Genomic DNA, 72,089 nt, shown 5'->3' on the forward strand with positions numbered 1-72,089 from the left:
CGGCGAGATCCGAGTCGCGCCGCCGTGTTTGGCGTCGCCGGCGTTGAGCCGCTGGCCACCACCAACGTGGCACACCTGGGGCCACCCCTGGGTCACTGCCAACGGGCCCCGCGGGCCCCGTTGACTGGTTTGGCCCAGTCAACGTGCTGACTGGGCGTCTCTGTGACACTGACGTGCCGGCCCCACCGCTTAATCCTCTAATTAAAATGTTTTCATAATTAAAACTAATTAATTTAGTTAATTATCCTATGGCAGGTGGGGCCTTCCTGCTAAATAACTCTGGTTTAGTTAGTTTAAACTTCTGTTAGTCCACTGTCTATGACATGTGGGACCCATTGGTCAGTTTGACCAGTCAGCGGGTCTGTTGACCTGCTGATGTCATGCTGACACTCTGCTGACGTCATAATTCCATTTCTGTTATTTTATTAGTTTCTAAAAATGCTTTAATCTTTGAAAATTAATATAAAATAAACTGTGGCTCGGATGGAAAACTTTATACATGAAAGTTGCTTAGCAAAATCCAATGAATCCGAATACGCAGTCCGTTCATCTGTCACATGCCCCTAGCATGCTGAACATGGAACATTCCCCCTCCGGTCATCTGTTTGACACAGGTTCGGAACCGGGAAAACATTCCCGGTTGAATTCCCCCTTCACCTGTAACGTGTAGCCATACGTTAGGTTACACCCAGCACATCTATTGTCCTGTTATGCTTTGTGATGCTTTGATTGCTTTATATTTATTGTTTCTTCCCCCTCTTCTCTCCGGTAGACCCCATGACCGATGTTGCCCCTGTGATCGACTACGTCTCCGACGACCCTTCTTCCTTTACAGCAGAGCTTCCACGCAACCCCCCCCCCTTTGATCATCCCGATATCGCCCATTCCATTCTCTCATGCTTGCATTAGATTTTGCTATTGTTATTGTTTGCTCCTATTCTCATGCATAGCCTGCTTTTGTAACCTGCACTTTGTACCTTACCTGCTTACCCTAAACTGCTTAGTATAGGTTGGTTAGTGATCCATCAGTGACCCCCACCTTGTCCCAGTTGCCCCGCTTTGTGTTTGATGACTCGATCAACGTGATCGACGTCCAGGCCCCGACACCGCACATCACCCCCCTACTTGTATGACTCTGCAGAGTTATTATCAAGTGCCGAGGGTGACACCTCATACATCACTCCTAATGAGATCTATGTAGTGTAGTTGTTCGGTCATGGTCATCGAGGGTGATTTCCTCCTTAACCACTTCCGATACGACTCTGTCGTGCAACCCCTCAAGAGTGAACCTCGAGGGCGGTTCCTCTTATGTTCACCTTGATGATTATGTCGAGTGGAATCCATCGAGGGTGATTCCTCAGGGTTCCCCTTGGTGTTAGACACACAGTTACTATGGTTACTATGACTTTACATTGAACCTTGTTACTAAAGATGGGTCGGCCCTGAGGGGTACCCGCGCGAGCTTAATTGCGAGTGATGAGGAGTCGGGTTGACTTGGAGAGTGCCCGCGAGATAACTACGAGGCGTGGCCGGGCATTCTTAGACCTTGCCACAAGTCCTCGAGACGGGGCGACGGGGTCACATCTTTCGTGAGTCTCTGCTCGTGACCGCACTACCAACACACTAACAGTTTGGATATTTGATCTGAGGGGCCTCTGGCCTGATAGCACTAACCATCACGTGGGCATAGTATGGGCGTTTTGTGTCGTATACATCAGCCGAAGCTTAATAGACGTCAACGACTGAGCGGCGCATGCCGGGTTGGACTGTGTAAGCACCTGCCTTTTTATGGAGGTAGCTAGGTCTGCTCACCGGCCGCGTTCGCAACGTGCAAGAGTTCCCGGGGCGATGGCCCATGACCCCTGGGGGCATAGGTTTAGTCCGGCGTGCTGACCTCTCTATTAAGCCTAGGTCGGGTTGCGGCGTATTGTTTGGCCGAGGACGGGCATGACCCAGGAAAGTGTGTCCGCCCGGAGTTAATCGAGCGTGGTGGGTAAGTTGGTACACCCCTGCAGGGAAGAAAACATCTATCGATAGCCTGTCCTACGGTAGCGGACACTCGGAGTTGTATCCCGATCGATACAACTAGAACTGGATACTTGTGATGAGAAATGGATAGTATGGCTCTGGGATTGCTTTCTCGCAGGGAGTCGAGAAAGGATCTCTGGCCGAGGTTGATAACACTACTACCACTTTACATTATGTTGATCTGTACTCTTCTAAATGCTGCAAGATGCTTGAAGATGCTTGAATATGCTAGTCTTCGATAGGCTGGGCTTTCCCCTTCTCTTCTGGCATTCTGCAGTCTAGTCCACAGATACAATCCATTTCATTGACACCGATGCATATGTAGTGTACATCCTTGCTTGCGAGTACTTTGGATGAGTACTCACGGTTGCTTTGCTCCCTCTTTTTCCCCTTTTCCATTCTTTCCGGATGTCGCAACCAGATGGTGGAGCTCAGGAGACAGACGACACCACCGACGATTACTACTACACCGAGGGTGCCTACTACTACGTGGAGGCCGCCGACGACCAGGAGTAGTTAGGAGGCTCCCAGGTAGGAGGCCTTGCCTTTTCGATCGTTGTTGCTTTTGTGTTAGCCTTCTTAAGGCAAACTTGTCTAACTTATGTATATACTCAGATTTTGTTGCTTCCGCTGACTTTTGTGTATTCGAGCCCTCGAGGCCCCTGGCTTGTAATATAAGGCTTGTATTATTTTGTTTGTGTCTAGAATTGTGTTGTGATATCTTCCCGTGAGTCATTGATCTTGATCGTACACAATTGCGTGTATGATTAGTGTACGGTTGAATCGATGGCGTTACAACATGTCTCAGAAAATATATGTGACATTATAAGGAAAAAAAGGTTAACCATGTATTTGAAAAAATGGTGAATGTATATCAAATAAATGTTTCAGATGTATATGAAAAATACACAATGTTTACGAAAAAAGTAGACATCAAACATGTATTTGAAAGAAAACGTTAGTAATTGTATTTAAAATTATAATAATGTATTAAAAATGTTAAACATGTATACAAATGTTCTTCATGTATACAAAAAATATAGACATTAAAAACTATTTTTAAAAATTATTATGTGCCTTACAAATAGCTTGTATAAAATAAAGTTGGACATGAAAATTGTACATAAAATACTGAGGAAAAACGATACAAAGACATAGAATGCAAAAAAAGTAAATTTGAAAAGGATCTAAAATCAAAGAAAAAATCATAAAGAAAAACACACACAAAAACCCAAAGAAAAATAAATGAAGAAAACGGTGAAAAATAAAGAAAAATGAAGGAAACCTAGGAAAGAAACAAAGGAACAAATAAAGAAAAGAAGAAACCATTGAAAGCTAAGAAGAAACAAAGAACAGAGTGAAAAACAAATAAACCCGAAGTTATAGCAAACAAAAAGAAAAACCAAAGAAAAATAAAAAAATAAGGTAAACATTATATAATAGGTATACCATTAGAAAATGGAATATTTTAAGTTTTTTATGACATGTTTTTTTTGTTTTTTAGGGGTAAAGCTAAACTTTACTGATCAAAATCCACATGAAGTGGAATACAAAGGATCGTGGGGTTAGAACCACACATGGTTCCCCTCGTCCAAAGAATTCGAGAATTTAACTTGACTATCTGCATCTTTATTCGTTGCTTGGCTTTCAAACGAGAAAGTGCGGTTAAAATTTACCGGTTGTTGCTTGATCTCACTGATTATACATGCATAGCTGCTGCTTCTGCCCTTGCCAGTATCACTGATCACCTGCTTCGAGTCGGAGGCAACCAAAAAATTCTGGAGCAGCATATGTTCAGCGAGTGATAAGGCCTCCCGACATGCAATTGCCTTCAAAGTTACAACATCAGTGACATCAGAGATGACCAGAGCCGAGCTGCCCAAAAACATATCACTGGCGTCTCGGCATACTGCCACGACTGAGCCCCCCGTGCCAGCTCTAGGCACGTTAGCATCAACATTGATCTTTGCAAATCCCGACGGTGGTGCTTTCATCCTTTGAGTAGTGTTCTTTGCTGCAACCTGGTTCGTTGCTCCTCTCTTTGGAAATAGTTCTAGCTCCGCTATGAATATGTAATAATACTAATAAACTGGTGAGTGAGGCTATGAAACCGGTGAGTGTTTTTATGATATAATTTTTCAGATATAAAACTCATGTTATGTTGTTAAATCATGGGCCTTCTAAACGAGAAAAGAGTTAGTAGTTTTGATTTCATGTGAGGATAGTCTCACTTCTCCTAGATTAAAGGTCGTCCACATTTGTTTAACGAACTTGCAGTTAATAAAAACTAGTAAGTGTGCATGTGCAAATGCACGTCTCGACTAATATACACATACATGTGAGAATAACATACATAGAAAGGTAGTTTGGTTGCACTAAAAAATAGTACAAATCAAAGAAAACATTTCAGGTAGGATCTTATGCATAGAGCCAAAAATACACTATCATATGTGACTAAAAAGATTCCATACAACATTAGGGATGTCATCTTCAACTTCATTCACTACTAGGAAATAGCTTATAAACAGACGCTTGCTAGTAGCGCGCTATATTGATACATGCTACTGCTAATTACTAATAGCGCGCCACATTGACTCCTCGTTACTAGTAAACACTATTAGTAAATATCTCCCGTGGACAGGGCATAATAGTAGTGCGGGTGATAAAACATCCGCTACTACTAAGCGAATAGCTATAGCAAGGTGAGATACCCGCGCTACTACTGAGCGTGTCCACCGCCGCACCACACCCCCATCGACCCTCACCCCACCAAACTCTCTCTCACGAATCACTCAAAACTCTCTCTCTCTCTATCTATCTATATATATATATATCCCCCCTCACCCCCACCCCTCGGTCGATCTCCTCTCCCCCATGATCTCCTCGCCGCCACCATCACCCACTCCGGCCGGTTCCGATGAGCTTCGGCCACGCGCAACACGCCCCCAAGCTCCTCAAGCTCTCTCCTCTCCATCCAGATCCGTGCCGTCAATGACCGGACCGTCCTCCCGCGCATAGATGCTCTAATAGTAGAGATTTGACGCCTCCAACCAGACATACCTTTAGTCAACAAATAAGTCGTGCATACAATCCCGAGAAGACCAAGGCGTACATACGGATAAATGGACAGAAGGATCTTTGTCAAAAACATGGCCAAATATTGGTCGACTGAGCTGGTTGGCGTGGAGTTTCAGTTGTCTGATGTTTGTAATTTGTACCCTCTAATTACTTGTACTGGCTACTGACTGAGCTTCTTTAGGTGGCCAATCTTATTAAGAATGACACAACAACAGGCAGTGGATCAGAGCCCAAACTTTCACTTGTTAGGATAAAGGTGAAGAAATCAGGTGACTTCTGATAGTTGTGTCCAATTTTCTTTCCAGGATTGTCAAACGAAAGACTTCATCTTATTCTGCAGGTGGACTACTCTGGGTTCTTAACAATACACCCCCAGCGGTTTGGTCAAAAGTATGTTGAGAAGGTACCTCAAGAACTATGTGGGAACTTTCTGATATCACCCCACTTGTTAGTACTACTTGGATAGTTTATTTGTTTACAACCTTTTTGCTGTAGGTTGCCAATCCACAAGTCATTATTGTTTTCTGAAGATCAGCAAAATGGCGCCAAAATATGCATGATTAGCAAAACAAGAACTTCAATTACTTTGTAATGATAAGGAAAAGTAACATATTCAGAGTAAAATTCTTTGAAGTACAAAAGCAGAGCTGGGCACTTTATCTGAAAAATGCATCTTGCTATCCTGCAGACAATGCTGGAGGTTCCGGAGAACTCTACCCAAATGAGCTTAATCAACACACTGTCGAAGCTCTGGTTGCAGAAAGTAACTTGGTACTTCCTCCATTACAAATTAAGTGAATTGAAGTTTTACCTTTGTTCCAAGTCAACTTTTTCTATATTTGATCAATTCTATAGAAAAATATAATAATAACTATAGTATAAAAATATATTGCCTTATTGATATTTTCTTACAGAATATGCAGGTTCTTTCACTGGACGACCTGGACACTGCCCTTCATGTTTTCGTCAATATGGCATTTCACTCTTGCCTGCAGCAGAACACCGAAGAGGCAATAGTAGGCAAAACTACCAATATATTAGACTCCACTCTACGGATTGAGAACTGAAAAGAAATTTCTCCACTTGAATTCGCAGAACAAGTTGACCAGCACCAAGGTAGATACTGCCATCGAAGATGAAGATGCAATGGTGTCATTGTGACAGGTGAAGCAAAAGTATGTCTTATGTTTACTTGATTCCGTAGATTAATATCTTTTTTTGTTGGCAAGAATGGATCAGACCTATTTTTGTTTGAAGTTAAAAAATTTCTTCGTGGGGTAGCGAAAATCTTCTGCCGGACTACCCCCCCCCCCCCCCCCCCCCCCCGCGTTGCAAACCAATTGATATCGAATAGTGGGATTGAATTACTGTAAATATTCATAACTCTAGAACGGAAATTTGTACACAGTATCGCCTTCAGTAATACATAATGATGATTGTTGATGCCACCAGCCCCAACTGTATTGTGATAATGATATTGAATTGTTTTAATTTGGTTGTGTACTCAAATCTGAAAGCATTCTACTTTATTTAGGTCCTGTACAGATGTACCTGTAGCATAGCTATTTGAGATATGCCACTACAGTATTATTAGTCCTTTCATGTCTCTGAAATGGGGCTTTACATTCTGTGTGTTCTTATTGTACATCAACAATAAGAGCAGAGGAAGACAACTGATGCATCTGAGTTCTCTTCTTATTTCAAAGAAAGGCATCAAGTTGATGCATCTGAGTTCTTGGAACTAAAGCATAATACAATGAAAGGTAACGGTACAATACAGTCGATACTTGCTTGACCCATGTGAAGCTGAAAGTGTTTTCTTACATCCCATGTTTGTTGATCTAATTCTATTCACAAGTAATTTCTTTATGAACAGGAAGATTGACTAGGGGAGGATTATGTATTGAGGTAGGGAAAATTGTGGTCGTGCAGCCATATAGGTACACCGTAGGCTGCGAAACTTATTGATGTATTTTTGTGCTAATTTTTTGCATCAATGATTGGTTTTTCTATCAATTGTAAAGAAATCCTCACCTTGAAGAATGAAACCAGTGGTGATCAAGGATGTTCTTTCTACCAAAGAACCAGGCCGTGCCGCGGTTCGGATGATGGTGGTGAGGCTAAAATAAGGGAGATGACTTGGAGTTATTTTAAGCATGAGTTGTGTACTGGTGTGGTTCCTTAAGGCACCCCTTTCAGATCGTACCCTATGTTATCGATCACCTTTACACTATTTTTTGCCACTAATGACCAATCTATAAAAAGCAAACTATAGTGTCAGCTACAAGGTACTATATGCAGTCTGGTTTATCGATCATTCGACTACTTCACAAGGGAAAAGTGCTAACTGCCAACTGACAAGATCAATAGTAGAATAAAGGGATGGAAGGAAAAATAAGTGTCTCCAGTTTCCTTGGTGGTGTGTGCAAACTGTGAAGGCTCTATTGTGATGAATAATGGAGCATGCGCAGTGAGCTGACCAGATGGACAACTTGCTGGAGGTACCGAGGTGGTAACTGAACCATGCGTCATGGCACAATTTATTTTTCTCTCTAATCATCTCATTTTCTAACTGGACCTGAGATGCAAACTGATATAAGCCGTAATAGTGGAGCCAGCAGGCCTCATCAACTCAGACGTCTGGCCGCTGCCCATGGCCTCGCGTGCTCATGGCAGCGCCGCTTGACGTCGCGGACATACTCATGTGGACGGCCCATTTGATCCATCCTCTTTGGACTACATATATGTTGTATAGAGGTGTTATGTTTGGTGTTTTTTTAGGGTCTTTAAATTTATCATGTCAATGGTCAAATTATTCTTCCCCGCAAAAAAGGTCAAATTGTTCAAATGTGGCAGCAAGTTCTCGGTAGCGAGCGAACACTTCTCAATTTTTGTGCCTGATATTCATATAGGTGCCAAGTTGTCTGACAGTCAATGAATTACCTCTTGTGTTTCCTGGGTTTAACATCTAGAAATCGATGGCAAGTTATTTTTTATGACATTTACTCGCCAATAAATCATGTGACTTTATACTTTTTTTTGCCTTGTTACTAAAAAGGTCTAACTAATGTGCGTAAGGATCATAAGACATAAATGGTGTTGAATCATATAATATTCACCAAGATCATAATTTTATATTTTGTTCACCAAGATCTTAATTTTATATTTTCCTTTTGTAAAACCGTGAGATGATTGTCCATGATTTATATGAACATACCGGCTAGCAGCTAGGTAATCCGTTCAAGCTGAGATTAGCTTAGCTAGCTGTAGCCATCGAATTATTAGGGTGTCTGATGTAATTGATGGTGTAATGGGGTCATTGTTTTACGACTTATGGACCTTACAACCTGACCTGACGTGAGAAAATTATTCACAGTTCAATTTTGTCAGAGAATGTACAATGCCCCCTAGAGTAATTGTCTGGTTGAGCTAATGTGTAACATGTAATATATATGTGCATGATCATTTAATTTCAATCTACTGTGAAATTATTGCAATAGATCGTGTTTGATCACTTTGAGAAGCATCACCCATTGTTTGTTTGTGTTGTACTGTTGTATGCCTGCTGATTTCATTGCTTGAGAGTCTAGACTTCAGAGTAATAGAGTACTGAAACCTACCAGTTAACAGTGTTTTTCTTGTTTTCTACTAAAACTTGAGATGTTATCACAATTGCTTTGCCTAAGAGGGCCAAGATAGGTATTTCCACTAATTGTCCATATTTGGATCTTAGGTTAGCCAACTCTGAAGAAATTACTCTGAACACAAAATAAATCTGCAACAGTATACATCGAAAGGTACAGTAAGTTCCCACTATTTGTGCAGCAATTATGTGATAATTTTTTCAGTTTATCTTTGATACAATTATGTGTACAGTCTCTGGATTTGTTGCCTTATAAGAGACTGAATTTTGTGTGGATTTCTTGATCCGCTTTCGACTATGGCAGTTGGTAGCAACATCTAGCAGCAACAACCAATTATTGATCACAAGCTAAGGTAATGACGGGGAACTGGAACGAGGAGCAGGTAATGTACTCATCAGGAATGGAAGCTGCCCCTGCACGCACACTTGCTTGCTTGCCCATTTACTGCTATTTGCTGCTCAAGAGGATGATAATGTTCACACCGAATTTGTTCGAAGAAATGACCCAGTGGGTGGGAGTGGCTTAAATAGTTATTGTGGCTTGGTAATTTACTTTGTGTTTTCTCCCGTCTTGCCCGTGATGACATTGTACTGGAGCTGTGGAGCATCACTGAAAGGCTTGCTGACCTGGTGGAAGAAACATATGTGTGCTCTCACCTTATTTATTTTGTCACTGTACAATTCATGCTCGAACATAAAATTGTTCCTTATTTGGTTCATATTTCAGTAGTTGGATATATTTGAGCAGGAAATGCACATTCCTGCTAATGTACTATGCTTGAACACATAAGAAAATATGTCCCTCATCCATCACGCGCCCACGGAATGGGTCGAAAAATCAAAATATGCATTACGTAGAGGGGAGGTGGCGTCTGATGAATTGAGCATTGTATCGCGTGCTGGCGGTGATACTAAATTGATCTGATGACTATTGTTATCTACGCAACTAAGTGTCGTTCAGAGAAAACTGATTTTCAATGGTGAAATTATATAAATCAACCCGTAGCAACACACGGACATATTTGCTAGAGTTACATTATTCCTAGCATTTGTCAAAATTGGATATAAAAAATATTGCAGAATGACACGCGGAGCATGTTTTATTAATTTTATCGCCCGTTGCAACGCACGGGCATTTGTACATATATACCCCTCACCCCCACCCCTCGGTCGATCTCCTCTCCCCCATGATCTCCTCACCGCCACCACCACCCACTCCGGCCGGTTCCGGTGAGCTTCGGCCACGCGCAACACGCCCCCAAGCTCCTCAAGCTCTCTCCTCTCCATCCAGATCCGTGCCGTCAATGACCGGACTGTCCTCCCGCGCATAGATGCTCTAATAGTAGAGATTTGACGCCTCCAACCAAACATACCTTTAGTCAACAAATAAGTCGTGCATACAATCCTGAGAAGACCAAGGCGTACATACGGATAAATGGACAGAAGGATTTAGTGTGACAATTAGTAATAGAATAGAGCACCGATCGATGAATATAAAATTATAAATTACAGATAGATAATTGAATGTATGGACGGATGAAAGAATGAATCAATAAAGCAACAAAACTTTATCTACAAACCTAATTTGACCCTCCGGATTAAGACCAGGCATATACTGAATGAGGCCCTGCTCACTCTTATACCAAAAAAGCCCGACGCGGCCGCGCTCTCGGACTACCACCCGATCAGCTTGATCCACCTATTCGCCAAGGTGCTTTCTCTCCGCCTTGTGCCAAAGCTCTGTGACATGATCTTCATCAACCAGAGCGCGTTCATCGCGGGCCGATGCATCCACGACAACTTTTTGCTGGTCCAGCAGACCGCCCGGCAGCTCCACAACCTCAAGCAACCACGCGTCATGCTCAAGCTCGACATTGCCCGGGCGTTCGATTCCGTTTCGTGGGCTTTCCTCCTCGACACACTCCGCCACCTCGGCTTTGGCCGACGTTGGTGCGAATTGGTGTGCATCCTGCTCGGCACGGCTAGCACATGCGTCCTCGTCAACGGCATCCCAGGCCCCCCCATCCTTCATCGATGCGGCTTCCGCCAGGGCGACCCTCTGTCCCCCATGCTTTTCGTCATGGCCATCGACACCCTCAACAACCTGCTTTGCCGTGCCGTGGCCGACGGTGTGATTCAACGGCTCACCTCGCGACAGATGACTTCGAGCATCTCTCTCTACGCCGATGACGTCGTCATCTTCTGCCGGCCGGACCTCCAGGACCTGTCCGTCGTCCGCCATTTGCTCGACATCTTTGGGGCGGCCTCGGGGATGTATACCAACTTCGCCAAGTGTGCAGCCTCGCCCATTCGATGCTCGCCAGACGACCGCGCTGCGATCACCTCCGGCTTTGCCTGCCCGTTAATAGAGTTTCCGACGACATACCTCGGATTGCCTCTGTCCATCCGCAAGACCAGCGCCAACGCCCTACAACCACTCCTCGACAAGCTCGAGCGCAGACTATCGCCATGGTAGGCGTCCATGATGTCACGTGGTGACCGGCTAGCCCTGTGCAGGCACGTGCTCTCTGCGATGCCAGTGCACATTCTGCTCGTACTCGCCCTCAACAGCTCCATCCTCAAGCAGGTTAATCGCCTACTCCGCAACTTCCTCTGGTACGGTCGCAAGGACGCGAGCAGCGGCCATTGCCTCGTCAGTTGGCGTCGGGTCTGCCGGCCAATCTCCCTGGGCGGCCTTGGTATCCCCGACCTCCAGCGTCTAGGCACTTCCCTCCACACCAGATGGCTCTGGCTACAGAAGACAGACACCTCGCAACCCTGGCAGCACCTGCATCTCCCGCACTGCCCCGACGTCCAAGCCATCTTCAGGGCTTCGACCTCCTGGACCATCGGCAACGGGCGGACCTACAAATTTTGGGAGGACCACTGGCTTGATGGTCAGTCCATCGTCGAGATCGCGCCACTTGTCTATGCCAAGGTTCCTAAACGACGACGCAAGATGACGCTCTCCGTGCGCGACGGCCTTTTCAACCGTGCTTGGGTCACGGACATCCAGGGTGCCCTGGGCATTGAGATGGTGCTCCAGTACGTCTCCCTCTGGCGGCGCCTACGACGGGTCACCGTCTCCGACACTCCGGACACGCTATCCTGGCGATGGTCTAGCTCCGGCTGCTACAGCGCGCGGACTTGCTACCAAGCCATGTTCTCTGGATCCATCGAGGACCCCCACTGGCGCATCACTTGGCGATCGTGGGCGCCGTTACGCATCAAATTCTTCATCTGGCTGGCCCTGCTCGGGCGGTGCTGGACAGCCGACCGCCTCGCGCGCCATGATCTACCCCACGAGCCCGCTTGTCGTCTCTGCGATCAGGAGCCAGAGACGATGCAGCACCTTCTCACGGGCTGCTCCTTCTCCCGCCAGATATGGCATGAGGTGCTCTCCTAGTGTCGCTCCATCGCCTCCATCCCAGCCCAAGACGACGAGTTCATCACCTGGTTGACCTCGGCCCTTGCTGCCACTCCTTGCAGCCTTCGACGCGGGCTCGCCTCCATCGCCATCCTCACGCCATGGTGGCTATGGAAGCACCGCAATGGATGTGTCTTCAACGGCGACCACCCCTTTGTGAACCGCGCCTTCAACGACATTCGTGAGAAAGCGAGACTCTGGGCACGCGTGGGCGCCTCAGGATTGGCGCTAATCCTGCCAGAGACGTAGCCTAGGTCCGTAGTGGTAGGCGCACCCACCCCCCCTCCCCCCGTGCGCGCCATGGGCCATGGGAGTCGTTGCATGCCATCCGTGTGCACATGCTCGGCAGCCACCACCCCATCTCTCTGTTAATGTGTTGTAACTATTGCTACCTTTTTACCTATCAATACAATGATACGCAAGTCTTTTGCGTATTCGTGAAAAAATATATACTTGTCTATAAGAAAAGAGAGGAAAGGGCGGAAAAGAACAAGCCGAGGAAAAGGAGCAGAAGCAGGAGGAGCGTCATGAGGGGGTCTTCCTGGACGAATTTGGGCACCTGACTGGCGATGTAAAGAACCGAGACACCGGCGAAGCCCAGCAGGCACGTTATTGCCCATCTGCTGCACTCGTCGGCCTCCGGCACCACCAGCTCCTGTTCGTCCGCGGCGGCAGCCATCGCGCTTCGTGCGACCTCGACCGATCTACTGAAATTTTCTGGGTGGAGTTGGGCCTGGTTAAGCGGTATTTGTTTGTTGGGATCCATGCATCCGGCCGGCGGTTTTCATGCAGGCAGAGCTAGCCCTCTGATGGGAATTACACGTACTAGGACAAATTGACTGGCACGTACTATGAAACTCTGAATTAATTTAGACTAGCCTAATGGAAATAATTTCAGCAGTAACTTCAAGTCCAACTCAGTAAATTTGTCTACGTGGCAATGAGTTAATAAAGAGAGAGGTAGTTCTAGTAACTTAGCTAGTTACTGTAACATCACATGTCCCAATACAGTATGAGTCTAGAATCTAATAAATAGAGTTTTGCATGACACCACACCTATGTTACTACCCACTATGAAGGTAGTAACATAGTCTAGGGATATGTGTATGTTATTAGTGTATGTTACTCTCCATTGTAGCTAGTTAGAGCATCAAGAACCTCGGACATCAAATCCGGGCACTCAAACGCCCGCGGACGCGCCACGCCCGTGGACAATGGCCGGTCACATCTTAAATTTACTCATCTGCATTCAGATATCTCATATTTGAAATATTAAATTCATAAAAAACATGCAAATGAGGAAATCTACGTAGATCAACCTATACTACCCTAATCCTCGTCGGAGATGTCCACTATCTTGGTGCCCGGCTTCAGGTACATGGGCGGCAGCCGCAACTCCGGCTGCACCGCCTCGTCATCTAACTCCACTTCCATGTCAAGTTCGCCGAAAAGCGCGTCGGTCGACGCCCGTTCCTACCAGATGAACTGTCGGTTGGCCTCAATATGGGGCTCGTCCAGAATGGACTCCAGGATGGCCTGCTGCTCCACCATCTTCGCTGTTTGGGCAACCGCGAATTCCGCCATGGCCTCCTCCATGCTGAACCCTGCAGCCGGCGCCAGCTCATTCTCCGGCTGCTCTGCCTTGTCCTCCTCCGGATCTGCCACCTCCGTCAGAACTGAATGCTGCTCCGACTCTGGCGAGTCCGGAGGCAAGCCAGGTGCGATGAGGCAACGCGCCTCATCCAAATCTCTTCCTCGATCTGGAAGCGGCACTCCAGCGTTAGCATAGGGTAGGTGGTTTTCTTATGTCGGGCCATGTCAGATGGCGAGGGAAAGAGGAAGGTAGAGACGGAGAGAAATGTGCCCGGGCTGATAGTGCGAAAAGGGAGGAAGGGGTCGTGGATGGGGTTCGGGACGTCAGCCAGCTTAAATAGCCAGACTTTGGCTTCGGGCGGCAAGCCGGGACAACGCCACGTGGCATTCGCAACCCCACTGGAGGAGACGCCCATCGGACACTGTTGGGTCTCCAGACAATTCCGTGTAAGATCCCATCATCAGTCCGACATGGTAGATGCGTCCAGACCTCCTTATGTTCGCCCCATATTTGGGTTAAATATGAGGGATACCGATTAGCCCTGGTTGGTCTGCAAACCCTAAAAAAATCATATTGGTCTACATATGTTGGTACAAGATCGTAAAATGGAACATGCAGATCGTAAAATGGAACATGCAGGCCATCTTTTAATTGATCCCGAATTTATTTATTTTGAGGGGAGATCCCGAATTCTTAGTCGTGTGCATTCACGATTTGGACGAACTGAGTAGCCGCACACACACACGCATGCATGCATTTCTGTGCTTCAACCTTTGTCTTTTTTTTGAGCATCAGTACAGACACAAGCGTTCATATACACGCGCATACACTCATCCTTATGAACACACACACGCACGCCCTACCCCTATGAGCACCTTCGAGAGACTGAGCCGGCATATCATCTTGAGATTTACGAAGTTACCGTAGGCGCCTCGTCGTCGACGGGAATGTCTCCTCCCACTGAAAGCGCATCGCCGGAAATCCTGAAATAAATCCAGGAATAATGCGAGCATCAGAATTTGAACCCTGGTGGGTTGGGGATACCACTGTCCACCTAACCAACTCAACCACAGGTTGATTCGCGCTTCAACCTTTGTCTTTGTTTGTGTGATGTGGACGCATGTGTATGTGCATTTATTTAGGTTTTCAAATTTTTAAAAGGACATCTTTCAGGTCAAGCGCCGGAGTTCAGATCCATTTTCACTGTTGGAATTGTCGCAATCAAAATTTTAAAACTAGATCCCGCATGGATATGATTCGATAAAAAAAATTTGATGCCAATTTTGATGCTATATAATGCAACTCTATTAAACATGGTGCAACTTTCAAAACCAATTTTGAAACCCATGCAACTTCCTACGAGGTTGCAACCTAGCAACCTTTACAACCAACTTTTTATGATGTGCAACTAGTCCGCCACCGCAGTCAACTACCAAGCAAAAGCCCGTGATTTACAACGGGAGTATAGAAAAATATATATAATGCTGCAGTATGGTTTTGTATGAAACGACATGTGCGAAAAAATGTGCAAGACTAAGCTTCAGAGGCTCGCTGCTCTAAACTTATAAGGATGATGCTAACAAAATGATAAAAAAACGACACGCAACTTTTACTTAGGAACGACATTTTGATGACCTCGTCAAGGTAATGCCAAAGTTGGCAACATTTGATTCACGTGCACATATGCTACAGATTTGGTCTGTGGCCAACGAAACAATCAAATGGCAGACAATCTCTAGATTGTTGACGGTATCTAGATTAGCATATTGGTGTGAGTAATTGGAAAATTTCTTACCGAGCTCTACATAGGCTTGGGGCGGTCGGTATATATTGAATGACGAGATTCGTCATTCATATGATTTGCAATCTTCTTTCGTTAAATGGATTCTAATCATTACAGGTGCTTCGTATGGAGCAAATGTCACTTGCCATGAATAGTAGTTTGCCCGATCGAGAAACTGGATTGTAGGACATGGGACATTGAGACTTGGAATCAATATACCATCACATAATTGTGCGGTCACATAACAACAACATAATCCTCGCGTCAGCATGACTTTTTTTTTGCGGGAGAAAAGGAGATTCTCATTATTCACGGAGGCTTCTCAGCCAATGCCAAGTTTACAACAAAATCTAATCCCGAACGTAACCATACTGCAGTACGGGGAGTGCTACGGCCATACGCGGCAAGTTCGTGACTAACTTTATTCTGCGACCGACAACAGCGAGTAAAAGAAATCTCTTTATCCTCAGTTGAGGCCAGATTCTGAATCTCCTTAACCAACATGCGATGTATCAATCGATCCTCGGAGTGTGCTGTGATCAGTGACACCGCCTCCGCGCTATCAAGCTCGACCAAAATGGGTAGCATCGTACGATGGAGGGCCAGCTCCAGCCCCTCCCGACACGCCACTAGCTCAGCGTCCAACGCGTTATCAAATATACGGATTTCCCGACAAGCGCTATAGATGATATCACCATGTGCATCCCGTAGGATCATACCACCTCCTGCCATACCTGTGGACGGAATGAAGCTTCCGCAGCAGCATGACTTGGAACCAAAAATATCTCATAGGTATTCGGCATTCGCAAGTCCCAGGAAAGACATGTGTACATTTAAGCATGCTGAACTATTTATACAACATAAAGAAAAGCATCACTTGATGTTTTACATCGATTGTTGGAAGAGAATACATGACAGGAGCATAAATTCCAACCACAAGACAGCAGTAGCGCCGGACACAAAAGCAATTGAAGAGACTCTCAAACAGACGATTTAGAGGGACCCTGCAAACGTCCCATTCTCCCTCTGCTTGTTCCACTTATCAACCTGATTCGGTGAGACCAAAAAAAAGTTGATGATACTGAAGAAAATAAGGTAATGTTGCTACTGTTAACAGTAGAAGTTCCATGAACTTGCTTGCTTTTGAATCAAAGAGAGGTGATAGATATGGTGAATATATGTGTCCGGCTGAGAACAAAAAGAATGACTCGAACAAGCATAGTGAATATATGTGTCTCAGAAAACAAGGTTCAACATTGTTGTAGCTGTATAATAAATGAAGCCATTGCCAGTTTCCCAAATGGAAGCAATATAAAGATTTTGATGCGCCTTTTATTTTTTATTTTTGAGATTTACAAACTACATTCATTTTATTAGGTCAATTCATTGGCAAGGGAAGTAACATGTTTACGCTTGTTGAATCCTAATTATTCTACATTTTACTTGTACCAATTCAATAAACATACAACTAGAATCTAGAAAGCAATAAAATCATCATATCATTTCACGAAGAAACTTCCAGACCAAACAATTTTTTCGTGGAAGAGAAAAACTCATGACAAAGTCTAATGAGCAAACAATTTCTCACCACGGTTCTAAAATATAAAAGACAAACTCAAATGAACTAGCATTGAACCTAAAAAGGTTCCAGGTCAGTACTATTGTGAAATGATCCTGAAAAAATGGTTGACAAGAAACAAAACTGTCCATTGCTCCAACGGCTGAGAAGAAGCTATAGCTTAAATAATGGTTGACAAGAAACAACAATTCAGCTAGAAAGGAATGGGCCATGGAAGAAACATGTATCATGCATTTTCTGAAAGATTGAATAAGGGTATAGTGTCCATCTTTCAAATTCTTAAGGACCTAGAGTCATAAGAGGATTACTGATCTGGAACAACAAACAATTTACTGACCTAGAGTCATACGTAGCTTACCTTAGATACGTTGAGGCAACTCAGCCATTTTGCTCCGAAGAAACACGGTAGCGTTCTCTTCATCTTCGGTGGCAGAATTGAGAAAAATCTCACTGTTCTCGGCACTTTTGAAGACTTTGTACGCAGCGGCTCTTTCATCGCGTTGGATGCTTTCTCGCTTGTGCAGAACAACAATGCACTTGCTGATGGAGAACTCTTGGGCATTTGTTGACCCTGCCAACAGAGCAGACTCCTTCACTTGCTTCTGTTTGATCTCCACATATCGTGCCATCACTTCCACCATTGGTTGTGTTGAACTTCTAGCAGGGTAGTCCTGAGCTCGGAGCACAAAGCATCGAAAGATGAACACGAGTCATATGAAGATATGATCGACAAGTTTGCCTACCGATTGAAGTTCACATCATCAGTGATGTCCACATCAATTGCTATGTTCACATCATCAGTGATGTCCACACCCTGGGAAATTATGTCTTCAAAATGGGCCTTGACAGGGCTCAATTGACTGAGAAAACGACTAATAACAAGTCGAATTTGCGCCAACTATTGGATGAGCATCGAAGGGCCTTCTTCTTCTTCCTCATGTTTCTCTTCTTCCTTTGTCCACCGTCGAAGCCAGCCCAAGCCGAACTGACCGCCTCCGTCGCCCACGGTGCTCCCGCTGCAGCCTTACCGCCCCAGCCTTCCCTCACTGCCACCCACCGCTGTGCTAACCCCACCCCTGTGCATCTCTCTAAACCCGTGCACCACCAGATTTCCCCAGCAAACCTGCACACACACACACACCCCACCTCCCTTGGCGCAAACCCTGAAACGTCCGCTGACACGCCAGCGTCTACCACTCATTCCTGGATGAGGCCTTGTCGCCTGTTTTCTTCTCTCACACATTGACCGACACAAATTTAAAAATAAGGCAACTTACATCTAGCTAAACTGCTTCAAGTTTTGCTCTTTAAAAAAAAAATTGCACAGGATCCTAACTCAGTGGCACCTCGTTGCCGGCCCTTGCCTCCGCAGGGTAGCAACAGCCGCAGCCAATACAATATGCTGCACTACCCATTCTGCATGCTAAGTGTCATCGTCCTGACATCAAACGGTGTACACCCTGTATAGCTGGGTGCCAAACTGCCGACGCACCGCTGAGCCGTGGGTTCGTCGGGTACGTGAACGGATCGTCCTGACGGTGAATCATGACTACGTTCCACGGGCCGAATTCTAGTCTCAAAGCTGCTTACCAAAGTACTCTCCGAATACATCCAGAGCACACAGAATCACAATGCTCCGACCAGGGCGCATTGTTTGGAGTACATAACCACAACCGTGTGTAATGGTTCACCACCAGATTTTGTACAGGAAAAACAACGCAGGGTATTCAACACCCCTTTGTTCGCAGCGCAACCTTTCAGCCAAAAAAGGGCACGGTAATGGGAGGTTTGGTTGGATCATCGCCTCGGAACTGGCACTTGACTCACCTATTTCCTAACATATACAAAAAAAATTGCAGCTCTCATTCGCTGCGCACCGAGTTGTACTTGTCGGCAAGTGAAGGGGTGGCCGTTATCTTGTTCATCAGATTCTTGAACTTCATGCTGTAGTCGCTGCCACTGCAGATCAAAGCCGAGACCAAACAAACTGGTTAGGTCATGCCTACTAAAGCAATGTTATTTTGACGAGCATAAAAGGAGGCATAAAAGGAGGCTACGGCCACCAGTGGATTGGCTATACTGCAGTCTGCTTTAGTAACTATGAACAAGTAACAAAAAGGATGGCAGAGAATTCAAAGCCTGATCTAAACCAGAATCAGCCGTCAGCTAGTAGGGCAGAATCAAGCCTTACCTGATGCGGCTTAGAGCAGCGATTGCTCGAAGAGCACTGCGGATCATGTCTTCGTTGCGATCAATCTCCTGCTTCACTGCATCACCCTTGGGTCTGTGGACGATTGTTTTCTCAAGAGGTTCAACTAATGAGTCCAAAACTGAAACAGTATCATAATAGTAAATGTTAGAAAAGGCAGTCACAACATATGAAACATCACTTTGAAGATCCTTTATTTATAGCAAACCTGCAAGAACAGCAGAAGGACACTTGTCTGCTAGCTTTGAGAGAATTAGATGGCAGGGCATTTTTACGTCATAATGATCTGCAATAAGCAGGACAGTACGAACAACTGGTTAGCATGTTCTACACAAAATACACATTCAACAAGATTATGATAATATAGGTGATATACCATCTTAGGATTCAGAAAGGAACAAAAAGAGAAACACGTAATAACAGATAATGTGGACAATTTATCCTGAAGAAAAACTGAAAGCCATGCTATAGATATAAAGTATCTTGTCAAAATAATAAAGGTACGTTCAGTATCACCAGTTCTATGCAGTCCAGGCCTATATCGCTACACAGATATTGAGACGAAGACTATGTTTGGCTGATGCCCCATACAGCCCTGTCAAACATGGGCAAAAATTGGCTTGCCATTTTTCTGGCCAAGGAAACCTGGCCAATTATTTGGCAAGAATCTTTGAGAGGAATGGGTGAGGGCACTAAGGGCTGTTCGGATTGCTTCCCTCGGCTACCCGTCCAAAATATTGGTCATTGACCACGCTTGTGAGGCCATTTGGATGAGCGCCAATGTTTTGGTGCGCCCAGCCCACCTTAATTCTTCTAGTCTACATCTAAGCCAAATTGTTGTCGAGGCTCCGCGGCGAAATCGCCTGCCAATTATTTGGCGTGCCCTCAATTGGCAAGGATGGCTCTGGCAAAAACCAAACAGCCCCTCATAGCCAAAAAAATTGGCACCAAACCAAGCGAGAGGAAAAATATTAAGGTCTACCAATTTCTTGGCAGGCCTAATCCAGGCACCAACCAAACACACTAAAAATACCATGATGAAATATATAATGTCTTAAACTGTACTTACCACCTAAGCCAGATAAGAGGAAAGGAACGATGAAGGACGATGGATTCAATTGATCAAGACAACTATCCAGCAATGTGTCCACACATTCAAAGGCAGCTTTCCTAAGTTCAAGCCCATCATCAACGACGTGCTTGAAAGGCCCTAGATCAACTGTCCTGATCAATTCTTGCTGCAAAGAAGGAAACCGTTACTTCCTAGCTGTAAATTATATGTAACGTCCCCAGAGGCCAGACCATAAGTACTGATAAGAAATCAGCAAAAAAATAGGAAATGATACCTTCACAACAGTCTGGTCATACAAAAGAGGCAGTAATTCAGGAAGAAGACCTTTGATCAAATTTGGCTTGTTGTGGGCAGCAGTACTCAACGCCAGGACGGCTGCACGTCTCACATGCTGCAAAGTGCAAGCAACAAATGCAATTGTCATCTCCACATAATTATTTGCAAACATTAGTTTTAAGGATGTAAATACTATTTCAAGTAAAATTACCCTGTCACTGTCTTTAATTAGCATAAGGAAAGTAGAAATCTCAGAGTACATGATTGCATCTATCTTTCCAGGCCGTTCAACGATTGAATATTTTATAGCAATGGCAACTGTAGCCCTTGTGTTTGCTGCTGGGCTACATGTACGTTCCTACAAAATTATATGAAATGTCACATTAGATCTCATATCATAAAGTAAATGAAACATGGGGATGTAACTTTGCTGATGTCCACACTCCACACCTTCAGAGCAGGGATTAATTTGTTAGGTTCAATCAGTGCAATTTTCCCTAAACACTCAGCAACCACATTCCGAACTCCTTCCTCCTCACTTTCGCAGTGATTAAAGAGCAACGCCAATATCTTCACAATGTTTGAGTCCTGCAGCTCACTCTGGCCAGTATGATCAACAGACTGCCGTGCAATTACCTGATAGATATTGCATAAGAGCACAAATTAAACAGCAGGCTTATGGGAGGTACTTTTTACAAAAATAATTCCATTATAAACCTACCTCTTTCAGTGAATGAAGCAAAAGATACTGCTTCTTCTGTTGATTGTCAATCTGATCCAAGATAAATGGCAAATACTTGGATAGATTGCCAACAGCAATGTTTCCAAGAGCATACGATGCTGCAGACTTTATCTCCTCAAAAGGTGACTGGAATGACTCAATGACAATGTTCTCAATTTGAACATGATTGCTGAGGTCCTTCCTTCTTCCAATTTCTCCCAAACATAACAAGGCCATGTGTTGTTTAGCCTGGAAAACACATTAGAATTAGAAGCAATTAAAAATGACCAAGAGAAGGGTAATAATATATCTTCGAGTCAAACATAAGTATGCAGTCAACCAATAGCAAATAATATTGATTTGCAGATGCCTACATGACAAAGCACTAACCCTACCATCAAGACATTACAATTTGCCTAATTACAGCTCAAAGTTTTAAGATGATTAGACTAGGGCACAAAGAGTAGCACACACGTAAACTATTAGAACAGTGGACCACATATGAAACAAACAGAGAACTTGTAGTATCCCAATTTCACAATGCTACAAGATAGACGATGCCCATGAATGATGTGTTTTAGCTAACGTAAATGAATAAAGGCATGTTATGTCAAAGATCACAAGTATGACATGATATAAATGCGCAAATATGGTGAACAGAAGGCATGCATGGTCAGGAAAAGCCTTACAGAATTAGTTGAACTGTCATCATTTAGAATGCCTTTAAGCATTTCAACAGTTGATGCACATTTCTGATCACCAGCTGCTAAGCATAGCACAGCAACACACTGTGCAATAGAGGATAGTGCCTGCTTGGAAAGACTGCCTGACTGCGATGGCTTGGCAGTTGAAATAAGGGAGTCCAACAAAGTTTCAAAGCTTGTATTTGCAGACTGGACCAGTGAAGCAAAAAACTTCTGTAGTGCCTGCAATAGAAACGATGTCATCTGTCGGTAGGAAAATAAGAAGAAATCTGGTATTTATATTTAGATATGAAAATATATACCTGTAGTGCTTGTCCTTGCAACAGAGCACTCCTGATCAAAACAAGGGCCTGGGGCAAAACCTTATGTCTCACAGCTAAACCAACATTTTTAATGGATCTTCTGTCAACCATTATTGTGCAACACAGTTCCAATGCAAGAGCAGCCATATGCAAATCAATGTCACTGCCACAATAAATAATCCAACATCAGTCTTCCTGGTAGGCGGAAAATGGAGATTTGTTGAAGAAAGCTAAGCGAGGATAAAACCTTATGAGAGTAGAAAGTTCAGCTATTATCGTTTCATAAGAGGACGAGCCAATTTGACCACCATATGTGACAACCAAAGAATTTAGGGTCCCCAATGTTGCCTGCCTGAGGGCTCTGTTGGCCTGTTGAAAGGGGGCAGCAAAAGAAATTAGTCTTCAATCCTGATGCTCTGTTAAACATACATGTTTTTTCAAGTTTCAAAATCAAAACAAACAATGTGTATAATGCATCTTTACCTTTCGAAGGAAAGCTGTGAGCTCAGAAACAACATGGTCCAGGACACATGACAGATCAATCCGAAGAGGTGAATTTGCAATCACCGCAAATGCCTGTAAAGGAATGAAAATTTTGAAAATGCAACAGAACCAAGAAAAGGAGTGAATCTGCGTACAATCAACTAGTACAGGAAAACAGAGAATAAACAAAACTGTCTGAAAACACCACCAGTGGGCATTAAGCAAATGATGACAGGGTGTACAACTACAACTGTAGACAAGACCCACACAAATAGATTGGTATACTATGGATAATGTACTAAAGCTATCTTTAAATCAATGAACCCACCACAAAAGCATCTCTATCCCAAGCAACTCAGCAAGATGCACTGATCAAAACATTTACATTTGTTTTTCTACCATTGACTAGAACACTGAAAGTTCAACTCAACATTTACCATCATGTCGCTATTAGTTTTGGTTCTGAAGGTGTGGTTGACTGCTTACCTTGACAGCTGTAAGTCGTGTTATTTCATTGCCCATCCTATCAACAAGTATGGGAAGGCATGACGGTAATTCACTCTGAAGACCATCACCAAAAGTAGCGATCACAAGGCTCATGCAAGATATGGCACACTCTTTAACTTCCTGGCAAAACAGAATCACATCAGAGAGAGAGAGAGAGAGAGAGAGAGAGAGAGAGAGGTACGTAGAGAGTGATCTAAACCTGATCTTGATCTTGATTCGCCAAGCGGCCCAATATAGCTTTATAGATTGGACTAATATATGGCCTGAAATCTATGGAACGTGCCTGTGTAACAGCAGAATGAGAATTTAAAATACCACCATACTGGGTGCTTATAACATCAGCACATGGAGTATAAGGCTGACCTCAAAGTTTGGACGGAGGACTCGGACGAGCTCCCCACACACCCGTAAAGCCTCAGCTGTGACTTTGTAATATCTATCTCCCATAGCAGATAATATTGGACCAGAAAGTGCCTGGAAATTTTATTTTGCATTCAGTAATGAGTAACGACACAAGAGTGGTTAAAATCAAAGATAGTAGCTATAATACCTGGATGTATGGATGAAACACAGAGGGCGAATGTGAGGCCATAACAATCCTAGTAAACGCAAGGGCTTCAATCTTCAGGTTGGAGGTAGAAGATTTGTCCTATACAACAAAATAGACAATGAGTTAAAACAAACATAAATCCTACACAAGAAGCTACACAGAAAATAAAACCCACTAACATTCAAAGCCTTCTCAATCCCAGGAACAAGTGACCCAAAATGATCAGCAAGGCAATCTGGTAATACAACAACAAGCTCCTTCAATACTGAGAATGCTCCAACCTGGAAATGCCAACAAAAAAAATATTAAATCATGATGGTGAGCCATAGAGACGCTTTGCAAGACAGTTAAAGAACAAACCTTTGTCTTGATTGATTTTTCACGCAACTGCCTATTGATAGACTTGACAACTTTGGGTACTTCTTGCTTCAGCAACCATCTAGGGCTGCAAAGTAAAACGAATGACAATACAGGCTCAGTGCACAGAACTTGCAATCACAATAAACAAACACTTTCCCACAAAGCATAACAAGTCAACCAGATAATGATTTTTGTATCCAAATAAGAGCCATGCCATGTTTTAACCAACATAGGCTCAGTTAGGCTATTAATCCAACGAGAGAAACAGCTGCACATCTAGTACTTACCATAAATTCTATAAGAATCTGGTAAAAATGGGTAAAAAGGTAATAAAACAAATACTTTTTTTACCTAGACTCATCAATGTCGCCTTGTCCTTTTGTCACATTGCCAGTTTGGCGTAACAACTCAATAAATGTGTTGAAGATGTCCATCTAGGATCGAAGACAAGCTTCGTAAGATTGACATACAATGACAATTCAAATCTAATTTAGCAATGCAATGCCATGCGGTTACCTTTACATTCTCCTCTCTTTCCCTAAAGCGGTCAATTAACTTTGGACAAGCCTGCAACAACCAAATAAATTACACCAAGTTCCATAGAGCCAGGCACTTCATTGAGTAGTTAATTTTCAAAACAGGTAATAAATGGTTGGAATCGGCTCAAAAACAACACTGGCAATTATGGACAAAATGGAATCATGCTGTCAAGAAGAACGAGATTGTTAAAGCACAGTATGGTGGTTTTACTTGCTGCCATCAACATACCTCCTGATACATCTTAGACAACATTTGAGGACGAGATACTATAATTGCAGACAGGCACTTCGCTGATGCCCGGCGAACCTTCCAGCTTGCATCCTCGTCATCTGTGTATTCATTCGCACTCTCACTGGGAGAAAATGTTAAAAGATGGTTCAATTAGCTTAATTGGAAACACAATTTCAGTATTATAAGAATATAAGTAACATACTCATCATCTTCCTCATCCTGTACTTCATCATCAGTATCCTCCTCCATGCTATCGGTGTAATTAGGATCATAGCTTACATATTCCAAAGCAAGATTCAAAATACCATCACAATATGGGGAAATATCTCTTGGACATCTGAGCATAAAGCTCTCAAGGGCCTACAAGATGGGAGGTAATTTATAGCCACAGAGAAAGCAATGGTAAGAGTAATCAAAAGCATGAACTTTAACATAATTTTCACCTGCAAGCTGTATTCACGGAGCTCTTCATCATTTTCTGATGCACTTGTACAATAACTAATGAGCAAAGGAACAGCTTCGACAAGGTGTGGTCCAAACCGGTATCCAACTGACCGACTGTAGGTCAAAATAAATTAAACTATGAGTTTGCAGTGATCAAATGAATTTAGCCTACCAAATCTCTTGTACTTCCCTCCATCCAAAAATAATTTATCCCTGGGTATTATATCATCCAGCCAGATTTTTTTTCTAGATATGTTATCAATGTTTGAACTAGCCAGTTTTGAATTTAGATAGTTCCTACAAGCTGTTATGAACAAATTTTTGCAGCAGTTGGAAGGTCAAAGCATATACCTGAGAGCACCAATCATCTGGATATTTGTTCGGGTTATTTCAGATTTTGCCCTTTTATTTTTCAGCAATTGGACAACCTCCGACGTTGCCTTGGCTAATAGATCATCCGACAAACATGGAGCAAGCGATGCTGCAACATAAAACGACACATTAGCCACTGTAGATTAACTAAGATTGTTCAATCATTTGCAAGCATTAACAATCAAAATAATTGCAATATTCATTCAGGCGTACCTATGCACGTAACTGACTTTTTTCTGACACTTGCTTGAGTGGAGCTCAGCTGGGTTAAAAGTGCAGTGAGCATAAACGCATGATCTTTTGTGATCACATTGCCGAATCTATGAAGCACGTCACCTAATATGTCAAGACATTCACATTTAATTTCAGCACTCTTTCCCTGTCAACAAAAGAAGAAATGTATCAAGACAATTGCATTTAATTTTAAAAACAAACTGATGAGCCATGAAACAAGTAAAAACAAGTCCCAAACAAGTTGGGGTAGGCTTTATGTTACAAACCCTTGAAACCTAGAAATGTATTTACAAGTTTCATTTTCATAACCATATGGCAGTCTGTCGTACAATTATACTTCCAGATAAAGGAACAAGAGGCAACATATAAAGGTAAGAAGAAATGAATGTAAACCAAATGCTACCAAACAGCCCTAATTAAAGGATATATTAAACATTCACAAATAAATTCTGCAAACTGTGTACGTAATTTATTGCTAATTTTCCAGCTAATACTTAACTTAATATTGCATTACCTTTTCTGTGGAACATCTAAATAATAAAACTTAAGGGGCCTACAGATAACCCAAGGGAAATTCTGGCAAACACGAAACAGACTAAAAAACTTACACTGGTGACACCACTGATTAGCTGCGGGGAAAGAGAAACTAAAATCTTTTCAGAAAGTGATGCCGTAGTAACTTCCACAATGATTGTCTTCAGAGCTATACTGGCAATATCACGATGCTGCTCCTTTCCATTGAGTAATTTATCACAAAGCTTGTCAGTCATCTCCACTACTCTATCCTCGCTTACCTTCTTAACAAGTGGAGCCAAGCTAACCAACAAAAGAATAAGAGTAAATGTAGTGAACGGATGTAGGGGAAACAATCGGTAATCAAATTTCTCTGAAAAAAGTAACCCCGCAGATCCAACAATTGATGCATAAGAAAACAGAACAAACTTTAAAAATGAATAAGCAATCTTGAAGACAAAAGGAGGTATGATGCCATCTTAAAAGATAAAATAGCAGGCTAAACACATCTGACAGGTACAACAACATAGCGAGTAGCATAATCAGAATATTCCCAAATTCTAGCAGGACAGAGGGGATAATCAACAATAACAAGATCTTAACATGCAAAATCCTTACTTCCCCAATCCCACACCATGCAAGCATGGTAAGACATCAAGAACACAAACAATGGATTAAATAAGAAAGTATTTTAAAGGAAAGGTACCATTTCACAGCTAAACCAGAAACATCTCCTGAAGCATCTTCCAGTTGTTGAAGAACAATATTAGTCAACTTTGATTCAAGGTCTTGGTCTGCTTTGAAACTCTCTTTGTTCAACTCACTAAGCAGATCTGAGGTGGCCATATATCTGTAGTCTTTATCTTTCCCTGTCATCTGAAAGCACATACAAGGAACAAAAATGTTACCGAGCAAAAACTGAGGATTCCTTATCAACAAATGTAAATTGGTGCAATAGATACCTTCTCCAAGATGCCGGTTATGTTCATATTCGCCATTGCACCAAACCTGTGTTCAAGTCCTCTTCACGAAGATATTCGGTAGTCTAAAAAGCAAATTAAGCAATGAGAAATGTTCAACAGCCTAATAGCATATGTGTTGCTAAGTGCATAGATTTAAAAACTGTGCCAAACCAAACAGAATCGGTGGTGGATGCATTCTGGTGGGAGTAGGACAAGTATGCTAGATGGAGAAAAAACAAGCAGAAAAATATTTAAACAATCTAATGTGGAGATCGAACACCTGACGGCTTGCTTCACACCTATGTGCCTACCACATGCGCTACGTGTATGTTGTGTTATTAATGAAAATATATTAATTACTTATTCGCACTACTGTGGATAGAAGTCAAAATGTCTGCAAAATAGGCAAAGAGGGGATTCAAAACAAATGACATTTGTAGTTGCGTGCAGCCAAACTACAAATGTCATTCATAAGTACGATTTGATGTTCAGCTGGTGTAATGCATACAAGTAACAGATAAAAGTGGTAGGAGACCCTAAACCATGGCAAAATTGATTTCATTTTCCTATTGAGAAGAATGTTTTTAACTCCAGAGCCACGCTTGACAGAAAAGAAAGCATTCTACATCATGTTACTGTTTTCACCCGAAACAACTAACTAAACTAATTTGTAAACAAGATTAAAAAAAGGCATAAATCTATACGTCGAGCAATTTAATACTTTGAACAGGACAAATAAGAACGGCATTAACACTTGTTCATTTATATATACTTCTAACACCAGCAACAAGCCAAAATTAGCAAAATATGAAGTCCCGTGTGCAATTACAGACATCGCATACACCATATGCACATACTCCATGCTAAACATGAGTACACAACACTGGCGTGATTAATATAGTACTCACACCTAAAGTTAGTACAAAGTCGAGTCACTTATTTTGGGACGGAGGAAGTAACAGATGAAACTTCAAACCAAAATCGCTCACACCAAGTGGTTTCCCCAACTCGATACATGACAAACAACCATAATAAAAGTTAAAGCCATTAGAGAGCAATGACGTGTCGCACAGGCCACGGTTCAGCATTAACCATGCCGATCCGTACCATCGGCCCCAACACCCAGACCACTTCAGCTTCGAACAGAGCAAAACACCAAGCCTAAGCTTAACCCAGTAATCCCGCGCCAAGCGCACCAGGAGACAGAACAGCAGCGGTTCAATTATGCACCTATTATATATAATTACATTCATATATAGGAACCAAGCCCGTTAAACACCATCATTTAAGATAAACATCACGTGAGTCTCTATAACAAACTAATAAAGAAAGGTATGGCCTCAGATTTAGTATCACATGATATATATATAAACATCATTTGTGTCAGATTTAGAATGGTGTCAAATGTAGATATCATTTGCATCAATTTTAGCATGGCATCAATTAAATAGTCCAAGGTGTCACCAGATCAACCCTATTAGCAGTTTCCAGATCATAATAACTTCAGAGTAAGAAAACCAAACCAAAAACAGTGCCCACGCAGGGGATTAGGATGTTGGGGAACGGGAGCTTGACCTCCACAGCCGGCAATGCTGTGCAGCTAACAGGGGAGGGGGTGGATAGGAGGAGGAGGAGGGGGAGGGCGACGGGAGAAGGATGAGGGGCAGGGCGGCAGAGCAGTCCCTGCTCTCCCGTGCGCAAGGGGAGGAGGCGCTGAACCTTCGCAGCGACGCTGAAGCGCGCCCGCGACGAGTCGGCGAGATCCACAGGGCGTCGAGCGTCGCACGAGAGAGAGCGAGGGGTGAGGGGAGCGGCGGAAGATGGGAGCGCGAAGCCGACAGGGAGGAGAACCCTACCTCTTCAGCGCAGGCACGGGAGCGCGGGCGGAGGACCCGGCCGATCTGCCGCCCGAGAGCTCCGATCGGAGCAAACCCTCGCCGGAAAAGGCTGGCGCTCGCCGGAGAGGTGGGGATTGGAAGCTGTAGCAGCAGCAGCAGGAGAAACCCTCGCTAAAGCCTGAAAGCCTTTTCCCTTTTATCCCCGAGACGTGACTTCCCCCTACCAATTGCGGATGTGTAACGTAAAAAAAAAACAAAAGAAAGTGGGCCGAGCCTGGAAGTTTAGCTGCTTTCACCTTCACGGCCCAACAAGCACAACTGGAGAACACATTCTTGGGCGGTGATATGTATCGCCTGACCGAGAGAGTGCTGGCTCTCTCAGAGACGGGGGCCCTCGGATCTTCAAGATCTTTTTCGTCAACATCTAACGATCATCATAATTTTGCAAGAATAAATTTCCTCTTGTTCTTTTGGCAGTGCCATTAGGTTAGAGAGTTTTCTGTCCTCGTAGATCCGATTATTCGGATCTAATGAGTTTTATGTTGCCGTGTCAAGTTTTTTTGTTGGTCTGATTCTTTGTGGAGGTGAACCTTTGCATTGACACCATGGTGAATATATAGTGTTCGACGATCTGCATTTCTAGGGGATCATTCCGGCCCAAGTACTTTCATCGATCAAGGCTTCCCATTATTTTTGGATGGGCGACTCAAGGCGCTTTCACAAATCATTATCGGAAATGTTCGTGCGGGTGAAAGAGTGATGAAATCGTTGCTCCAGTCCAATTACAGCCTCTTTACCGAAGACTTTGGAGTATTTCTTCGAGCAGAGATTGATATCACGAAGAAGGTGTTTTCAAGAGATTTCATTGTAATTGTTAGTCATGGGAGTTATTTTCTTTTTTTTATCTTAGGTCCAAATCAATGTACAGGTGTTTCTCAAAAAAATGTACCGGTTCGCTCACCCCTCAAAAAAACAATGTACCAGTTCGCCCACATGTAGTATAAGGCTACGTCAATTAATTCAGATCAAAAATAGTACTTTTTCTCACTTCAAAATAAGGGTTTTCTAGTTTCTATATATTTTTCCTTTTTTATATACTCCATATTCCAGAAATTTGTATATATATGTAAAATTTTAAAAACATTTGTTAAATTTAAAATATTCACTAATTTGAAAATGTTTTAAGAATTTTTAAAAAATAAGAATTTGATAAATATTTCCGAATTCAAACACATTGATAAATTTTAAACAATTCACAAACGTGAGAAATGTCATGCATCCGGGAAATGTTTGTGAACTTAAAAAAAGTTGATGAACTTAAAAGATGTTCATGAGTCAAAAAATGTTCATGAATTCAAAAAATAATGAATTTTAAAATATTCATGAATTTAGGAATGTTAGTGAATTCCAAAAGTATTAATCAAATTTTAAAATTTACCCAAATTTTAAAAATGTTCACGAGTTGAAAAAATGCTCATGCATGTGAAAAATGTTCATGGATTATAAAAAAATGTTCATAAATTTGTAAAAAAATGTGTTAGGAATTTGAGAAAAATTGTAAAATTTTTAAAAAAATATTCACAAACTTGAAAAGACGTCCATAGATTTGAAAAATACTACATGATAACTGGCGCATTGCTACAATAATCTTGTTAAAAAGAAATGCATAAATAGGTGTTACATAAACAACTAAAACTAATAAAAGTGAAATGTAAGAGTATTTCTTGATATATGCTTTAAAAACATTAACAAAATTCGTATAACAAAAGCGGAGAGAGAGAAAATAGATTGCAACTAAAAGAATGTCATTTAAAAAAATGGAAGATCAACTATATACGTATCCCCCAAACACCCAACACATATATCGTGTCCATGAGAGCACAAAACTTAACTAATAACTTTCATGCATGAACATGTGGTATGACATAGCAGTGCCACATGCACATACTAATGCAAGAAAATGTAACGTATAACTTACATGCCTGGCTTATTGATATGGCATAACTGTATGTATGAAAAATAGATAGTGTTTGTAACTATTTAGCAATAGAGAAAGAGAGTATCACTTCTAGAAAAGTGAAGGATCAACTTCATATGTATGCTCCTAGCGACCAATGCATATACCATGCATATGAGAGCATAAAACCTAATGCAAAAAATTAACTAGTGACATACATGCATAAACTGATGATGTGGTAGTGTTGCATGGATATGCTAATGCAAAAAAAAAATTATAACTTGCATGCATGACATGATGTGTGACATGGTTGCATGCTAGAAAAATATGTAGTGGTTTGTGTCACAATTAAATACTCCCTCCGTAAAGCAAATATAAGAGCATTTAGATCACTAAAGTAGTGATCCAAACACTCTTATATTTCTTTGCAGAGGAACTACATTGTAATTAAAACTCACTTATAATCCACTAATGCATGTTGCATGGTAGAGAATTCTCATGCATAGGTTGGACAGATGGTAGTAGATCTCGATAGTAAATCTAACAGCCATAGCAATTTTGATGATGTGGAAGCATGCATGTTAAGATAATTAGAAATAGTAGGGATCATTCTGTTAGGTATATATGATTCATGATTTTACAAAATGTTCGCAAGTTTAAAAAATATCCGTGAATTTATAAAATGTTCATGGATTGAAAAAATGGGTGTGAATTTAAACAATGTACACAAAGTTTAAAATATTGCAATTTTTTAGAAATGAGCACGGATTAAAAACGAAAAGATAAGACAAAAAAAGCAAATAGAAAATAAAAACCTGCAAGAAAACAAGAAAATAGCGAAAACACAAGAAAATGTGAAGAACAATAGAAAACTAGTGGGAAAACAACAAAAAAAAAACCGGATGGAACCTTCTTCAAACCGTTCGACAGGGAACGCCTCTGAGCACTTAGGTGCCTAAATGGGCCAGCCACCTTTGTATGCTAGCGAGTGATCGCAAGGAATACGTATCACCACAAAACATATATATCGTGTGTGGAATGTGCTACAAAATCCATTGGCATCTTCAACGCCGACCCTTAAAATGGAGATTGTATTTTTCTACGGATGCGGGAGCCTGCCATTCAACATGTCCTTTAGTGTTTGTCTTTGTTTCCTTTGTCAATAACACTCAAAATAAGTATACTCCCTCCATTCCCAAATATAAGTCTTTTTAGAGATTCCAACAAGTGACTACATACGGAGCAAAATGAGTGAATCTACACTCTAAAATATATTTATATACATCCATATGTTATAGTTCATTTAAAATGTCTAAAAGGACTTATATTTAAGAATGGGGAGAGTAGAAAATAACACAACTAATCCATACATAACATGCAGATACTCCTAGTATAACAATAGTTCAAATTTAAATATTACATCTTAGATAGCAGGATGGTCAACAAGTTTTTGGAGTTCATCGATTCCAAATTCAACCCTACTAGAGTCAAAACCGGCACATGTCGTTCCACGCATAATTCACCTTGAGCTTGATCTAGCAATATATAAGCACAAATGGCATGTCCTCGCTCATGTGGTGTGACACGACAGTGCGTCCAAGCTATACAACATGATGATTATCAAGTTGCAACATTGAGTGAATCAACGAATCGACCAACATGTAGAGCAACAAGAAGCAAAACTTACGATCTTCATGGTTGACGAGCCCGATGGCCACATTGCCTCCACTCGTGCAATGGCATCGCAGAACTTCATGAAGAGTTGGAGATGGTGTACCACCGATGCGTCAGCGACTTTGCAGTGCGTTCATGGACGACGTGCATGTTCTGCCAAAAGGTTGAACCCTTGCCATGCTTACACGTTCGTAGATACTATCAATCACACATCACACAACAACTCATTCTCGACAAATCGAGTGACCCACCATCGTGCTTACTCTAGAAAACAACAAGACGTTCGATAAAAAAATCAATGTCACAAAACGAACACTTGTTGGGTGTGGTGTCCACCATGGACGACGTTGGTAGGGCGGAGGGTACCTGGCTGCAGAGGGATCCTGGGTGGACGGTGGCGTAGTCAAAGGTGGGCAGGCGCGTGGGCTGGGGTTGCGGGCGTCCGAGGATTCTTGGGCGGTCACCGGAGAGGTACAACGGCGGTGACAGGCGAGGAGGGGCGGATGAAAGTAAGGGACTGGCGTGGAGTGGAACAAAACTGGACCGGGAGAGGGGCTTGAGTGGGTCGGGGGTATCAGAGTCCTACGTGGTCCCGGCCTGGACCCCGCAACCCCCCCCCCCCCTCCCTAGTTTGCTTTTCGGTTGCGAGAAAATGGACAACCTAACGCGCCAGCGAACCAATGCATGACTGCGTTGGATGACAAAATACGTCCGGACAGCTCGTTCCGAACGGTTGTTGGCGCTTTGAGGGTCCGCATTGGAGATGCCCTTGCCTCTTTTCCTTCAAAGAGACATACAAAACTTACCAATAAATCACTATGTGAATGAATTGAGCCCAGGTTCTAAAAATGAATTGTATAATTTAACTAAACCAAAACAGCAGTATTCGGTATAATTTAACTAAACCAAAACAGCAGTATTCGGTATAATTTAACTAAACCAAAACAGTAGTATTCATCTCCAATCGCCAAGCTGGACCATGGGGCGAAGGGGGGAGATTCTCGTATCTCGTCAAGTGTGTATAAAGATTTGGTGTAGCGGAGGCATCACATTGTGATGAAGGTGTTTTCTTGGATAGAAGTCATTCGGATTGAAGCTCGTCTTGGTGACGCCTCCTCCGGCGTTGCCAAAGAGCTTAGGTTATTATGTCTCTGCCAGTCTTCATGGAGAATGGCTTGGTTTTGTTGTTGACCATTAGTGGGGCTCCATTGATATTGTCTTCTTAAAGGATCCTTTCTTTTGAGTCTATGCGAGTAAACTCATATACCCAGTATGGCTATACTATTGTAGTGATTCAATGAGGTCCGGTCATCTACATGTCTTTGCATGTACTTCAATTGAACTTTTTTGGGTGCTGTCCATCACTCGCAAAGAGCTATGGTAGAACGACGATGACAAGTTTGGCTACGGCTTGGGCCCTCTGAGCCCCCTATGTTCTTTATTGTATTTTTCCTCTTTATTTAGGATCATTTCCACGCCTATGGATTTAGTTATCTTTTTTTTTTGATAAAAGGTCCATAATTTTATATATAAAAGGCACATAAATATACAAAAATGGTAGTGTTGGGAAGGTAATGTACTGTCCATGACTAATGTAATTAAATATGTGACAAAGAAAGTAATCACACTATATATTGCAATTTTTTGTCTGATAAGTACATTGCAGGGGTTTTGTAGGGCCATGTACAGGACAAAATTAATACTAGACGTTTAAGCACCGATCCTGGCATGCAGCACCACTCGATCCAAGTAGATGCTCCATACATATGGGGCTCCCATACATATGGCCTCCTTTCCAGGAGCCTGTCTGGTCCACTGTCTGCCTCAGGGCCCATGAAGGAGCTTGACATCCAGACCATGACCAATCTTTCCCACACAGCACAACAACACCCTAACCACCAAGAAGATCAGCACCCAAGCAAAATGAAATATATTGCAAAATCAAAGGTGTCTCCATTAGCCGGGTGCTCTTCTCTTTGGCATGCATTTCTGGTGCCTCCCTGGCCTCATCACATAAAATGCAGTACTTTATTATCATTTTGGAAGCTCGCACGATAATTGGAGCCGAGGAGACAGTCCACCAAACAAAACACACTCACAATTAGTGGCAGGGACATGGAGAATTAACACAATTGATTAACTTGCATCCAGGAAAATAATGGAGCCAGCAGTACTAAAAGACCACCAAGTTGTGCTTCCAAAAACTGGTGGCAAACAACTAAAGAAAAACTGGTGCAGAAAATGATTAGTACGTTGACCAGCATTTAGAGGGACAGGACTAGGCCGGGGTGTGACCCATGAGTACATGCTAGTACTATATATTGTTTGTACATACACATCATGGACAAGTATGTCTACTTAATTATTTGTGTATCCCCACTGGAAAAGGAGATAACAAAGAAAATGCATCAACGGGGATTTGCTCGCCCCCATGATGTAGACAAGATAGTGATTGATGCCATATCTGCGTACCCTAAACAAATAAAATCATGGAAATCAACTCATTACCCAAATGATTAGCCATGATTCTAGATGGGAATTAAGCAACAAAATGATTGAGCTGCCTGCCTAATTTTTTTATTATATCAATCAAGCCCGTGTAGCCTTGATTTTATTCGCCTCCACATACATACACACGCTGAATTAAACTACTAGGAAAACAGAATAGGAACGTGGCACCGATAGAAGAATCAGAGAAAGCCACAAGTTTTTTTTTTTTACAAAATGGCCTTCATGGCTGATTGTATTAACTCAAATCACAGTTACATCGTCTGCTAAAAACTTATGAACAGAATTAGGGGGTGTATCTGACCATACAGTCACTGAATTACACGTCCTAAAACTAGCTAGCTCATGGACAACCAGGTTTGCATCTCTCATACAATGTTCAATGATGACATTCCCGAACTCTTGCAGTAAACTACGCTAATCATTAAAATTTGGTGTTGCCACCGGTGCGTACCCTTCATTCTTATTTATTGCCTCCACGACAATCAGATTGTATTTGAATGAGAAGAAGCACTTTAAGTATCGACCAAACGTCCAGGGTCAAGTCAATTGCAGCGCAAATGGTACTCCTTCCGTATTAAAATATATTTTTTATTTGTATTGCGCAGCAAAATGATTGAGATGCATGTATACAAAACAACAATTAGCAATCACGCATGTGCAACCTTGGTTTAATTTTGCCTCTATAGTCTATATAGCTATATATGTAAATACATTACAATGAAAAACCGAAAGCAACACCAGCATCGATAGAATATTCAAAGAAGTCCAGAAAATTTTGATTTTTTTCTCAAAAACGAACACTAATATGTCGATCATCATGGGCAATTTTCAATCTTTTTTTGTCAAACCGATGAAAAGTTACAAGGAAAATACCAATTTAGCCTCTAGTTGACATGCCCAGTCAGCGTTCAGTTAGCATTGACTTCGGTCAAACCCGGTTGACTTGGTCCAAACCGAGACCAGGGTTGTTTTCTTAATCTCGTGGTAAGTTGAAGGTGTATTTTGAATGCTCTCGTAGTTGAGGGTTGTAAATCGAATCGAATGGTTAGTTGAAGATTGAAATCTGGACTTTTCTCTAGTTAGATAGCTCGTTCTGACGACACACTGGTTGTTTAGGGGGTCTTGGAACCTTAATGTAATTTTTATTATGTTCGAGATGCTTTATATTTCCGCTGAACTTTGATAATAAATTTATACCATTTTCCTGAAAAAAAAGACACTAGACTATTACTAGCGGGGTTTCTGTACTTACGTCGTGCACCGATAGACAATGCACCGTGGTGAAGTGCCACCGCCGGACCGGCTCAGCCGCTCTTGCTCTTTGGCCACCGCGTGCACACACGTATGCACGCATTGCGCGACAAAAGAAAAGGACGACGGAGCCTCGTCACTATATACCAGTATAACATAAATATACGACCTACCGCACCAAAAGCAGACAATAAGTATGTACATGGCCAAGTGTCACCGTCTAGATGCCCTTGTAATCGAGTACTACCAGGTGGAGTAGCTAGCATGTACGCGTATGTGCCACCAGCACAAGCTCCAGACAATGGATGGATCAACCCCACGTACGTACATACACTCAACAGATGGTGACAGTAAGAGCGGTCCGGAGAGGGAACAAAGCGCACGACGATTAAATCCAAATTGTTTATCTATCCGCACTTTGATCATGCGTTGGTTGCCAACGATTTTCAGTTTGCTTGATCGTTGTTTATTGTTGCGACTTTGATCATACACGCCTTTGACAACAAGGTAGCTATGTCCGGATCATGTACGCTTGCATGCTCTTTATTGGTTTAAACTTAAAAGTTGTTCAGTGTGGATCATGCTTTTTTTTTTGACGAAGTATAGGGTATTTATTTCATAGTCACAGGATTACAATTGGAAGAGACAAGTTTCGCAGCACAAGTAGAGGGGTTGGTTAAGCTAGCACACAATCCTATCCCCGCTATGCCTAAAGTTTGCTAAACAATCTGCAATCCTATTATGTTCACGAGCAATCTTAACATGAGTAAACACCCTATGTTCCATTGAGAGTTTGATGTCATAATTCAAATGACCATACACTAGCTTGTCCAAAGAACTGTCCATAATCGCCGATAAAGCATTGGAGCAGTCAAACTGGATTAAAACCGATAGGGGAGTCCGATGTATCGCCTAGTCAATGTCTTCCCTGATTGCATGTAACTTGGACTCCAGAGTATCGTTAAAATAGAAGAGACGTTTGTATGCAATGAAGATCACAGAGCCCTTCTCGTCTCTCAGCCCGCCGAACTGTCCGCTCGACAACAGGATCCGTCCACTGACAATGCCGTTGAGCCAGGTGGTGGGAATGGCCACAACAACGGTGGTGGCTTCTGCCTGCATTTTTGTGGCTTGTGTGGATCATGGTTGCTCTTTCCCCCCTTCGATTAGGTCTTGCATGGCTTTGCCGCTTGCCGATATGATACTTTATGTGTGCTGATGTTGACTGTGTGCATCCTAGTTGTCCAGAGGCCGGGTGTGCTCTCATTATATTTCTGTCCGTTGATACTACATTTTGAGTCGACAAAAAGTCATTTATCAAAAAAATAGCTATCTACAACCCTTCTCTTTCTCCACGGAACATTGCAAAACTAGAAGTATAAGGCACTAGCTGAATTTATTCTAGCATTCTTAAAAAGATATGAATTTATTCTAGCACGCCCTCCTGCTCGCACATTCATAACAAAATTCCATGCAAAACATAGAATTAGCAAAACCATATATTAAGCAAAGAACGATTACTCTGCCCGTAGAAAAATATTAAAGAATAAATAAAGAACTACTGAATCGTTTTTTTACTATACATATTAGTTTTTTCTCTTTTTTGCAGAAATGATTCAAATGTATTGTAAAGGTGCAGCAGTAGTACTATAAAGCATCTCAAACATCAATAAAAATTACATAAGGACATGGATCATCGAACAACAACTACCGCCATTAGAATGAGCAGTTGACGTGCCGCTGTCGCTGCTCCCCTAGCAGTGCCAGTCTGACCTTGTTGATAATAGTTGGGAAGTCTTCGTACATGTGCCCTTGAGGACCAACGCCGCAGAGTCACAGTCATCATCATTGAATGCTTAAATCGATTCAAACCGCCTGACATTAAATCTCATCATTCTATAAGCGCTACAGAAACCCTAACCTCGCCGCCATGAGGAGACAACATGAATCTATGACGGAGGTCCATCAACTCTGCCCCAAAGGGTGAACTCAAAGACGACTGGAGCCCGAAGGACCGACTCAAAGATGAAACAATGCCATCCGCCCAAACGCCGTCTCTGCGATAGAAAAAACCTAGGCTAAATCCAAAATATTATATCTATCCGCACTTTGATCATGCGGTGGTTGCCAACGATTTTCAGTTTGCTTGATCGTTGTTTATTGTTGCGACTTTGTACATACACGCCTTTGACAATAAGGTAGCTATGTCCGGATCATGTACGTTTGCATCGTCTTCATTGGTATAAAGTTGTTCAGTGTGGATCATGTTTTGTGTGTGAGGAAATATAGGGTATTTATTCCATACTCATAGGATTACTATCGGAAGCGACAAGTTTCACAGCACAAGTAGGGGTTTGGTTAAGCCAACACGTAGTGCTATCCCTGCTATGCCCAAAGTTCGCTAAACAATCTGAAATCCTATTATGTTCACGAGCAATCTTAACATGAGTAAACACCGTATATTCCATTGAGAGTTTGATCTCATAATTCAAATGGCCATAGACTAGCTTGTCTAAAGATCCGTCCATAAACGCCGATAAAGCACTGGAGCAGTAAAACTGGACTAAAACCGATAGGGGAGTCCGATGTATCGCCAAGTCAATGTCTTCCCTGATTGCATGTAAGTTGTACTCCAGAGCATCGCTACAATAGAGGAGACGTTTGTATGCTGCAATCATAGAGCCCTTCTTGTCTCTCAGAATCATGCCAAACCCCGTCGAACTGTCCGCTTGAGACGTTTGTATGCTGTGAAGATCACAGAGCCTTTCTCGTCTCTCAAAATCATGCTAGAGCCCGCCGAACTGTCCGCTTGACAATAGGAGCCGTCCACTGACAATGTCGCCGAGCCAGGTGGTGGGAATGGCCATGGCTGCGGCGGTGGCTTCAGCCTGGATTTTTGTGGCTTGTGTGGATCATGGTTGCTCTTTTCCCCCTTCAATTAGGTCTTGCATGGCTTTGCTGCTTGCTGACATGATACTTTATGTGTATTGATGTTGACTGTGTGCATCCTGATTGTCCAGAGGCCGGGTATGCTCTCATTATATTTCTATCCATTAATACTACATTTTGAGTCGACAAAAAGTGATTTATCAAAAATTTAGATATCTACAACCCTTCTCTTCCTAAACGAAACTGACATTGCAAAAGTAGAAGTATAAGGTACTAGCTGAATTTATTCTAGCATTCTAAAAAAAATGAATTTAGTCTAGCGCGCCCTCCAGCTCGCACATTCATAACAAAATTCCATGCAAAACATAGAATTAGTTGAACCATATATTAAGCAAAAAACAAATACTACATGCAGAAACATATTTAAAAAAATAAAGAACTACTAAATTGCTTTTTTACTTTACATGTTAGTTTTTCCCTTTTTGCAAAAAATGATCCAAATATATTATAAAAGGTGCAGCAGTAGTATAAAGCATCTCAAACATCAATAAAATTACATTAAGGACCCTGGACCATCGAACAACAACTTCCGCCACTAGAATGAGCAGTTGACGTGCCGCTGTCGCTGCTCCCCTAGCAGTGCCAGTCTGACCTTGTTGATAATAGTTGGGAAGCCTTCGTGCATGTGCCCCTAAGGACCAACGCCGCAGAGTCACAGTCATCACCATTGAACGCTTGAATCAATTTGAACCACTTGACATCAAATCTCATCGTTCTATACGTGCTACAAAAACCCTAACCTCGTTGCCATGAGGAGACAACATGAATCTATGCCGGAGGTCCATCAACTCCCCCCAAAGGGTGAACTCAAAGAGGACTGGAGCTCGGAAGACCAACTCAAAGATGAAACACTGCCATCCACCCAAAGCGTCGTCTCCGCGATAGAAAAAACCTAGGCTAAACTACTAGACAGAGCCGAGGCACCGGGATCCCATCCCCTCCACCAGGTGCTATAATGGCTGACAGAGGGAGGTCGAGTCCAAATGTCTGTGGGCGCGCCCGGTTAGTGTCCAGACGTGTCCGTTTTGTGCCCCTATTTGTCGATGCATGCAGTCATGCTTCTCTCTTTTTTTATACGTCCCATCACCCGCATGTGATTGGTGAAGATGAAGAAAAAGAAAGAAAAGAAAGAGAAAATGTGGTACGGGTGGGCCGCATCCTACATGATGGACTGACCAGGCACGTCTGCGAGCCCTCGTATCCTTGCTACATTTGGTCTCCATATGAGCCTTCGCGGACAGTCCGGATGTATAGGGATGATATGAGAGGTATGGTTGGGTCACTTTTTTCCTTCTCTCTCATGCTCAGTCACTGGTCGAGCGTGCGTGTCATCGGACGTTGAAGAGGATTTGAAGAGGACGGCTGTAGATGCTATAATGATATTTGATTTGGTATTGTGAATGTTAATTTCTTTTCCTTTACAATGGGCTGTAGATGCTATAATGATATTTGATTTGGTATTGTGAATGTTAATTTCTTTTCCTTTACAACGTTCGCCAAACTTCAATATTTTTTACTTACAATACTACGATAAAAGTAAGAAGAAACAGACAAAGTATTACAATAGATATGCTCTAATTATTGCACATCTAAATGACTCAATCAAACTATAAAAAAATAAAAAAATAAAAGAAAAAATCTGCATGAATATTTACATAAAATCAATGAAACAGAATTTAGATATGCAATATTTTTTTTGAAGGACCAGCGAAGGCTAATGTTTCATTGAACTTAAGCAGGGAGCAGATGACAAAGCGATAAAGGTGGAGATCCGAAGATCAAGGAGACTAAGGAAGAAGAAGATCAGAGAAAAACAAAAGTGCCACCAGGCACAGGCCGCTAGCCTACTCTCCCGGCGGGTCCCTGAAGGGGCTCTGAATTGACTTGATGCCGGCTTGTTGCCAGAGGCCTAGCCCTCTCCTGGTCTCGTTGAGGATGTCTTCCACCTTGGCCTCTTTTGCCCTAAAAATTCAGTGATTCCTCTCTTGCCAGATCTACCATAGGGCAAGCAATGCAAGTGACTTGATCGCTTTCCTGTGAGATGGCGGCGTTGCATCTGACATAGCTCTGAACTTGTCCAGAGAGGTTACGTTGCCAATCCAGGATTCCTGGCCTAGTGCGCGGCAACACTTCCATGTAGCAATGGCATTCCAGGTTGCCGTTGCGAGGGGGCAAAGCCAGAACAAGTGCTCGGAGCTTTCCAGGTTGCGGAGGCATAACGGGCAGAAGTAGCTGTTCGGCCATCCTCGCCGCTGCAACCTATCATTGCACCAGAGCCGGTTCTGGTGGAGCAGCCAGGCGAAGATTTTCAGCTTTGCAGGCGCTCGGGTGGTCCAGATCAGCTCGCGGAACTAAGGCTGCACAGAACCCTGGAACTGGGCGCGGTAGGCTGAATGTGTAGTGTACTGTCCGGATGCTTCAATCTTCCAAGCGATCCGGTCTTGGCTGGCTTCCTGAAGGTGGTACGATTGCAGCCGGCGGTGCAAAATGAGCACCTCCTGTGCAATAGAACCAGTGTCACCGTGCGCCAGGTCAGAAACCCAGCGGTCTTCGTGTACGGCCTGCGCCACCGATCTGTTCTTTTTTCTGGAGTGTTTGAAGAGGTTGGGGTGGAAGAGCTTCAGCGGAGACGCATCGATCCAAGCCGAGTGCCAGAAACTAGCCGTTTTGCCATTGCCAATAGTCACCTTTGTGGCCGCACTAAAAAGGGTGTGATCGGAGGCATCGCATGGCAGCTCTGTTCCTGCCCATGGGCTCTCCGGGCTTTTCCAGGCGTGCCAGAGCCAGCGAAGGCGGAGAGCACGACTGAACTTGTACAGGTCGAGGATGCCAAGGCCACCGTGCTCGATCGGGGAGAAGACCCGCGCCCAATTCACTTTGCAGCTGCCGCCGGTGAGCTCTTGATCATGGCCCCAAAGGAAGCAACGTCTGCATTTGCCTATTTCTTTCAGCAGCTTCACTGGGATTTTGAGGGCTGTGAAGGCAAACGTTGGCATGGCGGTGAGGACGCATCTGGCCATGGAGAGCATTTTCCCTTTCCAGCCCACTAGTCTAGCCCGCAATCTATCCAGGATGAACTGAAGATGTACTAGCCTAAGTCGGCCAGTTGTGAGTGGAAGCCCCAGGTATCTGATCGGGAATTGCGCGATCGGTCCCCCAAAATACTGAAGCACCGTGGTGAGGTCGATGTCGTGGCAGCAAATCGGTGTTGCCGTGGACTTGGCATTGTTTATCTTCAGGCCCGTAGCGTCGCCGAAGCTCTCAAGCATATCCATGAGATAGTCGATCTCTTCTCTAATGGGGTTTGCAAAGATGATGGCGTCGTCCGCATATAAGCTAAACCTAAACTTGATCTCCCTGCCTGGCACCGGCGTATTGTGGAGCTCTTCTTCAGCCGCTTTAAGAAGGCGATGGATGGGATCGATCGCAAGGATGAACAGAAGCGGGGACATGGGGTCACCCTGCCGTAGGCCATGCCGATGCATGATGGTTTGGCCGGGGACGCCATTGAGGAGGAAGGTTGACGATGAGGTGGCCAGCAGCATGGTGATCCAGTCCCGCCATCTCGCACTGAAACCAAGGTTCACCAAGAGCTCGAGCAGATATTCCCATGAAACATTATCGAAGGCCCTGGAGATGTCTAACTTAAGAAGAACCGCCGGTGTCTTTTTCCGGTGCAGAGCTTTAACACAATTTTGAACATAGACAAAACTGTCATGAAGGCATCTTGTTTTCAGAAAAGCTGTCTGGGCCGGCGATATGATGCGTTGGACGATCGGGGCGAGCCTGATCGAGAGCACTTTGGAGACTAGCTTGGCGATGGAGTGTATCAGGCTAATCGACCGGTAATCATTTATGCCGTTCGCGCCGTCTTTCTTGGGGATTAGGGCTACGATTGCTGAATTTAGCAACCCAAAATTGCTACCCGCCAGGTTGTAGAATTGGTTGAAGGCCTGCATGACATCTTCTTTGATTATCTGCCAGCATGATCGAAAGAATGTGCCGTTGAAGCCGTCCGGCCCGGGGGACTTCTCTACCGGAGATGCCTGAATCGCCGCCAACACCTCTTCCTCAGAAAAGGGGTTATCCAGCCCACCACCTTGGATTGTGGGAATGTGTAGTTGCCCCCAGTTTATCGTAGACGATCGCTGCTGTGTAGCCCCAAGGATGCTGTCAAAGTGGTTGTGGATTGCTGCTTCTTTGTCGCTGTGTGCCGCAGCTACTGTATCGTTGACCTTCAGAGATTGTATGAAGTTGTTTCTCTTCTGCGAGCAGATTTTTGCCATGAAAAACTTTGTTGGGGCGTCGCCGGAGCGCAGCCAGGTGAGCCTGGAGGCCTGCCTCTTCCTGCATCTCTCGATCGCTGCCAGCCCCAACAATCTGAGCTTGAGGCTCCTGCGCAGGTCGCGTTCGGCCGGCGAAAGCTGGCGCCGTTCCTGAGCCTCGTCGAGGCGCAAGATGACCTCACAGGCCATATGGAATTGCAGTCTTGCATCACCGAAGAGGCCCTAGCTCCAAATGCATAGGTCTTTGGCCGTACGAGCAAGCTTGACGTGGAGGCGGGTGAATGCGCAGGAGGCAGCCACCGGCCTCGCCCAGGCCGCGTTCACCGTGTCCGCAAAGCGCGGGAAGCGCGGCCAGAAGGACTCGAACTTGAAGCACCTGCGCCGGCGGGGCCCCGCCGCATCGGACAGCACGAGCGGGCAATGGTCGGAGCAGGCAGTGGAGGCGGCCATGAGCATGGTCAGTGAAAAAAGGGTTTCCCATGGCACGTTGCAGAAGAATTTATCGATGCCCACTAGGATTGGGTTGTCGCGCTCGTTGCTCCAGGTGTACTTGCGGTTGCTGCATTTGAGCTGACGAAAACCCGCTCTGTCAATGGCCGTCCTAAAGCGGCCCATTAGCCTCCTATTGAGGTTGAGGTTGTTCTTCTCCCTTGCTTCGTAGATTTGGTTCAAATCACCGCAGATTATCCAAGGTTTAGACATGGGCGGGGCCGTGCTCGAGATCTCAGCGAGAAAAGCCTCTTTGCTCGCGTCGTCGTTTGGTCCGTAGACCGTGGTTAGCCAGAAGGATGTGTGGCATCTAGCTACGGTGACCCTGATCGTAACTGCAAATTGGCCGACAACGTGGGTGACGACGTCTACGAGTTCTTTGTTCCACAGGATGGCAATGCCACTGCGGGTGCTGATTGCAGGCATGACGGCGCAGCCCTGCAGTGTATTGCCACCGATTTCGCGGACGAGGGCTGACGACCAAACATCTATCTTGGTCTCTTGCATGCACAGAATGGCGGCCCGATGGGCAGCAACTACTTCTCTAACCGCTTCTCTCTTCACTGGCGAGTTCAGTCCACGTACGTTCCAGCTCATTATCGGGGGGAGTGGAGGTCGTCATTCATCTGGACACTGATGGTTTCTCCGGCGACTACAACGACTAAAGGCGAACAGGTACACCATCCAGCTCTCCGGGGGACGCCGTCGACCACCAATAGGCCCCAAATCACGACGGCGCCGGACCGGCCTTAGCCATGCACTGATACAGGATTGAAGCAAACCTAACTCCGACCAGCCGAGTGCTGGCCGTCGCCGGAAACTAGAACTACAGCTACAACACAGGTTGGTTCCTAACATGACTAAACCATGGCCTCCTCGGCGACTCCTTCTGGCCCGTTGAGGCCAGCAGCGATGCGTAGAGCGTCCTTGCCCAACCTGGTGAGCTTGGCGATGACGGCGATATCTTCGTCGGACAGGGGCTCATCGAACCTACGCACGAGCGCCTCCGCAGCCTTCTTCGTCATCTTCTCCTTCGGGCCAAGGAGGCCCAGCCCCTGGACCAGACAGAGCGAGCCACGCTACGCCACCGGCACCTTGTAGTTTTGGGCCGCCTGACGCGCGCTCTGACACGGTGGGGGAACTGATGTAGCACGGACCTTGGGTGGAGCAGAGCTGCGCTTGGACGGTGGCAGGCCAAGCAGGGGGGCCGGCTTGTCGCAGAAGAGGCGTCGTGGGGCGGCAGAGGATTCTGCAATCTCCAGGTGTTGAACTTGCTGCGTCACCTCTCCTAGCTGGACGGCAACCGTGGCCACGACCGTCGGTGTCTGGCAGCTGAGGAGAGCCGGGTTGTGGCACGCTCCAGAGAGCGTGGGGCTGAATGTGTCCGGCATCTCCACCGCTGCCATGCCCCTCCTCTTGCTTGCACCCTCGTCGGAGTCAAGGGGCACGGCCGTCGATGTCGCGATCATCTCGTCGAGCTGGGCCGCGACGACGTCTCCGGAGAGCAGGGGGGCGGGGATGGCCTTGTCAGTCGTGGCGAAAAACTCGTCGACGCCGTCGGGGGCCGGCACACGTGCGGGAGGGGGAGGTGTGGGCACGTGCACCTGACTTGCCAGCCGCTAGCTGCCGCTCTTCTTCTTGCTTGGGTACGCCTTGCCGGACGATCGGTCACGGCCACCATGCTGGCCGCGATTTCTTGAGCTTCTAGAGCGGCGGAGGGAGGGGAGCGACTGCGCTGGCGCACCCTGCTGGTGGCCCCGTCCACTCCTGGCGAGGCGTTGGAGCCACGCCCGCGCCCAAGCAGCGTGTCCTTCCAGGAGCGTCGGCCACCGCCGCCGCCGCCCCCCTCCCCTCATCGTCGCGGCGGGGGCCGCCACGAGGAAGGCCGCAGCAGCCCGTGTCCACCATCGGCGCGCGCTGCAGACGGCGGTGGCGCTCCTCCATCTGGCCGTCCTCCACATGCATGACCCAGGTGCCTGTGTAGGTGCACGGCAAGCTGTCGTCGTGGTCGGAGTCGGAGGAGGGCAGGCCGCTCTGAGCTGAGTGGGATGAGTGCGGAGAGCAAGGGGACCAGTCCTCCACCCTGTCAACATGGATGAGGAGGTCGTAGCGCTCGGCACCGGGCGGCAGGGTGACACGCCGATCGGGCGACGAGTGGCCCTCCATCTCCTCGACACGGCTGACGCCCTGAGGGAGCTTCCAGTAGGTGTGCCGGGTGGGAATGAACGCCATGTCCTAGACCCACACCCAGCAAGCGAAGGTTTTGGTGTGGTCGCGCTCCAGCGTGCGGCTGTCGAGCCGGTCGATGCGCACCTTGTCGCCGAACACCTCGTGGACACCCTCCAGGGTCCAGTACTGTTGAGGCAGGTGCTCGATGACGCGGCGGACGTGGAGGTTGAAGATGCCGTGGCCAGCGTGGTCGTTTTCACCCCAGGGCGCGATGTTGAAGTTGACGCCGTCGACGCGCAGGGTGCCGCGGCGCACCGCGTTGTCGTGGTGGGCAGGCTGGGTGAAGGTGACGAAGAAATCCTCCGAGTTGGGCGCTGTCACCCGCAGGTGGTGCGGTGGATGCACAGCTGCGCCTCAAAAGCGCGGCCCACCGCCATGGGCGAGGTGGCGCAGATTCCGTCGGCCGCGCGCAGCGTGACGGCGTGGCGTCGAAGGAAGAAGACGCTTTGCTCGATGGCCGAGGTGGACTCGCCGACCTTGTGGCTTGCGCGGGGGCGCCTGGCCGGGTCGACCAAGCTGAGCTCAGCCATGTCAGCAGTCGTCGGGGATGGAGGGGCCGGCGGTGGCGTGGGCGGGGGTGGGGAAACGAAGGCGAGTGTGGACAGAGGAGCGAGGGGGGAGCAGACCTATCCTACTGGAGGCAGGGCCGCCATAGCCGTTTCGTGGATTTTGGGGGCACTCCCTGGCAAAGTGGACGCAGAGCTCGCAGATCACGCAGCGGAGAGGGTCACGGCAGTCCTTTCTACGGTGGTGCTTGCTGAGGCAGCGAAAGCAGCGGCCGCGGAAGCGGCTTAAGAAAGCTTCCCGGCCACCCACCGCATTGAAGCTCGGCCGCCGGTCCGAGCGCGGAGCCGCGCTCTTCTTTGAAGGAACCGGCAGATCCAGGGCTGCCTTACGGCTTTTGCGCGAGGAGACCTCGGTCCAGTCACCGTCCATTTCGGAAGGGGAATGATCGACCGCTGGGGATGGGACAACGATGATGGATTGAATGCGTCGGACCGGGGGAGGGCTGAGATCCGCCGGGTCTTCCGAGGTAGGCGCCTTAGAGCAGCCCCCACGCAGCAGCAGGCGCGGCGGGGCCGCCGGATCCGGCCTTGAAGACGCGCCAGGGTCCGGGATCTCGACCGGGGATGGAGCGGGGGGCGCCGAGGAGACCCGCGGGTCAGAGCCAGGAGCGGGGCGGCCATGCGGATCCGAGGCTGAAGCAGGGCGGCCATGCGGGTCCGAGGCGGAAGCAGGGCGATGGGGCGGCACGCCCATGCTGGGCGCGGGGGCGGTGACCGCCGCGGCCGGAGCGGCCAGCAGCGCAGGAAGGGAGGGGTGGCTACCTACAGGAGCAGTCACTATGTTGGTTTTCCGACAAGGAGCTGCTAAATATATGCAATATTTTTGGACAGATGTGCTTTAGCAAAACTGATTACTCCGGCACCAAAAACGCATGCATCGTCAGACTAGCCACGTAGAGTGCATCATGATTAGCGCCGGGTTACCCGTCTACCCGGCTAAAACAACAGTGCATGACGGTGGCGTAGTGTCACGGGTGATTGATTTACTATATATAGAGAGAGACCCCGAGCTATCTATAAACTAACTAATTAACTAAACAAGCTTCTATAAGGAGACGCCAAAGCCAACCAAGAAGTTGATGAGATAATTTAGCTTAGCTGGACCAACTAATCATGATTGGACAAGCATACACACAGGGCCGGCCAATCTTTTTGTGTGCACGTACGTGCCGGCCTGTATAACGTGCGTGTGAAACATGCACGATGCACGCGTCAACCACTCTAATCGTCGTCGCCTTAGTTGCTTTTTATGCTATAGTTCGATCTCTAATTACGTGTACACTAATTGAGGCCAATAATTTTTTTGAAGCTTGAGTACTTTACGCCCGGTTGGAGTTAGGGTGTGCAAAGCAAAACTTCCCTAGTGTTAACTACTCAAACGTAAGTACGTCCATGGAATCTGATTTTGTAGTGTAAGATTGTTTTTATGGACTAGATAATTGTCTGTACATTGCAACCGAGGCATTAATATTCTAGTAGAGTAGCCTGTTATTTACTGCCTTCCGCATATTAGTTTTGGTCAAAGTCAAGCTTTACAAACTTTGACAAAGTTTATAGACAAAAATATTAACATGTACAATAACAAATCAATACCATTATATTCGTTGTTGAATGTACTTCCACATCATATAGATTTGTTATGCTAAGTATTTATATTTTTTTCTATAAATTTGCTCAAACTTTACAAAGTTTGACTTCAGTCAACTCTAATATGGAGTAAATAAAAACGAAGGGAGTATGTACTCAAATAATTAATGTGATTGTATAAAATAAACTAACTTTACTTGATAAACACTACTTTGATAAGTATTTATTGGCTTATCTAAATGTGAGGTAGTTGAAGCAACTTTTAAGAAACCCGGTGAAAAAACAAAGATGGGAGGTAAAAGTTTTAAAATGCAGGGGGGTGAAGGAGAGACATATGGGTGGACCACATAACCTTACGTCCTTTTAAACTACGATAAGTAGGAGGATGTGAGGAAACATGCTCATTGGTGGTCAAAGTATCATGTAAAAAAGTATTTCAATATTAAAAAACTTCCATTTAAATCGTAAAATAGCATTACTGACATCTTATTGCAATGCAAAATATATGCATCCCGCCAAAATAAACTGGTTTGCAAAGATATACTTGTCTCTGAGAAGAACGAGACACACACGTAATATACACATATAGCTAATGTGTAGAAATATGGCAACATAAAATTTACTAAAAGTGCACTCAATTAAAAACACAAAATAAATTATGATGCAGAATGGCACTAAGTCGCTAACATACAAGTTATTGAGTATGCTGTGCAACAATTGCATATTTTGTGTCTTTTTGACAAATTGCAAGTTGTCGGATAACTTTTGATAGAGAATAAGTTACAAATATAAGAATCCGTCTATTTTTGTTAACCTTTTAATACAATACTGCTTGACTAACTAAAAAGATCATCCATGACTCCAGTTAAACAAATTGTTAAATAAGTTTGATAAGTTTGACTGTCTATATAAGTTTGAGTGTACCTAAGAAAAACTCAAGTTGGAAATATTGAATTTGTTTTTCTAACACGGTACACACGCAGACGGTCATACATACGTCCATATACTCACCCCCTGTGAACGCACACACGCACACCTTACCTCTATGAGCACATCTAAGAATTGAGCTAGCACATCGGCTTGATTGACAAAGTTGTCATAGATGCCTTCGTAGTTGACGAAAACGTGGTCTGAAATAAATCTAGAAAAATGTGAGCACCAATGTCAAATCTAGGACTCGTACTCTGGTAGGCTGGGGTTACCACTGTCCTTCTAATGATTCAATTATAGGTTGGTTCGCAAATATTGAATTTGTTAATTATGTCCCGCAATAATCATGTGATATTTTTTTTCTTGATTGCAAATTTTTGTTGGTAGTTTACCAAGCTGACCACTAGGTTGCAATAATGATGTGTGTACAATAATCAGCTAATTTTTTTAAAATAATACATTTTTTTAGTAATTTGCAAAAATATTACGCCCAAAAAATTATTTTCAAAAATAATACACCGTCGGCCAGCAGCTGGCCGACTAGTCCTAGTCAGCTAGCAGCAGGCCGACTGGACCTTATCGGCCAACTGCTAGCCGACAGGTGGCTTCTCGGCCACGGGGAGGCCGACTATTGGCCAGGCCACGTCGGGCGCTGGCTGTCGGCGCGGGTTGGGTCACGGGCGACCCAGTCAGCCAGCTTCCGACCGATCGGCCAGCTGCTGGCCGACAGGGAGCCGGCCCCGCAGCGCACGCCCCTTTTGTAACGCCCTCGATGCGGCTATATCTCCCACGTGTCGAAGCACGACTTAGAGGCATAACCACATTGAAAGAAATGTCGCAAGTGAGGTAATCTTCACACAACTCATGTAATACATAAGGGAAAGATACATAGTTGGCTTACAATTGCCACTTCACACAATTACATGAATAAAACATTACATCATCCAAATACACTCAAGGTCCGACTACGGAACCAAAATAAAAGAAGAACCCCAAATGCGACAAAGGTTCCCGATCGACCCCAACTGGGCTCCACTACTGACCAACTAGAACGAAACAACACAAAGGACAAGATCTTCATCGAGCTCCTCCTTGAGCTTGGTTGCGTCATCTGCACGGACTCATCGGCACCTGCAAGCTGGTTTTGGAAGTATCTGTGAGTCACGGGGACTCAGCAATCTCGCACCCTCGCGATCAAGACTATTTAAGCTTATGGGTAAGGTAAAGGTATGAGGTGGAGCTGCAGCAAGCGACTAGCATATATGGTGGCTAACATACGCAAATGAGAGCGAGAAGAGAAGGCAAAGCACGGTCGATAAAAGTATGATCAAGAAGTGATCCTATAACAACCTACGTCAAACATAACTCCAACACCGTGTTCACTTCCCGGACTCCGCCGAGAAGAGACCATCATGGTAACTCACACAGTTGATGCATTTTAATTAAGGTCAACTTCAGGTTTTCTACAACCGGACGTTAACAAATTCCCATCTGCCCATAACCGCGGGCACGGCTTTCGAAAGTTCAAATCCCTGCAGGGGTGTCCCAACTTAGCCCATGACAAGCTCTCACGGTCAACGAAGGAATAGACCTCCTCCCGAGACATTTCGATCAGACTCGGTATCCCGGTACAACAAGACACTTCGACAAGTTAAAACAAATCCAGCAACACCGCCCGAATGTGCCGACAAATCCCGATAGGAGCTGCACATATCTCTTTCTCAGGGCACACTCAGATTGTCTTAGGTACGGGTAGGCCAGCCCAGAGTTGCCCCTGGTGGCCACCGACAGCTGACAGGTGGACCAACACTCAGAGGAGCACTGGCCCCGGGGGGGGGGGGTTAAAATAATGATGACCCTTGAGTCCGCGAAACCCAAGGGAAAAAGAGGCTAGGTGGCGAATGGTAAAACCAATGGTGGGCATTGCTGGAAGAGTTTTATTCAAGGCGAACTGTCAAGGGGTTCCCATTATTACCCAACCGCGTAAGGAACGCAAAATCCGGGAACATAACACCGATATGACGGAAACTAGGGCGGCAAGAGTGGAACAAAACACCAGGCATAAGGCCGAGCCTTCCACCCTTTACCAAGTATATAGATGCATTAAATTAAATAAGATATATTGTGATATCCCAACAAGTAAACAATGTCCCAACAAGGAACAACATCTCCATGTTCCAACCAGGAACAAACTTCAATCTTCACCTGCAACTAACAACGCTATAAGAGGGGCTGAGCAAAACGGTAACATAGCCAATCAACGGTTTGCTAGGACAAGGTGGGTTAGAGGCTTGACATGGCAATTTGGGAGGCTTGAAAGCAAGTGGTAGGCATCGTAGCATTGGCATAGCAAAAGAGCGAGCATCTAGCAAAGCAAAGATAGTAGTGATCTCGAGGGTATGGTCATCTTGCCTGAAATCCCACAAGGAAGAAGAACGAGTCCATGAAGAAGGCAAACGGACGTAGTCGAACGAATCCTCACAAACGCGACGTTATCGAAACCAACCCGAAGAAGCAACACCGGAAAGAAAGCAAACAACATAGTAAACAACCACGACATGAACATGGCATGATGCACAATCAAGTATGATGAATGTCCGGTTTAATGAAGCATGGCATGGCAAAATGCACAAACAATCCTACAAATTAAGTGGAGCTCAACATGCAACTCCGTTGCATATTGAAGAAAACACCACATGACTTATTTAGTTCTCTCTTGTTATGTACCCAACAATATTAAATGTTGTTAAACATGGCAAGAGGGTGAAGCAAAGAAAACTACCTATCTAGGCAAGTTTAAATGAGGCCGGAAACAACGAACAACAATTCCGGTAAATCCCCATATGCATATTTTGGTTATGGTACTGTTCTGCCCTAAACACACTTTTAGGGTTGTTAAACATGCAAAACAAGTATACCATGTTAAACTAGGCATTTTTCTACCCCATTTACATATAAATATTATTTAATTCGGAGCTACGGTTATTTAGTTATGAATTAAATCATTTTAGCATGGCAGTAGGAGCAAATTTAAACAAACAGCATTTTAGAAATTTTAAACATAGATGAAAACGACATATTATGATACTAGACAAAATTCTAAGCAAGTTTCATATATAATTTATTTAGATCCGATGCACGGTTGTGAAGTTATTAAATGCATGAAACTAGGGGGTTTTCTGTAAAACTGCAATTCCCTGGAAATTAGCTAAATTCACAGAGACTGGAAAAAAAACATCCACGGGCTGAAACTGGTGCAAGTTTGGGCCAATAGAGAGAGAGAAAAAAAGGGTGGGGCGCTGGGGTCAGCTTGCCCAGTGGGCCTTGGCCCGTCTGGAGGAGAGGTAGGCCGGCCTTGGTGGAGCTGGGCTTGGAGGCAGTTGAGGCCTGGATGGATCCACGCGAGAGAAGTCAACGCGGGCGAGTGCTCGTTCCCGAGCGAACAGAGGCAGAGGCGGCGCTGCGGCTCCAGCGGGGCAGGACGCCGGCGAGGGACTTGGGGCTCCGGCGAGCTGAGAAGTCCGGCAACGACGGGGATGGTCGGGACCCAACGGATCCGGTGCGAAGGAGGTCGAGGAGGCCGAGGTGAAGCGCTGGCATTCTCCTCTGCTCGATACAGAGCAAGCAGAGGCCGGCGGAACCAGTTTCAGGCGCAGGGGAGGAGCAGGGGACTCCATGGCGAGGGAAACCAAGGGCGATGGCTCGACGGCACGGGACTTGGCGCGGCTGCGGAGCCTCAGGCGACGGACGGGCGATGAGGAGGTCGTCCATGGCGACAGGAACCTGCAGGGGTCTCTGTTACAACGAGACATGGAGAGAGAGGGAAAACAGGAGGAGAGGAACGGGATGAGGAAGGAGAAGAAGACAGAGAGGAGCAGGACAAGGCCGGTCCTGGTCGTGGTCGCCGGCAGCGGGGTCGCCGGAGGGCGCGGCCTGCTGGGTCCTGAGGCGAGCTGGGTCTGGGGGGTTGAGCAGAGGAGCTCGGTGGGGGTGGATCGATGGGTGGATCGGAAAGGCACAGGAGACTGCCATTTGGGTGGATGGGGAAAAAACGAGGTGGATCTGGTGATGATCCCGAGAGGATTTGAAGTGGCGGCGGGCAGGAGGATGGAGGGGACAAGTGGCCTAAAAGCTAGGGTTCGGTCTGATTATATAGGTAGCGGGTTAGAAGAGGCAAGCTTTGGACCCTCTGATCGTAATCGGACGGACGAGAATAAAATAGTTAGGGAGTCCAAATAAGAAAACGGTGATGTTTTGTAGATGTTTGGGGATGATCCGAACCCAACGGTGGCGACTGCCCGGGTCGGGTTCGGAACAACTGCTGGACGCGCGCGTGAGGGGTTCGATGCATTGATGCAAGGGGGGGCTCAGGAGGGGTTGGTTGTGACTGTGTAGGAGGGCTTGGACTGAGAGGAGAGAAGAGAAAACGGCCCGGCAACAGTTTTCAGAGACCGAAAACGTCCGACGTTTTGACCGGCTATAATGCCGCTATAGTTTAACGGTTGGGCTATCAAACGAACTCCGAATGCGATGAAACTTGACAGACGGTCTATCTACACTATAATAAGACCACACGTCAACTCTCATCCCATTCCGAGAACATTTTCCAGCCACTTAGAAAATAATATTACGGACGTGCCGCGAGCGCGTGCAAGTGTGTCTGGGCTCAGAACGGACAACAGACGAAACTGGGGAAACCCGGACGAATGCAAGTTTTGAAAACATGATGATGCAATGCATATGATGACATGATGAAATGCAACACGCAAGCAAATGACATGGCAACGACGGCAAATAACTGGACGACAACTGGCACATCGGTCTTGGGGCGTTACACCTTTCTCCTCTCCTTCTTCTTTCCCTTTCTCCCACCGCAAGCTTCTCTCTGTTCTTCCTTCCTCCTCTCTCTTACACGAACTAGCTCCAATTGATACACCAAAATGCCCCGTTTTTTCGCGGATTTGGCACCGTGAATGGGTTCTACATAGTTAGGGGAGCCAAAAGAGACCTCGATCTACTGATGGGGTAGCTTGTGGTGGTTGTGGTGTGCATTTTGTTGGAGCATTTTTTCAGCGCATTGGTGGAGGTTGTGGCGGTGGTGGAGGTGGAGGTGGTGGTGGTGAAGCTGGGGCAGCGTGGTGGAGGTGAAGCTCTGGTAGTTTGGTGGAGTTTCCGGCTCCAGTTCCGGTGATTGAAGGCCGCCGTTCGTCGTTCGCACGCACGCTACAAGGGTATATTTTAACAAACATTTTTATTTTCGAAGTTGCGTGCAATTATTGTTATTTGCTCCGGTAGTAACGTAAATATATTTAGGTGGTCGTAGTGAGCATTTTATTTCCCGGTTCCGGTGTGCGATTATTGTTATTTGCTCCGGTAGTAACGTAAATATATTTAGGTGCTCGTGGTGAGCATTTTATTTCCTGGTACCGGTGTGCCATTATTGTTATTTGCTCTGGTAGTAACGTAAATATATTTAGGTGGTCGTAGTGAGCATTTTATTTCCCGGTTCCGGTGTGCGATTATTGCTATTTGCTCCGGTAGTAACGTAAATATATTTAGGTGGTCGTGATGAGCATTTTATTTCCCGGTACCGGTGTGCCATTATTGTTATTTGCTCCGGTAGTAACGTAAATATATTTAGGTGGTCTGGTGAGCATTTTATTTTCCGGTACCGGTGTGCAATTATTGTTATTTGCTCCGGTAGTAACGTAAATATATTTAGGTGGTCGTGGTGAGCATTTTATTTCCCGGTACCGGTGTGCAATTATTGTTATTTGCTCCGGTAGTAACCTAAATATATTTAGGTGGTCGTGGTGAGCATTTTATTTCAAGGTTCCGGTGTGCGATTATTGTTATTTGCTCCGGTAGTAAACGTAAATATATTTAGGTGTGTCGGTAATTGGAGTTGCTCCAGTAGTAAACGTAAATATTTAGGTGTTCTTGGTGAGCATTTTAAGTTGTTGCTTAATACTTGTATTAGTTGCTCCGTTAATATTCTGTAATATATAGCTAGCTAATATATAGACATGTCTAATATTTCTTAGTGGGGGTATATTAAGTTGTTGCTTAATACCTGTATTTCGTTGTTGAAAAAAAATAGGTGAGCCGAGATGTCTAGTGTAGTGAACTTCAGATTTTGCTATGGTCATGGTACTGTCCAAACAACTGAGATGGGAGCAGATCTGAGTGAATTTACTCATATAGATGTGCCAATGAGCGCACCTCAAACATGGTCTGTCAGTCAGTTGAAAGAATGGATTGCGGCAAGTTTAGGTCTTGATACTGAAACACACACCGTCGGTGTTCATGCATTGTGGACACGGTCAAGTTCAATAATTTACTTTTATTTGAGGCTGATAGAGCGAGACTCCGAATGGGTGCGGTGGTTACAAGGTTGTGAACGAAGGGGATGCAATCCTGTTGCTTTAGTTCTTCCCGTCGTGAAGGAGGTCACTGCACATGAAGGCGAGGGTGGCTACGATCCTGGTCATAGCAGTGTAGGGAGGCAGTTATCTATGTCAAATGCTGGAGATGATTGTTACGAACAAGGACAGAGCAGTCAGGTAGAAGGAGGAAATGCTTATGGTTATGAACCAGGGCAGAGTAGTCAGGTAGAAGGAGGAAATGCCGATGGTGATTACAATGGCGAGGTGGACGCTGACAAGGTAGATGGGCACATGCAGGACCATATGGAAGAAGAAGACACCGATGTTGAAAGGGGTCATGCCGATGATTCTGACGAGTCAGATGAAGAAGAAAATGCAGAGGAGGCCCCGAATCCTGCATCGTGGAATCATGACTTCTCATCTGCAATGACCGTGAATGATGGACATGATTCAGCCTAGCAATATCACCAGAACAATATTGCGATGGGTGCTATGTATTCGAACAAGCAAGCCCTGAAAGATGCAATAATTAACTGGGCAATGTCCACACAAAGGGTTTTCATAGCTCAGGTGTCCAGTCAGAAATTCCTGACAATGGTATGCAAGAACGCAGATTGTCCCGCCAGGGTGCACGGCTTTCTCCCTAAGTATGGCACAAGTTGGGTGATAAGTGACTTAGTTAATCACACTTGTCTTATTCCCTGCATCCCTCAGGATCATGCCAACCTTTCATCCACGCTTATTGCTCGGTTGTTTTACGATAAGATAGTGCAGGGCAAAGCTATGGAAGTGAAGGCAGTCCAGACAAAAGTCTTCGCCAGGTTCAAGTACAGAATTTCTTAGGCAAGGCTTGGAGGGCTAAGCATGCGGCGCTTGAGAGGAGATTTGGTTCTTATTTTGATGCATATGACTCTGTTGTCCAGCTCCTCCACACCCTGCAGCAACGGAATCCAGGCACCTATATCGATATCCAAGACATGTTCATGCCAGAGTTCCCAACTGTGAGGGTGCTGCATCGTCTCTTCTTCTCTTTCGGTGTATGCATCGAAGCTTTCAGGCATTGCCGACCGTGATATGTGTTGACGGTACTTTTCTAGCACATCCACGTCCTGACCAACCTGGCCACCCCGTCCTGACCAACCTGGTAGTTCAACATGGCAGCAACCACAACAATATGGTCCCACGTCGAGCTTCGTGTTTTCTCCACAGCCACAGCAACACGGTCCCTCGTCGAGCTTCGTGTTTTCTCCACAGCCACAGCAGCACGGTCCCTCGTCGAGCTTCGTGTTTGAGCCAGAGCAGCCGTCACAACCAGTAGGTAAGTGTCTTCATTTTTATTGTTTTCAATATTAATTGAGGCGACCTCATTCTTCATGACTAAACGTTCCATCGTGTAGGAGACTACGGATATCATGCGTCTATGTCAGCATCACATGATACGTGGGGGAGTGATCAACATCCCGAGGAGAACATACATGCTCAGATGTCGCAGCACACCCAGTGGATGAACATGTATTCGACTCCTCCACCAGGCCCCACACAGGATACACAGCATGACCAGAGAGAGTCTGAAATTCCTCCTCGTAACATTAGGCCACCTAACAGGTTCGGATGGTCGCTGCTTCCAGATCCGCCTCCCCGCCAGGCCAGACGTCGTCACTGACGCTTCCATCTATTAGTAGAGACATGACCATCTACTTATGTATGAGACTTATGTCTATTCTATGTATGAGACAAATGACTATGTACTTATGTATGAGACATATGCCTACTCTATTTTAGTACTCTGTTATCCGAACTACAACATCATATTTAGATAGAACATAATGCTCGTACAACAAGACAGTATAAACAACTAGATAGAACTACATCTAAATTAACGGTACATACGACTAAACTTACAACATACATCATAAAAACTACATGAAGTCATCATCGTCATCCTCCGTCGATGCAGAACTCTTGCCCTTCGAGGATGCAGAACTGTTACCCTTGGACGATGCAGAACTCTTGCCCTTCGAGGATGCAGTACTCTTGCCCTTGGACGATGCAAAACTCTTGCTCTTTGATGATGCAGAACCCGGAAGCGGCGGCATGAAGATATCATCTTCGTCCTCGCTCTTCTCAGTCCATAAAAATGGATGCTTTTCTGCAGTCCTTCTGAAAGTTTCACTCTCCGGCTCCACTACCTTCTTCCACCTTGCATGCAACCTAAGAAGTTCTATACGTACCTCCTCATAGGTCCTTTCAGGCCACCCAGACATACGTAATTCGCGAGCCAACTCATTCATTATGGTGTCACTACCGGTGAGTTCGTCCCATGGAGCTATCTTATTGTCCATCCTGAAATCGGTAGTTAGCCTCAGAAGAGTCCTGCTCATCTCAGGGTGAAAACTACGATCAAAAGGATAATGAGACATCTCAACTACACTACACTGGAATGCTTATCCTCCTCTGTCTGAAGGGGGTTTTATAGGTAGGGATGAGAAAATGGCGGGAAAGAACGACTGCGGTATGGCGGGAAACGATTGGCGGGAAACGGGTGGCGGGAAAGAGCTGGCGCGAACATATGGCGGGAAACGGGTTCCGGGAAAGAGTTAGCGCGAACATATGGCGGGAAAGAGTTGGCGCGAACATATGGCGGGAAAATATTACGGGCAAAGGGTTGCACGAAATACGTCATAGTTTATAAAAAAAAATCCTGGAAGAGTTCGGGAAAAAATGGTGGCATGCACCAGTCGGCCCACAGCAGGCCAATTAGTCCCTGTCGGCCCGCAGCTGGCCTATTAGTCGCTGTCGGCCCACAGCAGGCCAATTAGGCTCTGTCGGCCACTACTGGCCGACTGGACCTGAACTGGTGGCCGACAGGCCAACCGGCCAGCAGCTAGCCGATAGGGTCTCAGTCGGCCTGCTATGGGCCGACTAGGTCCAGTCGGCCTGCTGCGGGCCGATGATGTATTATTTTCGAAAATTATTTTTTGAGCATAATATTTGTGCAAATTAATAAAAAATGTATTATTTAAAAAAATTAGCCAATAATCATGTGTGTACGTGTAAACACGGGTACAGTAAATGGATGACAAATCCCACAATAATCGTAGTCGTTTTCGTCGCCACCACCGTCGTCATTTTGCCACCGCCGGACCGCTCAACCGCTCTTGTGCGTTTGCCTGCTCGTAGGTGCATGCGCACGCGCCCACTCGGCGACTACATGTCCACATACGACCTACCAAAAGCAAACGATAAGTATGCACACACTTGCATTGCCAAGCGTCACCGTCCCGATACCTTGTAGTCTAGCTTGCTAGCTTGTACACGTACCACCGCCAGCACAAGGTCCGAACAGTATGATATATTCAATCATAGATGGTGGCAACATTAAGACAAGATCGACAATGGAAAAGACAAAGCGCACGTCAATTAAAGCCAATCTATCCGCCACACCGATCGATCATGCGGATGCGGTGCTCTCCAATGCCTTTCGTTTTAGTTTGTTTCTTCTTCTTAATTTTGCGACGTACCTACACGTACATGTACCTAACCTAGGAGCCTAGCTAGTCACCGACATGGCAAGAGTACACCTAAACAAGGAGTACCAGTTACAGTAGAGTAAGTCGCACAAAATAGGGAGGGGTAAGGGGGGGGGGGGGGGGGGGGGAATTGCAATGCTTTTGTTAAATGAGGTATAACTGATGATTTTTTTGTTAAATGAAATAATTAGTGTAAAAACTGTCAAGGATAAAAACCAGAACCCACTCTGCCTAATTATAACCACCATGCAGTTATTCATGATTTTTTTTTACTAAAAACCACCACTTCGAACAAGCCGTTTCATACTCCCTCCGTCCGGAAATACCCCCGACAAGTATTTTCGGATAGAGGGAGTATAACTCAAATGGATGCATGTAATAGCTCGTATGCGGACGCTCCTCGCTTAAAGCCATGATGGTCATGATGAAGAAGTAACGGTATGGTATTAGAGTGTGTGTTTGCATGCATTTGATATTTCTTTTACGCACCGAGCTCCACTTGTTGATTTTCAATACCAAAACCGTGTGTTTATAAGCACTAGCTAATTGCCCGTATGTTGCAACCAGTGCAATATATTCTAGTGCTTCAGTATCAATTGTGTTTGACATGTATCTCTCTCCCCCCCCCTCTCTCCCCAAATACAACCCACCACCTATATCAATGGCTCATCCAGTTACAATCAGTCTTCCACTGCCATCTACACACACCTTGAATTTTAAACACATAATTGTGTGCTTGTATATGTGGAGATTTCGATATAAGTCTAGCCTCTCCATGACAGTAAGGAAAAATAAAATTTGGATATTAGGAACCTAATCTTGGTCTAGCAAAAGCAAATCAGTTGGTTCCGGCGATGTAGAGGCGGTTGTGGCAGCATGCCATCAGCCTAGGAGGAAGAAGATGGTTGTTCTCGATTATTTCAGGAGGTGTCCATACCGCTTATTTGATTAATAAATTTGAGGTATTTTTCACATAAGAAAGTAATTCATATTCGTATAGAGAAATTCCCAAGTAAAATAAAGAAAACCACTAATCAACATGGATGCAACTTAATTGTCCTGAAGGTACCATCTGACCAATGTATTAAAAATTATAAAAGTGACATGGATTTGAATACTTACTTCATTTGGTTGAACTAAATAGGGTAGAGGGTTCCTATTGGCGCCGGATATTCTCAGGAGCACCAAAGGTGCTGGGGCACGCAAGTGCCTAGTCATGTCTGATCGTCCGATTGCTTTAAGGGCATAGTCGTGGTTCTAAGTCTGACAGTAGAATAGGGGGGGGGGGGGTTAAGAATGTAGAGGCAAGATCCTAGCTACGGTGAGATTGTGCATGCAAGATGTACAAGTTCAGGCCCTTCGCGGAGAAAGTAACATCCCTACGTCTCGGTGCCCGGAGGCTCGGTCGATTGGATTATGCGTGAAGTTACACGGGGTGCGAACCCTTGTCTCAGTGGAGGAGGGTGGCTTATATAGAGTACGCCAGGACCCCAACCAGCCCACGTTACAAAGAGTTCAATGTACATAAAGATGAGGAGTTACTGGTAACGCCAGCAATAAAGTCTTATAACTGATCATTAATACTACGGAGTGAACGCCTGACCATTGCCATCCTGAATGACGTTAGATCTTCTATACTCCGAGTGGTTTCTTGTATGGTCGAGTGATGACGTACTGGTCGAATGGAATTGGGATATCCGAGTGGAGTTGTTAGGCGAGTAGGCATGCACTCAGGTTATCTCAGCCGGTAGAATTTGTTGTCCTTTGATTGTCTTTGACTGTAGGGCAGTGTCCTTGGGAGGGGTGTTTAGACCAGGTCTATTGCCCTACGCTAGGTACATATCATCGTCATTAGCCCCCTGAATGGTTTCGGGTCCGAGTGGAAATGAAGCTGAAGATGGCTCCGAACCAATTTTCGTGCTACGGAAGCATTTTACTTGGATTGGAGAACCATGCAACAACTTCGACTTCATTTTCAGTCGCCTCGAATCATTCAGAGGTTGTCGAGTAAACTTTGCTGATAAGCTATGACTGCTGATGTTGCATAAAATCTCCGGCATGATTGACTGCTCTGTCGTTTTCGGATCTCGCGGGATTCGAAATTTGGGGAAGCGCGCGAGGTGGAGAGGATTGTGGTAACCGGAGCAGATTAGGCAGGGGCGCCTCGATCCTCGTGCCACCTTTTTCGCCACGTACCGCGCGCGCTTGTTGCGGGATTTGACGGGATCGCCTGGGTCCACAAGTCAGTCACTCGGAGAGCCAATCCATATAAGGCGTTCGGGCTAGGGCCTTTGCACTGTGCGCCACATTTCCTCCTTCTTCCTCTGCTTCTCCACCGCACCTGCCTCTGCCCTCGGTGCCACCGCCCAGTACGAGCTCGACCCACCATAATGGAGAAGGACAAGACGGCGACTCTGGAGCGCGCGAAGAAGGCGACGACGAAGGCAAAGGGGAAGAAGACGAGCCGGGCAGGGTCGTCATCGAGGACCGGCCTGCCACCCGGCTAGATCCAGGGCGACTGGATCCGGTCGACGATCCTGAAAGAGGATATGGAGGATCTGGTGGATGGGGGATTGATTCCCCACAAATCTTGGTAGCTTCCGGAGGACGAGACTGAGCCGCGACCACAAGAGGGTGAGTGCGTCCTTCTTGCGACCCACGTCGACCGTAGTTTCTCTTTGCCTCCCCATCCTTTCTTTTGGGGGTTTCTGAACTTCTTTGGAGCCCAACTTCATCACTTTTCTCCCAACACCATCACATACCTTGCCGCATACGTGTCCATGTGTGAAAACTTTCTGGGCTGTCGACCGCACTGGGGCCTCTTCAAACACATTTTCACTTGTCGTTCTCAGTCGGTTAAAAAGGCCAATCCGAGTGATGAGAGGACACATGTGATCCAGATGTGTGGTGGTCTGGGGATCCAGATGAGAAATAAAAGCACTTTCCCCTCTATGATCCTTCCCAAGTCAGTCAGGGGGTGGCAGTCGACCTGGTTCTATTGCAAGGACCAACCGACCCCAGGTCAGTCAACTGGCCTTCCCCCGTTTTCCATAGAGTGAGTTGAGAAGCCTTTGATACGTCTCCAACTTATCTATAATTTTTGATTGTTCCATGCTATATTATATTCTGTTTTGGACATTATTGGGCTTTATTATACACTTTTATATTATTTTTGGGACTAACCTATTAACCGGAGGCCCAACCCAGAATTGCTTTTTTTTTTGCCTATTTCAGAGTTTCGCAGAAAAAGAATATCAAACGGAGTCCAAACGGAATGAAACCTTTGGGAACGTGATTTTCGGAACGAACGTGATCCATATGACTTGGACCCTATGTCAAGACATCAACTAGGAGGCCATGAGGTAGGGGGGCGCGCCCTCCACCCTCGTGGGCCCCCTGTTGCTCCACCGACGTACTCCTTCCTCCTATATATACCTACGTACCCCCAAACTACCAGATACAGAGCCAAAACCCTAATTCCACCGCCGTAACTTTCTGTATCCACGAGATCCCATCTTGGGGCCTTTTCCGAAGCTCCGCCGAAGGGGGCATCGATCACGGAGGGCTTCTACATCACCATCATAGCCTCTCCGATGAAGTGTGAGTAGTTTACCTCAGACCTTCGGGTCCATAGTTATTAGCTAGATGGCTTCTTCTCTCTTTTTGGATCTCAATACAAAGTTCTCCCCTCTCTTGTGGAGATCTATTCGATGTAATCTTCTTTTGCGGTGTGTTTGTTGAGACCGATGAATTGTGGGTTTATGATCAAGTTTATCTATGAACAATATTTGAATCTTCTCTGAATTCTTTTATGTATGATTGGTTATCTTTGCAAGTCTCTTCGAATTATTAGTTTGGTTTGGCCTACTAGATTGATCTTTCTTGCAATGGGAGAAGTGCTTAGCTTTGGGTTCAATCTTGCGGTGTCCTTTCCCAGTGACAGTAGGGGCAGCAAGGCACGTATTGTATTATTGCCATCGAGGATAACAAGATGGGGTTTATATCATATTGCATGAGTTTATCCCTCTACATCATGTCATCTTGCTTAAAGCGTTACTCTGTTCTCTTAAACTTAATGCTCTAGATGCATGCTGGATAGCGGTCGATGTGTGGAGTAATAGTAGTAGATGCACGCAGGAGTCGGTCTACTTGTCTCGAACGTGATGCCTATATACATGATCATACCTAGATATTCTCATAACTATGCTCAATTCTGTCAATTGCTCAACAGTAATTTGTTCACCCACCGTAAATACTTATGCTCTTGAGAGAAGCCACTAGTGAAACCTATGGCCCCCGGGTCTATTTTCCATCATATTAATCTTCCAACACTTAGTTATGTCCACTGCCTTTTATTTTACTTTGCATCTTTATCATAAAAAATACCAAAAATATTATCTTATCATATCTATCAGATCTCACTCTCGTAAGTGACCATGTAGGGATTGACAACCCCTTATTGCGTTGGTTGCGAGGATTTATTTGTTTGTGTAGGTGCGAGGGACTCGTGCGTGGCCTCCTACTGGATTGATACCTTGGTTCTCAAAAACTGAGGGAAATACTTACGCTACTTTGCTGCATCACCCTTTCCTCTTCAAGGGAAAACTAACGCAAGTGCTCAAGAGGTAGTAGCCTTCTCCCTTGAGAGTGACTCCAGCTGAGAAAGCGGAGGTGAATATGTTGGTTGAGCGAGTAGTCCAACTTGTCCGTGACGGTGTGACTGGCATGGACCTGTTAGAAGTATTTCTCAGTCGACGCATCCAGCCACTCCAAGCCCGTGACCATACAATGTGGATGTACTCGGGTGTTGAAGACAGCACTCGGATCCACCCAGAGGATGTCGATGAAGGGACGGTGGCGCAGTGGCTGCAAGGTATCACTGGCAACAAAGACAACCCCAGTGGGTCTAGGAGGGTTCCTCCACTCGACAATACTACTGAACCTGACAAGGTCTTATTCTTTCCTTCCGAGTGTATCTTGCTCTGATATGTGTTTGCTCTTGAAACTGATTGATATCCACTCGACCCTGTGTCTTGTAGATCTACACTGAGATGTACTCGATGCCCAACGGAGAGCAGAAGGATGAGGGAGAGGCGAGTGGAGGCGACAGTGGCGAGTGGCATTCTGATGGAAGGGGAGACGAGGAGAGCGAGGACTTGAGAAGTGGTGAGGAGGTCGACTCCCCTCCTCGCACGGAAAGATGCTCCAAGCAGAGGCCGGACCTGGCTAGTGTCCGTGGCAAAGCGACTCCGCTGACTGAACAGACTTCCAAGCGCACAAGGACATCTTCTCCTGCGCCGACTGAGAAAGCCCCGAAGCAACTCAAAGTCGTGCCGCCAAGACCCTGGAAGGCCTTGCCCAAGATCAAAGTGGACATCCCTATCGCTTTGATACGTCTCCAACGTATCTATAATTTTTGATTGCTCCATGCTATATTATCTACTATTTTGGACTATATTGGGCTTTATTTTCCACTTTTATATTATTTTTGGGACTAACCTATTAACCGGAGGCCCAGCCCAGAATTGATGTTTTTTTGCCTATTTCAGTGTTTCGAAGAAACGGAATATCAAACGGAGTCCAAACGGAATAAAACCTTCGGGAACGTGATTTTCTCACCGAATGTGATCTAGGAGACTTGGACCCTGCTCCAAGGAACAAAAGAGGCGGTCACGAGGGTGGGGGGCGCCCCCCCTAGGGCGCGCCCCCCTGCCTCGTGGGCCCCTCGATGCTCCACCGACGTACTCCTTCCTCCTATATATACCTACGTACCCCCGAACGATCAGAAAAGGAGCCAAAACCCTAATTCCACCGCCGCAACTTTCTGTATCCACGAGATCCCATCTTGGGGCATGTTCCGGAGCTCCACCGGAAGAGGGCCGTCATCACGGAGGGCTTCTACATCATCATAGCCTCTCCGATGAAGTGTGAGTAGTTTACCTCAGACCTTCGGGTCCATAGTAGCTAGATGGCTTCTTCTCTCTTTTTGGATCTCAATACAAAGTTCTCCCCCTCTCTTGTGGAGATCTATTTGATGTAACCTTCTTTTTGCGGTGTGTTTGTTGAGATCGATGAATTGTGGGTTTATGATCAAGTCTATCTATGAATAATATTTGAATCTTCTCTGAATTCTTTTATGTATGATTGGTTATTTTTGCAAGTCTCTTCGAATTATCCGTTTGGTTTGGCCGACTAGATTGGTAGTTCTTGCCATGGGAGAAGTGCTTAGCTTTGGGTTCGATCTTGCGGTGTCCTTTCCCAGTGACAGAAGGGGCAGCAAGGCACGTATTGCATCGTTGCCATCGAGGATAACAAGATGGGGTTTATTTCATATTGCATGAATTTATCTCTCTACATCATGTCATCTTGCTTAAAGCGTTACTCTATTTTTAACTTAATACTCTAGATGCATGGTGGATAGCGGTCGATGAGTGGAGTAATAGTAGTAGATGCAGAATCATTTCGGTCTACTTGTCACGGACGTGATGCCTATATACATGATCATGCCTAGCTATTCTCATAACTATGCTCAATTCTGTCAATTGCTCAACAGTAATTTGTTCACCCACTGTAGAATACTTATGCTCTTGAGAGAAGCCACTAGTGAAACCTATGGCCCCCGGGTCTATTCTCATCATATCAATCTCCATCACTTTAATCTTGCTTTGCTTTTACTTTACCTTTTACTTTTACTTTGCATCTTTATACCAAAAATACCAAAAATATCATATCTATCAGATCTCACTCTCGTAAGTGATCGTGAAGGGATTGACAACCCCTAATCGCGTTGGTTGCGAGTAGCTATCGTTTTGTGCAGGCACGAGGGACTTGAGCGTGGCCTCCTACTGGATTGATACCTTGGTTCTCAAAAACTGAGGGAAATACTTACGCTACTCTGCTGCATCATCCTTTCCTCTTCGGGGAAATCCAACACAAGCTCAAGAGGTAGCAAGAAGAATTTCTGGCGCCGTTGCCGGGGAGTCTACGCAAAAGTCAACATACCAAGTACCCATCACAATCCCTATCTCTCGCATTACATTATTTGCCATTTGCCTCTCGTTTTCCTCTCCCCCACTTCACCCTTGCCGTTTTATTCACCCTCTCTTTGCCAATCTCCTTCTCCTTCTCTGCCTCTCTTTTGCCCGTTTGCCCTTGTTTGCTCGTGTGCTAGTTTGTTTGCTTGTTTGTTGCGATGGTTCAAGATACTACCAAATTTTGTGACTTCACTGATACCAATAATAATGATTTCCTTAGCACTCCGGTTGCTCCTCTTGCCAATACTGAATCTTGTGAAATCAATGCTGCTTTGTTGAATCTTGTTATGAAAGATCAATTTGCCGGCCTTCCTAGTGAAGATGCCGCTACTCATCTGAATAGCTTCTTTGATTTATGTGATATGCAAAAGAAAAAAGATGTTGATAATGATGTCGTTAAATTGAAGCTATTTCCTTTTTCGCTTAGAGATCGTGCTAAAGCTTGGTTTTCGTCTTTGCCTAAAAATAGTATTGATTCTTGGAACAAGTGCAAAGATGCTTTTATCTCTAAGTATTTCCCTCCCGCTAAGATCATCTCTCTTAGAAACGATATTATGAACTTTAAACAACTTGATCATGAACATGTTGCACAAGCTTGGGAGAGAATGAAATTAATGATACGTAATTGCCCTACTCATGGTTTGAATTTGTGGATGATTATATAGAACTTTTATGCCGGATTGAATTTTGCTTCTAGAAATCTTTTAGATTCGGCAGCGGGAGGTACTTTTATGGAAATAACTTTAGGAGATGCTACTAAACTCCTAGATAATATTATGGTTAATTATTCTCAATGGCATACTAAAAGAACTTCTAATAAATAAGTGCATGCGATAGAAGAAATCAATGTGTTGAGTGGAAAGATGGATGAACTTATGAAATTATTTGCTGCTAAGAGTGTTTCTTCTGATCCTAATGATATGCCTTTGTCTACTTTGATTGAGAATAACAATGAATCCATGGATGTGAATTTTGTTGGTAGGAATAATTTTGGTAACAATGCTTATAGAGGGAATTTTAATCCTAGGACATATCCTAGTAATCCTTCTAATAATTATGGGAATTCCTACAACAACTCTTATGGAAATTATAATAAGATGCCCTCTGAATTTGAGAATAGTGTTAAAGAGTTTATGAATTCACAAAAGAATTTTAATGCTTTGCTTGAAGAGAAATTGCTTAAAGTTGATGAATTGGCTAGGAACGTTGATAGAATTTCTCTTGAGGTTGATTCTTTAAAGCTTAGATCTATTCCTCCTAAGCATGATATCAATGAGTCTCTCAAAACCATGAGAATTTCCATTGATGAGTGCAAGGAAAGAACCGCTAGGATGCGTGCTTCCAAAGATGCCTTTATTAAAGCGTGTTCTTCCAATTCCTATGAAAATCAAGATGAAGATCTAAAAGTTATTGATGTGTCTCCTATTAAATCTTTGTTTTGCAATATGAATCTTGATGAAACTGAATATGATCTTCCTTTACCTAGAAGGCGTTCTAAAAATTCGGAGTATTTAGATCTTGATGATGAAATTGATGAAAGTGGGATTAAAAGAAATAAAAAGCTAGATGTTGCTAAACCCACTATATTGGATTTCAAGAAATTTAATTATGAAAGTTGCTCTTTAATTGATTGTATTTCCTTTTTGCAATCTGTGCTAAATTCTCCGCATGCTTATAGTCAAAATAAAGCCTTTACCGAACATATCGTTGATGCCTTGATGCAATCTTATGAAGAAAAACTTGAGTTGAAAGTTTCTATCCCTAGAAAACTTTATGATGAGTGGGAACCAACTATTAAAATTAAAATTAAATATCATGAGTTTCATGCTTTGTGTGATTTGGGTGCTAGTGTCTCCACTATCCCCAAAACTTTGTGTGATTTGCTAGATTTCCGTAATTTTGATGATTGCTCTCTAAACTTGCATCTTGCGGATTTTACTATTAAGAAACCTATGGGAAGAATTAATGATGTTCTTATTGTTTCAAATAGGAATTATGTGCCCATAGATTTCATTGTTCTTGATATAGATTGCAATCCTTCTTGCCCTATTATTCTTGGTAGACCTTTCCTTAGAACGTTTGGTGCGATTATTGATATGAAGGAAGGGAATATTAGATTTCAATTTCCATTAAAAAAGGGCATGGAACACTTTACAAGAAAAAGAATAAAATTTCCATATGAAACTATCATGAGAGCCACTTATGGATTGCCTACCAAAGATGGCAATACCTAGTTCTATCCTCGCTTTTATGCCTAGCTAGGGGCGTTAAACGATAGCGCTTGTTGGGAGGCAACCCAATTTTATTTTTATTCCTTGCTTTTTTCTCCTGTTTAGTAATAAATAAATTATTTATCCTATGTTTTGGTTGTGTTTTTGTGTGTTTAATTAGCGTTTATGCCAAGTAGAACTGTTGGGAAGACTTGGTGAAAGTCTTGTTGAACTTGCTGTAAAAAACAGAAACTTAAGCGCTCACGAGAACTGCTGCCATTTTTATTTGGAGAATGCTATTTAGTTAATTCTTTTTGAAGATGATTAATAGATAAATTCCTCACGTCCAGCAATTTACTTTAGAATTTTTGGGGTTCCAGATCTTGCGATAGATACAGATTACTACAGACTGTTCTGTTTTTGACAGATTCTGTTTTTTCGTGTGTTGTTTGCTTATTTTGATGAATCTATGGCTAATAAATAGTTTATAAACCATATAGAAGTTGGAATACAGTAGGTTTAACACCAATATAATTAAATAATGAGTTCATTACAGTACCTTGAAGTGGTGTTTTGTTTTCTTTCGCTAACGGAGCTCACGAGATTTTCTACTTTGAGTTTTGTGTTGTGAAGTTTTGGGTAAAGATTTGATGGATTATGGAACAAGGAGCGGCAAGAGCCTAAGCTTGGGGATGCCCATGGAACCCCCAAGATAATATAAGGACACCTAAAAGCCAAAGCTTGGGGATGCCCCGGAAGGCATCCCTTCTTTCATCTACTTCTATCGGTAATTTACTTGGAGCTATATTTTTATTCACCAACATGATATGTGTTTTGCTTGGAGCGTCTTGTATTATTTGTGTCTTTGTTAGTATACCACAATCATCCTTGCTGTACACACATTTTGAGAGAGCCATACATGAATTAGAATTTGCTAGAATACTCTATGTGCTTCACTTATATCTTTTGAGCTAAGTAGTTTTGCTCTATGTGCTTCACTTATATATTTTGAGCGTTATAATTTTGCTCTATGTGCTTCACTTAGATCTTTTAGAGCACGGTGGTGGATTTGTTTTAAAGAAACTATTGATCTCTCATGCTTCACTTAAATTATTTTGAGAGTCTCTTAATAGCATGGTAATTTGCTTAATAATAACATGCTTGGTATTCAAGATTTGTGAAACTTTCTTTTGAGTGTGTTGAATACTAAGAAAAGTTGGATGCTTGATAATTGTTTTGAGATATGGAGGTGATAATATTAAAGTCATGCTAGTTGAGTAGTTGTGAATTTGAGAAATACTTGTGTTGAAGCTTGTGATTCCCGTAGCATGCACGTATGGTGAACCGTTATGTGATGAAGTCAGAGCATGATTTATTTATTGATTGTCTTCCTTATGAGTGGCGGTCGGGGACGAGCGATGGTCTTTTCCTACCAATCTATCCCCCTAGGAGCATGCGCGTAATACTTTGCTTTGATAACTTGTAGATTTTTGCAATAAGTATATGAGTTCTTTATGACTAATGTTGAGTCCATGGATTATACGCACTCTCACCCTTCCACCTTTGCTAGCCTCTCTAATACCGCGCACCTTTCGCCGGTATAATACACCCACCATGTACCTCCCTCAAAACAGCCACCATACCTACCTATCATGGCATTTCCATAGCAATTCCGAGATATATTGCCATGCAACTTTCCACCGTTCCGTTTATTATGACACGCTCCATCATTGTCATATTGCTAGCATGATCATGTAGTTGACATCGTATTTGTGGCAAAGCCACCGTTCATAATTCTTTCATACATGTCACTCTTGATTCATTGCATATCCCGGTACACCGCCGGAGGCATTCATATAGAGTCATATTTTGTTCTAAGTATCGAGTTGTAATTGTTGAGTTGTAAGAAAAATAAAAGTGTGATGATCATCATTATTAGAGCATTGTCCCAGTGAGGAAAGGATGATGGAGACTATGATTCCCCCACAAGCCAGGATGAGTCTCCAGATGAAAAATAAATAAAAGAGGCCAAAGAAGCCCAAAAAAAAGAGGCCATAAAAAAAGAGAGAGAAAAAAGGCCCAAATAAAAAATGAGAGAAAAAGAGAGAAGGGACAATGTTACTATCCTTTTATCAAACTTGTGCTTCAAAGTAGCACCATGATCTTCATAGTAGAGAGTCTCTCATGTTATCACTTTCATATACTAGTGGGAATCTTTCATTATAGAACTTGGCTTGTATATTCCAATGATGGGCTTCCTCAAAATGCCCTAGGTCTTCGTGAGCAAGCGAGTTGGATGCACACCCACTTAGTTTCTTTTTGAGCTTTCATATACTTATAGCTCTAGTGCATCCGTTGCATGGAGATCCCTACTCACTCACATTGATATCTATCGATGGGCATCTCCATAGCCCGTTGATACGCCTAGTTGATGTGAGACTATCTTCCCCTCTCTTTGTCTTCTCCACAACCACCATCCTATTCCACCTATAGTGCTATGTCCATGGCTCACGCTCATGTATTGCGTGAAGATTGAAAAAGTTTTGAAAAAGTTAGAGTATGAAACAATTTCTTGGCTTGTCATCGGGGTTGTGCATGATTTAAATATTTTGTGTGGTGAAGATAGAGCATAGCCAGACTATATGATTTTGTAGGGATAACTTTCTTTGGCCATGTTATTTTGAGAAGACATAATTGCTTTGTTAGTATGCTTGAAGTATTATTATTTTTATGTCAATATAAACTTTTGTCTTGAATCTTTCTAATCTGAATATTCATATCACAATTAAGAAGAATTACATTGAAATTATGCCAAGTAGCACTCCGCATCAAAAATTCTCTTTTTATCATTTACCTACTCGAGGACAAGCAGGAATTAAGCTTGGGGATGCCTGATGCGTCTCCAACGTATCTATAATTTTTGATTGCTCCATGCTATATTATCTACTATTTTGGACTATATTGGGTTTATTTTCCACTTTTATATTATTTTTGGGAGTAACCTATTAACCGGAGGCCCAGCCCAGAATTGCTGTTTTTTTGCCTATTTC

At 44.5% G+C, this 72,089-nt stretch overlaps 2 protein-coding genes across 2 annotated transcripts; both read right to left on the reverse strand.

Annotated features, from left to right (window-relative positions):
• Positions 1 to 18,755: 18,755 nt before the first annotated feature.
• Positions 18,756 to 29,665, reverse strand: LOC125507810 (cullin-associated NEDD8-dissociated protein 1). The gene is made up of 29 exons (XM_048672319.2): positions 29,469 to 29,665; positions 27,613 to 27,695; positions 27,357 to 27,526; positions 26,746 to 26,953; positions 26,117 to 26,282; positions 25,883 to 26,012; positions 25,531 to 25,645; positions 25,290 to 25,447; positions 25,085 to 25,208; positions 24,833 to 24,883; positions 24,668 to 24,750; positions 24,317 to 24,401; positions 24,136 to 24,237; positions 23,957 to 24,055; positions 23,770 to 23,880; positions 23,606 to 23,689; positions 23,386 to 23,526; positions 22,900 to 22,992; positions 22,664 to 22,785; positions 22,417 to 22,579; positions 22,100 to 22,336; positions 21,411 to 21,659; positions 21,140 to 21,325; positions 20,901 to 21,047; positions 20,688 to 20,804; positions 20,411 to 20,579; positions 19,550 to 19,627; positions 19,324 to 19,462; positions 18,756 to 19,091 (listed from the first exon to the last, which is right to left on the reverse strand). The coding sequence occupies exons 2-29, from the start codon at positions 27,646 to 27,648 to the stop codon at positions 18,995 to 18,997; spliced, it is 3,660 nt and encodes a 1,219-aa protein (XP_048528276.2). The 5' UTR covers positions 27,649 to 27,695; positions 29,469 to 29,665; the 3' UTR covers positions 18,756 to 18,994.
• Positions 29,666 to 44,300: 14,635 nt separating this feature from the next.
• On the reverse strand, positions 44,301 to 45,164 carry LOC147967984 (uncharacterized). Its single transcript, XM_087523344.1, has one exon. The coding sequence runs from the start codon at positions 45,162 to 45,164 to the stop codon at positions 44,301 to 44,303; it is 864 nt and encodes a 287-aa protein (XP_087379470.1).
• Between the last annotated feature and the right edge of the window lie 26,925 nt (positions 45,165 to 72,089).

This window comes from Triticum urartu, chromosome 5A (assembly GCF_056163025.1).
Source record: "Triticum urartu cultivar PI428250 chromosome 5A, HENAU_Tu73, whole genome shotgun sequence".
NCBI lineage: Eukaryota > Viridiplantae > Streptophyta > Magnoliopsida > Poales > Poaceae > Triticum > Triticum urartu.

Excerpts from the sequence above, each read along its gene's own strand:
- LOC125507810 (XM_048672319.2), bottom strand. The coding sequence starts at position 27,648 with ATGGCGAATATGAACATAACCGGCATCTTGGAGAAG. Across the intron at positions 26,013-26,116 it reads AAAGTCAGTTACGTGCATAG|CATCGCTTGCTCCATGTTTG; the intron begins GTACGCCTGAAT and ends TTTATGTTGCAG. Across the intron at positions 22,993-23,385 it reads CACGACTTACAGCTGTCAAG|GCATTTGCGGTGATTGCAAA; the intron begins GTAAGCAGTCAA and ends ATTCCTTTACAG.
- LOC147967984 (XM_087523344.1), bottom strand. The coding sequence starts at position 45,164 with ATGAGCTGGAACGTACGTGGACTGAACTCGCCAGTGAAGAGAGAAGCG.